This window comes from Papaver somniferum, chromosome 1 (genome assembly GCF_003573695.1).
Source record: "Papaver somniferum cultivar HN1 chromosome 1, ASM357369v1, whole genome shotgun sequence".
NCBI lineage: Eukaryota > Viridiplantae > Streptophyta > Magnoliopsida > Ranunculales > Papaveraceae > Papaver > Papaver somniferum.
Genome location: NC_039358.1, coordinates 198,537,282 through 198,609,370, shown reverse-complemented (window position 1 = coordinate 198,609,370; position 72,089 = coordinate 198,537,282). Strand labels below are relative to the sequence as shown.

The window sequence follows — 72,089 nt, the reverse complement described above, 5'->3', positions numbered from 1 at the left end:
TTAGAAATCTAACAGAAAGAGAGGGGTCGATTAAGAGAGAGATAGCTAAGAAAATTATAAGAAATAAAAAAATGAATTTCATCTTTAAATTTGGCTTTCATCTTGTATTCCTCAATTGTTGTATGTGAAATCTACCTTGAATCTACAGTAAGAACAATACATATTCATTATCAAGAGATTGAGAAGATCATATAAGTGTCAAAGTGCTGAATAATATCATTAATGTTTGAGTTGATCAAAATGACTTAGACTTAATGTTATTATCAATACAAGGGTCTAGTTGTGGGATTTTCCGCAACTACATAAATGTTTCACTGAAATGATGAAAAAATTCGTGTTCAGATATTTTTTTTCCTTTATAACTTAACTGAAAATAGAGAAGAGATAAGGGGAACAGAAGCCGATATGTTTTGCTGGAAAAAAAAAAAATGAGTCATGTGAACCTTGAGTTTTTTATTTTTATTTTTTTAGTAAAGTTTTGTCACTTGTACACGGTGGACTCGCCGCATCAGCGCGAGAGGAGAATAGAACTGCGAGAAGAGTGGAGAATATCATTACCGAAATTATACACGCAAAAGTATCATAAAGTTGAGACGAAATGAAAATTCTTTCTGTATGAATCTTTAATTTAGTCGACAACTCAAAATCCAGACAGTGTCGTGTACTGTGCTACTGTGCCAATTAGGTTAAGCCAGCACAACCCACGAAATTAACATGTTGGGTCGTGCTGGACTAAATCACGTGCTGATATGGCCTCAGATTTTAGCGTGTTGTGCTAGATTGTGCTGGTGCTGGTACAACCCAATTTACACCTCTAAGCACCACCACCAAGCCTTCCTTTAGTAGCTGTTTTAGAAGCAATGGGATCAAGATTAGAGCGATAAACACAACAAGTAGCATGAGAAACCAACCAACGTACCCTAGCCTAACAGAGACTTAACAGAAAATGAGAAGACAATCTTCAATCCAATACATTATTTATTACATAATATTAAGCACCATATGAATTCTTCAAAAGCAACTTATTTCAACCGTGATTACATCACTTGACCCAAACAGAGTCTTACATATAGTGAGACGAGAATCTTCAAACCAATACATTATTATTACATAATAAATCTCTCAGTCATCCACGAAATTTAAGCACAATATGAATTCTTCAAAACCAACTTATTTCATCATACTTCAAAAGCAACTTATTTCATCATATATTAAACACAATGTGGAGTATAATATATGTTCACACTTTCTCACATCCTCATGTAGTCGAGAAATGATTTTCCATCAAGCTTCCTTGAAAGATTTTCCTTCAAAATATCCTCATACCTACCTCTTTTGAACAAAGCAGGTGTCTCTGGTGTGACCAAGCTCGAAATTGGGCCTATTTCTGACTCTAGTTTAGAGTCATGAAATGTCGCGATTGAGAGCCTCTCCTTTGTTGAGTTTACTACTGCCCGGTGCTCGACGCTACGGTAAATCCCATTAGTCATTATCTGTAAAAGGGAAACATTAAGTAACTAAGCAACTTTTCGGGGTACAGTCAAAACAGGTACTCACAACAAGGACCAGTAGGCAGGCCATATATGCCCTTAGCCTAAATACCTCCAAAATGTCTCCAACATTCACTATGAACGCATCAGGTAGAGGTTTGATTGAAATCCACCTCTCTTCTTTTCTTATTTGTAATCCTTCAACTTCATTAAGTTGAAGGAGAATTGTCAAACCGCTAAAATCCGAGTGTGACGTAAGACCAAGTACAAGCTCTGGTCGAGGACAAGGAGGATAATAGTTCATCCTCATTGTTTGCAACCCATCTTCAAATAAGTCTGTCATACCTTTAATCTCAACTAATTGTAGAGATTTTTCCAACATCTCAAAGACAACCGTTGATAGTTTTTTCATTTTTGATAGGTAGGATTCCAGTGTCTCCCTGCATAAAGGATGTAAATTAGGGATCAAATGCAACTTCAGTATATTTTCCATCTGACAGATTTTAGGGATGCATGATGTTTGGATTCGATATATTTTGGAAACCATGCAATTCACAAACCCGGATTGCTTGATACTGCCTCCGAATGTGAATTTTAGGCAACCTAGACAGGATTTTCCATGGTTTATCCTAGCAACCTAGACGATATTGATGAAACTATTCTGAACCAACCAAAATAACATTAAAAAAAAAAAATATCACGTGCGGCATTGAGAAAAAGCAAACGGAGAGAAACAATAACCTGAAAGGCAGAGGGAGTTCTGGAAACAAATGAGGCTTCCTTAAATGGAGAGGAAGACTTAACATGCTAAACACTTCAGTCCAATCAAGTCTTTGGTCCTCCGATTCAATATAGGGTTGTCCAAATCCTTCAAAATCTCCATCTTGCTGTCCGTATTTAGTTTTCTCATTCATTGGAAGGTTAAAGAAACCTTTAATTTCTGATTTTATATTGTCCATCAGTAAAGCGTCGACTCCATGGTTAACCAGCTGAAACATAAAGCAGATTAGCATGAACTAGTAAAACACTAAATAGTCGTCAATCAACTACGTATAATCAAAATTTGTATACCTGAAAGAAACCCCATTCTTTGCAAGCAGAATGAAGCTTATCCAATTCTAACTTTCCAACTACGGGTTCTGGAGATAGTAAATTTTGCAAATCGATGACAGGAACTGTTTCATCATCTGTTACAGACGCACCAATATTATTCAACGGGCTTTCACCGGTGCATGTGTATCGAGATGGAATTTCTGCAAGCGTGAGTTTAGCCAATTCCTGAACACTTGGTATTGACAAACCATTGCCTAGCTTGATAAGTATTGGTGTCTCCATGAACTCTATATTTGATGAACTTTCTTGTCAGATCTTCAGATCATATATCAATCTTTCAGGTCTCTTTGTTTCTCTCAAGTGGATATGCCTTACTTATATCTATATTTCACTCGATGTCTAATGAATAAATGACTAGTGTTTTTTCAACGAAGGGTCTGAGCAACCACTGCTTACCCTACCAGTTTTAACCTGATGATGTCTACGATCTAACCTGCCGGTCTAAGTTGCAAGATAATCTAACAACAACGAAATATGGTGAAGTTTGGTTGTTGTTTAGGTGATTAGGACTGATTTTTGTTGTTCTTCTCACTTTCTATATCTTTCTTGTTGCAGAACTTGGTACGATCTAAGGTATTAGATTGGGTCCATGCCTACATGAGCAGGAGGACGTGGGCAAATGGTGTACGATCTAAGGTATTTTCCCAAGCTAATGTAGCGACTGAGGAACGAGAACCACTACTTCAGTTCATGTTAATAATAAAGTTAATCCTTTTCTTCACCAAATCTCAATCAAATCCACACAAGCAACTGCTTTTTAGTACTTTCTATAGGCCATATCTCCATACCTAAAGTTCCTAGAAACAAACATAAGATTGAATTTATGATAAGATGGAAATATGATAACTGACAGTTAGTGATAGAAGAACGGTGAAAAATTCACCTAGTAAGAATCGGTTGTTGATCATAGAAAATAAATAAAGTGAAGATCTCGATTAGTAATTTAGTACTATTTTCAAATATTACTACCTCTGCATTCAGATTGAAGATCCTACCACCACTACCACTACCTTTACCTCCGCAAGAACCATGTATTTACAGAATTAAAAAAAATCGAAAACCAAATTACTTAGACAAGCATCCAACACAACTTAAACAGGATCTAGCATCAAAATCAAATTATAGATCAAAATCACTTCAGTTCATGTTAATAATAAAGTTAAAATCATATCTTTATACACAATCAAAGCAAATCAGATCTCCTTTTCTTCACTAAATCTCAATCAAATCCGCACAACAAATCTTTACAAATACTCAACTGACACTTTACACAATAGGACAGAAGTAGAGTGTTGCAAAAGCCCAGTATCTTGCGGTTATCTTGCATACAAGAGGAATAGATAAATTGGTGGATTCCAGATGAACCACGATGAAAATTATATTTCTGCAACAAATGCCTTGTGGATATCGTTTACGGTGATCAGATGGAAGAACACACATTTTCTCACTTTTGTGCGGAATTAAGGGGATGAAATTAACCTTACTATTTCGCTTGGATATATATTTGTTAAACATGTATTTTCTTCGTCGTTACCGATTAAAAAAAAAAAAGATTTGGTCGGCGATAAAAAAAAATAAAAATATTTAGGCAACGAGGCAATCTCTAGTACCTATAATGGACTATCTTGAAGCACAATGTCATATCTAAATATCTAGTGGGTGAATAAGATATTCAATAAAATCTAACATTTGTATTTATTTGTTCACATCAACAAAATGCTAGATAGATTTCGCTTAAGCACCGAGAAATGCATCGGGTAGAGATAAAGAGAAATGGACCCATTTCCACTGCTCTAATCCCAATTTTGAGAAGTTGATGGAGGCCGTTGGACAGGGACGGTATTAGAGGTTGCTTACCCAGGCTGAAGCCCACCCCAAAATTTCTAAAAGTAAAAGTGAAAACTACGGCCACTCCCATTATTCAGAGATTTAGTTTAGGAAAAAATAGTTTTTGCTTTTCTGGTTCCCCAAACTGACCTTCCCGATTACTCTTCTCTTTTTAGTTTTTTTCCTCGTACAATTTTTTCAGAGAGTGAGAGAGTCAAGATAATATTGTAGGGTTATCTGAAGATCAGTAACCGAGAGATCAGATCTTTCTAAATTTTTTTTCATCGTTTCAAAATAATTTTCTATCTTGTTATATTTTTCCTTTCTGTTATCGATTTGGTTTTGGTGTTTTTCAATTTTAACTTTTTTTTAAGGTTTTTTTTTTATGCGATCTGTTAAGGTATTCGAAATTCTTTTATAAATTGACAGAGAAAATGTTCAACAATCATTAATTAAGTGAATCCAATTCTGTAGTTGGTTTTCGTTGCCGGGGCCTAATCATGGAGCAGGCGGAGAAGGAGTCCTAACCTTCTAAAATGGAAAACGAAAAGGTATTTTAGTTTTCTTTTTTCAAGCTTTGATATTGGTTTTAATTTCTTAGTTTAAATAAATATTAGGTAAATTTCTGATTTAGTACTTATTAAGAAGCATTTTATACTAATTGGTCTTTAATTTGATGTCAACGTATAAGTAAGTTTGTGAAATTTCACAAATTTAAGCTTTTGAGTGGGATTTGTGGATTTTTCTTTTTAATTTGGTGTGGTTTAAGTTGAATATGTTTTTATGCAGTAGTACTCCTATTATGTGTGCTTTTGGCCCTTCAAATTCGTGATGTGAATTAGTTAATTAGACCATAAAATGATATTACTATACAAGGGCTGTCTGTTACTGTAATATTAGCTTTACTGAGATGAAACTCTTGCGGATATTGAGTTTGTGATTCTGCAATTTTGCTTAAAAGAGTATGACTCTTTGTACATCTAGTGCATTAGTTGGTAAGTCATAGTCTAAATCAAAAAAAGAAAAAGCAAGTTCATGTGATCTTGTTAATTGACAACTTGTAATAGTCAAAGGATCACAATCGAAAAGAGTTCTGGCTACTGTACGAAACAAGAAAAGGAATGAGTTGAATGCATGTGTTCAATATGGATTGACCACTTGTACCTATCCTATAGATGGTTTGCCTATTTCGCAATGGATTTTTCTGACACTACTATTAGATTCTTGTTTTTTTTTTATTTTACTATTCATATAAATGCTCTTAAAAAAATGGTGCCTGTTTAGGCTGGTATACTTTAAGGTCGAAGAAGAAAGATGGTCGAGCGGGTCAGTATACATTCTTGAGCATTTGAGCTGAACTTGTTTTTGCGCTAATCATCGTAAATCGGGCAATAAACAAATCACGACTAAACAATAAAAGGTCGATGGTATAAACTATAAACCGATGAGTTGAATTCTTGTTTGTAAGTTCTTAAAATTTAATTTCTATAACCTGTGCTTGGAACCTGTACATTGCAAAACTCATTATGATAGACAGGAGCATATGATAAGGCGAGTTATTTATCATTCTCCTACATAATTGACTACACACTTGAATGTATGATCTAATGGTCACTTTAATGTGGTGTGTTACCGCTCATGTGTAAACTTTCTTTTATTGAATGCTTAATGTAATTGTGTCGACGCTGACCATGTAATTTTACTAGTTGTAATTTCAGTTTTTTCTTACGAAAACAGTGTTGTTAGAAGTTGCTGGTTAATTAGTTTATAGCCTGGGCAAGTATGTTCCTCCACATAAGAGAAATTTGAAAACTATGCGCCAAAAACTCATAACCTCATCGTAAGTGAGTCATCCACCTGTTAAACTCTTTATGGACTTTTATGGCTGCTAATATGTTTTATTGGTGATTAGTGAAATGTATTTATAATGCGCAGGTTGGAATATTCTTTCTGAGTTTTGGTTTAGTGGTCGGACAGAGGTGCTTGCTCATATTGATTTCGTCTGTTATTGATGTTATGTTGGCTATCTTCAGATTGTTCAAGCTGGTGATTAATTAGTGTTTGGTTCAACTGCTGTTGTCTTGCTTGAGTATGCTAGTTGATGCTTCACTTCGGCGAGATGAGTGTTTGATCTTTTTTTTTGTTCATTTTTATTTATCATGTATTGATGGTGAACAGGTTATGCAATAAACTGAAAGGGTGTATAACAACTTATACATCCATCTTTAAAGGGTGCATAACCTGTTATGCAGATTAAAGTATCTACATAACTTGTTATGCAACAAACTGAAAAGGCGCATAACAGGTTATGTATCCATCTTTAAAGGGTGCATAACATGTTATGCATACCAAATTAAATGCATAACTAGTTATGCGGCTACATAACCGTGATAAATAAATATATATTTCTTTACTAAGTTATACAGCCATTTTGACAGTGGCGGTGGTGCTGGTGGGGGTAGTAGAGGTGGGGGTGTAGATAATGGTGGAGGTGCTGGCGGTGAAGCTGGGAGAGGTCAAAAGGCAACAAGAGGTGATAAGAACGGTCGAGGAATCCGCCAGTTTAGTATGAAAGGTGAGTCTTATTTGCTGATCATGGGGCTGAAAAAATTGATTGTGAAATGAAAATCTTCATGAGTTTTATGTTAAACTTTGCTGGGATTAGCAACGAAACAAAGATGGATGGATTTTTTAACTCGCCAATATAAATTTGAGATTAAGATTATGCCCCCTTGCTTATTGTAATATTATTGTTAGTCAGTAGGCTTTATTATATTTGTAACTTGTGTATTATGTTCAAGAATAAATGGTTTGTTGTTGGAAAACAAAATTGGACTTTTTTTTGAAACTATAAGTGTAATGTGTAACTGTATAATAAGATATGCAACTAGAGAAATGGCCGCATAACTTGTTACGCAGTCATGAAAATGGATGCATAATGCATCATGCCGTCATTTTTTTCTTCATTGGCACTGAAAAACGACTGTATAATCTGTTATGCAGCTATAAAAGTGTATGCATAACCTGTTATGCAGTGAAAAATGGTTGCATGATGCATTATGCATAACCTGGATGTATAATCTATATAGAGCTACAAATATGGCTGCATAACCTGTTATGCATCCGAGAAAATAGATGCATAACTTGTTATGCATTCGAGAAAATGGCAGCATAACCCATTTATGCAACAACGTTTTTGTTAGCATTAAAATTGATCAGAAAACGGCTGCATAACATGTTACGCAACTTCAAATTTTGTTGCATAACTTATTATATAATCCAGAAAATGATCGCATACTTTATTGTTCATTTTTTTTTTTGGTGAAAATGTTACTTTTTAGGTTTATACCGCGTTTTAGCGGGTGCAAAATTAAATAAATGGATGCATGCACCAAAATATGGTTGCACAATTTGTTATGCATCCTTTTTGGTGGTTGCATAATGTGTCATGCATCATCTTTCTTTCATTATTTTTAGGCATATCATTCGTTTTAGTGGTTATATAACCAACTAGTGGATGCATAAACCAAAAATACGGTTGCATGATTTGTTATGCATCCTTTGTGGTCTTTGCATAATGTGTTATGCATCCTTTATGGTGGCTGCATAATGGTAATCTATCAAGTTTTCGAAATTTCTCCCTAAAATAACCGTTTTTTTCGTAAAAAATTTAAATTTGATATTGTTGTTTGTACTCGTTTTGTGGAGTGCTTTAAAAGCTTTCCAACGAGATAAAATTTGTAAAATTCTAAGGCACGGTTTTTTAGATGTATTATATTCAAGTTTGCATACCAATTATACCCCTGAAAAAATAGGACGCATAACTCGTCATGCAGATTTTTTACTGAACAGATAGAAAATCCAAAATTTCTTCCTTTTACAAGTAATATATTAAGGGTAACTTTGTCTTGTTACTATCTATTTATAATTTTGAATACGGTCCGCGAGTTAAAACCCCAAAGATGTCACTATCCATACACAAAAACTCCAAAAAACAAATTGTTCACAAAAACCCCATTTAATATAATTGGTTATATTACCCTCTTAGTTTAAATCACCCCAACAAAAACAAAAATCAACCCACTTTAATTCTTATTATATTGTCACCACCAACAAGCAACGCCACCTTCTACCACCGCCACCGACCACCACCGTCGCTGCCGCCACCGACCACCACCGCCGCCACCACCTCCGACAGCCGCCGCCACCTCCGACCGCTGCCGCCGCCTCCGACCGCCACCAACCACCACCGCCGCCGCCACCGACCACCACCGCCACCTCCGACTGTCACCGCCGTCGCCGACCACCGCCGCCACCGACCACCACCGCCACCACCGACCAAAATTTAGATGAAACCGATTTTTGTTTCATCATAAATCCGATGAAACCGATTTTGGTTTCATCATAAAATAAAATGAAACCCTAATTGGTTTCATCAGAATTCAACTACAAGAAAAATTCAACAAGGATCTTATGTTGCAGTTCTCTTGGATATAGCAACATCACAACAACACAGATCCATGCTCTATGCTACAACACATATTATCAACTTCCAGCACCACCATTGTCGACCACCGTCGACCACCACCGACTAAAACCAGCAACATCGCCAACACCCGCCGACGACCACCACCACCACTGACCAAAAATTAGATGAAACCAATTTTGGTTTCATCATAAATACGATGAAACCGATTATGGTTTCATCATAAATAAGATGAAACCATAATTGGTTTCATCAAAATTCATCAGTAGCTGCACTTCATTTAAGCTTCATTTCTTCTCTAGTTTACAGCATCATCTGCTATAAATCAGCTCTACTTTCATCCTCCGTCTATCCACAACAGCACCATCTGCTTCATTGACCATCTTCTTCTCATCCTTGTAGCCCTAGCCAAGACAGCAACAACACAGCAACACAGATCCATGCTCTATGCTATATCAAAAATCAATATGTTACATATTTAGCTCCTAAATCATCAGAAAAACGTTTGTTTGATATTTTACAAAACAGAAAAACGTTTCTGAAAAATTCTGACGAGCAGAAAATTGTTGTTAACTAAATTAATTTTTGTGAGGGTAACCATGAGTTTTTTGAAACGCTGATTCAAACGAAGTTTTTATATATAGATGTTATCTTCAAAACTCATATTATACTTTCTGATTTGGAATTGTGATTTGTTAATAAAGGTGTCATCTCCGAGGGACATGGCTAATAGCCGCATGTGGTTGGAAACAAATCTTCCAAAGATGGCAAAGGTGAGAACATCGAACGCAACTATAAGCATGGTCTTCATGATAAAGGTATATTTCGTAAACCTGAATCCAGAATTACTTTAGTTAAGGGTGAGTGTTATGTTTGTAAAATTCCTGGCCACGCGGCAGTAAATTGTAGACAACATAAAAACCTTAATAAGAAGAAAGTTAATGCTAATTTAGTTGAAACAAACTAGAACGAGTTTGGTGGCGTGATGTCGGAAGTTATTTTAATAACCAATGTGAGAGACCAGTAGGTGGACTCTGGAGCCACCAAGAATGTTTGTTGAAACAGAGACCTGTTCACCTCCTATCATAGGATAGGGGATGTCGAGAAACTCTTATTGAGTAACTTATATACAATAGAGGTTGCATAAAAGGAAAAGGTCGAGCAGAAGCTCATATCTGTAATATTCTCACATTGAATGAAGTTTTCATGTTCCGAGCATATGCGAAAATCTTGTATCTTGTTCTGTTGTAGATGGAAAAATATTTAAGATCTTAATTGAATCTGGAAAACTTGTTGTAACTAGGCAGTGATTTTTTAAGCAAGAGTTATAGGACTTTGGGTCTATATAAGCTTAACGGAAAAACTGATGATGTGAACGTAATTGATTCTTGTGATATCTTTGTGTGATTGATTGTTTTACGTGGTAGACTTGGAACCGTAAACTTATAAGTCAATGCTTAACTGGCTAGCATAGGCTTCGTACCCAAATTTAGTTTGGATTTTGAACACAAAAGTGAAATCTGTGAACACAAAATTTGCATTACGACCTGTATAATTACGTGTGGTTTGGTTAGTTTGATTGCGTGCTTTGTCAATCGAGCGAAAAATAAATTCATGCTTTGTGCGTAATTTGTGGTTTTCTATTATGTAATGTCAAGTATGAGTATTATATATGTTTCATGCATCTGTGTTCTTCTTTTTTATGTGATTTATTCATCTTTTCCTCTTACCTGATTTATTCTATTATTTCCCTGTGATTCCTCTTACTTATGAGGTCTTAAACATGTTTTCCTGCTCTGATACCAATTGAAAAAGCGGGGATCTAACAACCACACCAAATATTTCGCTTCGTCAATCTGAATGGACTAACTCCAATATACTTTCAAGAGAATCAACTAGACAGCCAGACTCAATCTTTGGAAAAGTATATCAAAGAGTTATATCTAAATTTCTCAAATCAATCTACAATCAAACAAATAGGAATTTGCGAGCCCGATTGAATAAGAGAAATAACTTGGACGGTATCACAAACCAATATCCAAGTGTCAATCAAGTCAATCAACAACCCAAAGGCCGGATTCAAGAAATTGATTGAACTTACGCACAACCTGTGATATTTCAATTATATAGAGAATATAATGCGGAAAAGAAATAATACAGACACCAGAATTTTGTTAAAGAGAAAACCGCAAATGCAGAAAAACCCCGGGACCTAGTCCAGCTTAGAACATCACATTGTATTAAGCCGCTACAGACACTAGCCTACTACCAATGAACTTCAGACTGGAATGTAGTTGATCCCTAACCAATCTCACACTGATCAAGGTACAGTTGCGCTCCTTACGTCTCTAAATCCCAGAAGGATTCTACGCACTTGATTCCCTTAGCTGATATCACCTACAACTAAGAGTTGCTACGACCCAAAGTCAAAGACTTGATAAACAAATCTGTCTCCCACAGAAATACCTATGAGTTTTGTTTCGTCTTATGATAAATCAAGGTGCACATGAACCAATTGATAAACCAGACTTATATTCCCGAAAAACATCCAAGTATTATCAATCATCTCACAATAATGTTAATCGTATGGAAGAGAAACAAGATATTGTGGAATCATAAACGATGAGACGAAGATGTTCGTGACTTATTTTAATCTTACCCATTGGAGATAAATCTCGAGAAAATCTTAGAGAAGATAGTACTCAATCACGATAGTATAAAGTAAGATTAGAACACGCAATTACAAAAAAAAAATAGCTGGGTTTGGCTTCACAATCCCAATGAAGTCTTTAAGTCGTTAACCAACAGGGTTTTGGAATAAACCTAAGGTTGAAGGAGAATCGACTCTAGTCGCAACTAGTATCACACAAGAGGTGTGTGGATTAGGTTTCCCAGTTGCTAGAGTTCTCCCTTATATAGTCTTCAAATCAGGGTTTGATAGCTTTGGAACAAAGCAAACAATATTCACCGTTAGATGAACTCCTGATTAGATTCATGCTAATATCTTTCAACTTTTAGATCGAACTTAGCTTGTTACACACAAATAAAATGTACCTTCAGTTAGATATGGGTAACCGTACCTAAACATGTAAACCAAGTTGGCTCAACAATAGTTAACTGAAGTTATCCATATGAACACTTTCATATCAATCTAATTCATCTTAACCAAAACTAGCTCATATGACTCAAATGAAACTAGTTATAGAGTTGTTCAATTGTTTATATTCTCATAGACGTATACAAGACACAATTGAAGCAAAATTGGTTTAATTAACTCGAATCAATTCATGAACATTATAGCCACGGTTTGCAAGAGATTGCATTCCTTATTATATAAATGTATTAGTTCATGGCACAACCAATTTTAGAACATAACCCGCTCAAGTAGGCAAACGGGTACGCCAACCTAAGTAGCCGGACTTGGACTGTGTTCGATAGTACGCAAACGGGTATGCATACTGTCACACATCCAAACTTCAGTTGAACCCAGTACGCATACAGGTACGCATACTATAGTACCCGTACTTCAACTGACTTCGCCAGTACGTGTACATGTAAGCATACTCTAGATCCCGGACTTTACCTGACCTTGCCAGTACACATACGTGTATGCATACCACACCGGTCTTGGATCCACATATATGCAAGTACACATACTATGTTTATAATCCAATTATGGTTAAGTGTTCTAAACTCCATTTCAATCATTGAAACATTCTTAGAAGACGACAATAGCTATCTCACACAGACTATTAGCTTCAAAGAAATTTTCAAGTGATCGAATGATCAATACGAAACATTCCGAGTCTACATCAAATGACTGTCTCATACAAATCATATAAGATGTTACCAGATGGCTTTCACAAGATCATCTTTTGACTTTCGTCAAGAATATAAAATGAACTTGGTTAAAGTGAAAGCTTACCAACATATATTTCGAGAAATATGTAAGCGAGTTAAACTCAGCTCGAAATATCAAATGTGTATAAATCGAATATTATATAGCTATACGACTTTTGTCTCAAATAGGAGATACAGTAGAAACAGACTTTTTGAGTGATATATTAGTTTCAGTCTCCACATACCTTTTGTTGATGAAGTTCCACAAGCTCCCCTTAGTAGTTATTCGTTTTCAATTGATGAATCCCGTGAATTCTAAAGATCAACTACACATTCTATCCTAGTCCGAGACATAGCTATAAGTAGACTAGAAATCAAGACTTATAGTTTTGATCACTAAACTTGACAAAAAAGCTTGAGATAACAACGATTGCAAGTTTGACTGAGCAGTGCTCTAATAATTTCTGGATCAAAAAGTGGAAAAGGATCGAAGACCCTCCTTTAATTGTCCAAGCGCGATAGGCATGCGAGTCGCGCTCCATGGTTCTCTTTGAATCCTCTCCTCGTCTAACAGGGTAGTGGCAGAAGAATCCTCTGGAACTGAGAGAATGAAACCACTCTTTTTAAGTTCTACTTGAAAAGTTTCAAAACTTTCTGCGGTCTTCTTACCGGATTTTGGTTTCGAACTGCATGATTAGTATGGGAATAAACATTGGAATACTGAAATTGAATAACATAACAAAGCTTGGAATACGATAACAATGGAAAAGGAAAAATCACAGAAATTATAGTCATGTCGTAAGAAACGCAAAATGCAAATAACTGAGGCAAAATTAACTCACCGATAAGATGATGTAGCAAAAACAACAGTGGGAGCAGACGTATTTTGATCTGCCATGGAAACATAGGCGAAGTTGAAGAACACGGAGGAAGAAGACAAAGTACGGAAGAAGAAGAAGTTGAACAGAGGAGGAAGACGGTAGAAAATAAAATATTTTTTTCTCTCTCCTGAGTATTTATCCGATAAAAAGAAGTAAAGACGTGTCGCTTGAAAAGGAAAAACTTTCAACACGTGTAGCAGTTACGCGGAAAATACATAAGTGTGTCGGGTAATACAAAGAAGATGAAAAGACAGGACTGATGCGAAGTTTGACCAAGAATTCTCGCATTATTCTACTTGCATAAGAACAACGCGACAAGAAGCAAAATGTAGGGTCTAAATATTGCACAAGGCGAACACACAACTTCGCTCTAGATAAAACAACTCCAAGCACGAAGATATTATAATAATTAGAAGACAGGGCGAAGAATAGTCGCGCGACAATAAGACAAGATTGCGAGAAGATAATCAAGTGATAAAGATAGCACGGAGACCATATTCAAAGGAGTACCATGAAAGATACAACAGACAACACGATGCACATTCATACCTTCTCAAAAGTCTGGCGCATAAGACAAACTGAAATAGAATCAGTCAACTGAGATCTTGGACGTGAATCATGATTGTCTTCTATTGATAAGTTTGCCTGTATAAGGACTTAGAAATCTAACAGAAAGAGAGGGGTCGATTAAGAGAGAGATAGCTAAGAAAATTATAAGAAATAAAGAAATGAATTTCATCTTTAAATTTGGCTTTCATCTTGTATTCCTCAATTGTTGTATGTGAAATCTACCTTGAATCTACAGTAAGAACAATACATATTCATTATCAAGAGATTGAGAAGATCATATAAGTGTCAAAGTGCTGAATAATATCATTAATGTTTGAGTTGATCAAAATGACTTAGACTTAATCTTATTATCAATACAAGGGTCTAGTTGTGGGATTTTCCGCAACTACATAAATGTTTCACTGAAATGATGAAAAAATTCGTGTTCAGATTTTTTTTTCCTTTATAACTTAACTGAAAATAGAGAAGAGATAAGGGGAACAGAAGCCGATATGTTTTGCTGGAAAAAAAAAATGAGTCATGTGAACCTTGAGTTTTTTATTTTTATTTTTTTAGTAAAGTTTTGTCACTTGTACACGGTGGACTCGCCGCATCAGCGCGAGAGGAGAATAGAACTGCGAGAAGAGTGGAGAATATCATTACCGAAATTATACACGCAAAAGTATCATAAAGTTGAGACGAAATGAAAATTCTTTCTGTATGAATCTTTAATTTAGTCGACAACTCAAAATCCAGACAGTGTCGTGTACTGTGCTACTGTGCCAATTAGGTTAAGCCAGCACAACCCACGAAATTAACATGTTGGGTCGTGCTGGACTAAATCACGTGCTGATATGGCCTCAGATTTTAGCGTGTTGTGCTAGATTGTGCTGGTGCTGGTACAACCCAATTTACACCTCTAAGCACCACCACCAAGCCTTCCTTTAGTAGCTGTTTTAGAAGCAATGGGATCAAGATTAGAGCGATAAACACAACAAGTAGCATGAGAAACCAACCAACGTACCCTAGCCTAACAGAGACTTAACAGAAAATGAGAAGACAATCTTCAATCCAATACATTATTTATTACATAATATTAAGCACCATATGAATTCTTCAAAAGCAACTTATTTCAACCGTGATTACATCACTTGACCCAAACAGAGTCTTACATATAGTGAGACGAGAATCTTCAAACCAATACATTATTATTACATAATAAATCTCTCAGTCATCCACGAAATTTAAGCACAATATGAATTCTTCAAAACCAACTTATTTCATCATACTTCAAAAGCAACTTATTTCATCATATATTAAACACAATGTGGAGTATAATGTATGTTCACACTTTCTCACATCCTCATGTAGTCGAGAAATGATTTTCCATCAAGCTTCCTTGAAAGATTTTCCTTCAAAATATCCTCATACCTACCTCTTTTGAACAAAGCAGGTGTCTCTGGTGTGACCAAGCTCGAAATTGGGCCTATTTCTGACTCTAGTTTAGAGTCATGAAATGTCGCGATTGAGAGCCTCTCCTTTGTTGAGTTTACTACTGCCCGGTGCTCGACGCTACGGTAAATCCCATTAGTCATTATCTGTAAAAGGGAAACATTAAGTAACTAAGCAACTTTTCGGGGTACAGTCAAAACAGGTACTCACAACAAGGACCAGTAGGCAGGCCATATATGCCCTTAGCCTAAATACCTCCAAAATGTCTCCAACATTCACTATGAACGCATCAGGTAGAGGTTTGATTGAAATCCACCTCTTCTCTTTTCTTATTTGTAATCCTTCAACTTCATTAAGTTGAAGGAGAATTGTCAAACCGCTAAAATCCGAGTGTGACGTAAGACCAAGTACAAGCTCTGGTCGAGGACAAGGAGGATAATAGTTCATCCTCATTGTTTGCAACCCATCTTCAAATAAGTCTGTCATACCTTTAATCTCAACTAATTGTAGAGATTTTTCCAACATCTCAAAGACAACCGTTGATAGTTTTTTCATTTTTGATAGGTAGGATTCCAGTGTCTCCCTGCATAAAGGATGTAAATTAGGGATCAAATGCAACTTCAGTATATTTTCCATCTGACAGATTTTAGGGATGCATGATGTTTGGATTCGATATATTTTGGAAACCATGCAATTCACAAACCCGGATTGCTTGATACTGCCTCCGAATGTGAATTTTAGGCAACCTAGACAGGATTTTCCATGGTTTATCCTAGCAACCTAGACGATATTGATGAAACTATTCTGAACCAACCAAAATAACATTAAAAAAAAAAAATATCACGTGCGGCATTGAGAAAAAGCAAACGGAGAGAAACAATAACCTGAAAGGCAGAGGGAGTTCTGGAAACAAATGAGGCTTCCTTAAATGGAGAGGAAGACTTAACATGCTAAACACTTCAGTCCAATCAAGTCTTTGGTCCTCCGATTCAATATAGGGTTGTCCAAATCCTTCAAAATCTCCATCTTGCTGTCCGTATTTAGTTTTCTCATTCATTGGAAGGTTAAAGAAACCTTTAATTTCTGATTTTATATTGTCCATCAGTAAAGCGTCGACTCCATGGTTAACCAGCTGAAACATAAAGCAGATTAGCATGAACTAGTAAAACACTAAATAGTCGTCAATCAACTACGTATAATCAAAATTTGTATACCTGAAAGAAACCCCATTCTTTGCAAGCAGAATGAAGCTTATCCAATTCTAACTTTCCAACTACGGGTTCTGGAGATAGTAAATTTTGCAAATCGATGACAGGAACTGTTTCATCATCTGTTACAGACGCACCAATATTATTCAACGGGCTTTCACCGGTGCATGTGTATCGAGATGGAATTTCTGCAAGCGTGAGTTTAGCCAATTCCTGAACACTTGGTATTGACAAACCATTGCCTAGCTTGATAAGTATTGGTGTCTCCATGAACTCTATATTTGATGAACTTTCTTGTCAGATCTTCAGATCATATATCAATCTTTCAGGTCTCTTTGTTTCTCTCAAGTGGATATGCCTTACTTATATCTATATTTCACTCGATGTCTAATGAATAAATGACTAGTGTTTTTTCAACGAAGGGTCTGAGCAACCACTGCTTACCCTACCAGTTTTAACCTGATGATGTCTACGATCTAACCTGCCGGTCTAAGTTGCAAGATAATCTAACAACAACGAAATATGGTGAAGTTTGGTTGTTGTTTAGGTGATTAGGACTGATTTTTGTTGTTCTTCTCACTTTCTATATCTTTCTTGTTGCAGAACTTGGTACGATCTAAGGTATTAGATTGGGTCCATGCCTACATGAGCAGGAGGACGTGGGCAAATGGTGTACGATCTAAGGTATTTTCCCAAGCTAATGTAGCGACTGAGGAACGAGAACCACTACTTCAGTTCATGTTAATAATAAAGTTAATCCTTTTCTTCACCAAATCTCAATCAAATCCACACAAGCAACTGCTTTTTAGTACTTTCTATAGGCCATATCTCCATACCTAAAGTTCCTAGAAACAAACATAAGATTGAATTTATGATAAGATGGAAATATGATAACTGACAGTTAGTGATAGAAGAACGGTGAAAAAATTCACCTAGTAAGAATCGGTTGTTGATCATAGAAAATAAATAAAGTGAAGATCTCGATTAGTAATTTAGTACTATTTTCAAATATTACTACCTCTGCATTCAGATTGAAGATCCTACCACCACTACCACTACCTTTACCTCCGCAAGAACCATGTATTTACAGAATTAAAAAAAATCGAAAACCAAATTACTTAGACAAGCATCCAACACAACTTAAACAGGATCTAGCATCAAAATCAAATTATAGATCAAAATCACTTCAGTTCATGTTAATAATAAAGTTAAAATCATATCTTTATACACAATCAAAGCAAATCAGATCTCCTTTTCTTCACTAAATCTCAATCAAATCCGCACAACAAATCTTTACAAATACTCAACTGACACTTTACACAATAGGACAGAAGTAGAGTGTTGCAAAAGCCCAGTATCTTGCGGTTATCTTGCATACAAGAGGAATAGATAAATTGGTGGATTCCAGATGAACCACGATGAAAATTATATTTCTGCAACAAATGCCTTGTGGATATCGTTTACGGTGATCAGATGGAAGAACACACATTTTCTCACTTTTGTGCGGAATTAAGGGGATGAAATTAACCTTACTATTTCGCTTGGATATATATTTGTTAAACATGTATTTTCTTCGTCGTTACCGATTAAAAAAAAAAAAGATTTGGTCGGCGATAAAAAAATAAAAATATTTAGGCAACGAGGCAATCTCTAGTACCTATAATGGACTATCTTGAAGCACAATGTCATATCTAAATATCTAGTGGGTGAATAAGATATTCAATAAAATCTAACATTTGTATTTATTTGTTCACATCAACAAAATGCTAGATAGATTTCGCTTAAGCACCGAGAAATGCATCGGGTAGAGATAAAGAGAAATGGACCCATTTCCACTGCTCTAATCCCAATTTTGAGAAGTTGATGGAGGCCGTTGGACAGGGACGGTATTAGAGGTTGCTTACCCAGGCTGAAGCCCACCCCAAAATTTCTAAAAGTAAAAGTGAAAACTACGGCCACTCCCATTATTCAGAGATTTAGTTTAGGAAAAAATAGTTTTTGCTTTTCTGGTTCCCCAAACTGACCTTCCCGATTACTCTTCTCTTTTTAGTTTTTTTCCTCGTACAATTTTTTCAGAGAGTGAGAGAGTCAAGATAATATTGTAGGGTTATCTGAAGATCAGTAACCGAGAGATCAGATCTTTCTAAAAATTTTTTCATCGTTTCAAAATAATTTTCTATCTTGTTATATTTTTCCTTTCTGTTATCGATTTGGTTTTGGTGTTTTTCAATTTTAACTTTTTTTTAAGGTTTTTTTTTTATGCGATCTGTTAAGGTATTCGAAATTCTTTTATAAATTGACAGAGAAAATGTTCAACAATCATTAATTAAGTGAATCCAATTCTGTAGTTGGTTTTCGTTGCCGGGGCCTAATCATGGAGCAGGCGGAGAAGGAGTCCTAACCTTCTAAAATGGAAAACGAAAAGGTATTTTAGTTTTCTTTTTTCAAGCTTTGATATTGGTTTTAATTTCTTAGTTTAAATAAATATTAGGTAAATTTCTGATTTAGTACTTATTAAGAAGCATTTTATACTAATTGGTCTTTAATTTGATGTCAATGTATAAGTAAGTTTGTGAAATTTCACAAATTTAAGCTTTTGAGTGGGATTTGTGGATTTTTCTTTTTAATTTGGTGTGGTTTAAGTTGAATATGTTTTTATGCAGTAGTACTCCTATTATGTGTGCTTTTGGCCCTTCAAATTCGTGATGCGAATTAGTTAATTAGACCATAAAATGATATTACTATACAAGGCTGTCTGTTACTGTAATATTAGCTTTACTGAGATGAAACTCTTGCGGATATTGAGTTTGTGATTCTGCAATTTTGCTTAAAAGAGTATGATTCTTTGTACATCTAGTGCATTAGTTGGTAAGTCATAGTCTAAATCAAAAAAAGAAAAAGCAAGTTCATGTGATCTTGTTAATTGACAACTTGTAATAGTCAAAGGATCACAATCGAAAAGAGTTCTGGCTACTGTACGAAACAAGATAAGGAATGAGTTGAATGCATGTGTTCAATATGGATTGACCACTTGTACCTATCCTATAGATGGTTTGCCTATTTCGCAATGGATTTTTCTGACACTACTATTAGATTCTTGTTTTTTTTTTTATTTTACTATTCATATAAATGCTCTTAAAAAAATGGTGCCTGTTTAGGCTGGTATACTTTAAGGTCGAAGAAGAAAGATGGTCGAGCGGGTCAGTATACATTCTTGAGCATTTGAGCTGAACTTGTTTTTGCGCTAATCATCGTAAATCGGGCAATAAACAAATCACGACTAAACAATAAAAGGTCGATGGTATAAACTATAAACCGATGAGTTGAATTCTTGTTTGTAAGTTCTTAAAATTTAATTTCTATAACCTGTGCTTGGAACCTGTACATTGCAAAACTCATTATGATAGACAGGAGCATATGATAAGGCGAGTTATTTATCATTCTCCTACATAATTGACTACACACTTGAATGTATGATCTAATGGTCACTTTAATGTGGTGTGTTACCGCTCATGTGTAAACTTTATTTTATTGAATGCTTAATGTAATTGTGTCGACGCTGACCATGTAATTTTACTAGTTGTAATTTCAGTTTTTTCTTACGAAAACAGTGTTGTTAGAAGTTGCTGGTTAATTAGTTTATAGCCTGGGCAAGTATGTTCCTCCACATAAGAGAAATTTGAAAACTATGCGCCAAAAACTCATAACCTCATCGTAAGTGAGTCATCCACTTGTTAAACTCTTTATGGACTTTTATGGCTGCTAATATGTTTTATTGGTGATTAGTGAAATGTATTTATAATGCGCAGGTTGGAATATTCTTTCTGAGTTTTGGTTTAGTGGTCGGACAGAGGTGCTTGCTCATATTGATTTCGTCTGTTATTGATGTTATGTTGGCTATCTTCAGATTGTTCAAGCTGGTGATTAATTAGTGTTTGGTTCAACTGCTGTTGTCTTGCTTGAGTATGCTAGTTGATGCTTCACTTCGGCGAGATGAGTGTTTGATCTTTTTTTTTGTTCATTTTTATTTATCATGTATTGATGGTGAACAGGTTATGCAATAAACTGAAAGGGTGTATAACAACTTATACATCCATCTTTAAAGGGTGCATAACCTGTTATGCAGATTAAAGTATCTGCATAACTTGTTATGCAACAAACTGAAAAGGCGCATAACAGGTTATGTATCCATCTTTAAAGGGTGCATAACATGTTATGCATACCAAATTAAATGCATAACTAGTTATGCGGCTACATAACCGTGATAAATAAATATATATTTCTTTACTAAGTTATACAGCCATTTTGACAGTGGCGGTGGTGCTGGTGGGGGTAGTAGAGGTGGGGGTGTAGATAATGGTGGAGGTGCTGGCGGTGAAGCTGGGAGAGGTCAAAAGGCAACAAGAGGTGATAAGAACGGTCGAGGAATCCGCCAGTTTAGTATGAAAGGTGAGTCTTATTTGCTGATCATGGGGCTGAAAAAATTGATTGTGAAATGAAAATCTTCATGAGTTTTATGTTAAACTTTGCTGGGATTAGCAACGAAACAAAGATGGATGGATTTTTTAACTCGCCAATATAAATTTGAGATTAAGATTATGCCCCCTTGCTTATTGTAATATTATTGTTAGTCAGTAGGCTTTATTATATTTGTAACTTGTGTATTATGTTCAAGAATAAATGGTTTGTTGTTGGAAAACAAAATTGGACTTTTTTTTGAAACTATAAGTGTAATGTGTAACTGTATAATAAGATATGCAACTAGAGAAATGGCCGCATAACTTGTTACGCAGTCATGAAAATGGATGCATAATGCATCATGCCGTCATTTTTTCTTCATTGGCACTGAAAAACGACTGTATAATCTGTTATGCAGCTATAAAAGTGTATGCATAACCTGTTATGCAGTGAAAAATGGTTGCATGATGCATTATGCATAACCTGGATGTATAATCTATATAGAGCTACAAATATGGCTGCATAACCTGTCATGCATCCGAGAAAATAGATGCATAACTTGTTATGCATTCGAGAAAATGGCAGCATAACCCATTTATGCAACAACGTTTTTGTTAGCATTAAAATTGATCAGAAAACGGCTGCATAACATGTTACGCAACTTCAAATTTTGTTGCATAACTTATTATATAATCCAGAAAATGATCGCATACTTTATTGTTCATTTTTTTTTTTGGTGAAAATGTTACTTTTTAGGTTTATACCGCGTTTTAGCGGGTGCAAAATTAAATAAATGGATGCATGCACCAAAATATGGTTGCACAATTTGTTATGCATCCTTTTTGGTGGTTGCATAATGTGTCATGCATCATCTTTCTTTCATTATTTTTAGGCATATCATTCGTTTTAGTGGTTATATAACCAACTAGTGGATGCATAAACCAAAAATACGGTTGCATGATTTGTTATGCATCCTTTGTGGTCTTTGCATAATGTGTTATGCATCCTTTATGGTGGCTGCATAATGGTAATCTATCAAGTTTTCGAAATTTCTCCCTAAAATAACCGTTTTTTCGTAAAAATTTAAATTTGATATTGTTGTTTGTACTCGTTTTGTGGAGTGCTTTAAAAGCTTTCCAACGAGATAAAATTTGTAAAATTCTAAGGCACGGTTTTTTAGATGTATTATATTCAAGTTTGCATACCAATTATACCCCTGAAAAAATAGGACGCATAACTCGTCATGCAGATTTTTTACTGAACAGATAGAAAATCCAAAATTTCTTCCTTTTACAAGTAATATATTAAGGGTAACTTTGTCTTGTTACTATCTATTTATAATTTTGAATACGGTCCGCGAGTTAAAACCCCAAAGATGTCACTATCCATACACAAAAACTCCAATAAAACAAATTGTTCACAAAACCCCATTTAATATAATTGGTCTATATTACCCTCTTAGTTTAAATCACCCCAACAAAAACAAAAATCAACCCACTTTAATTCTTATTATATTGTCACCACCAACAAGCAACGCCACCTTCTACCACCGCCACCGACCACCACCGTCGCTGCCGCCACCGACCACCACCGCCGCCACCACCTCCGACAGCCGCCGCCACCTCCGACCGCTGCCGCCGCCTCCGACCGCCACCAACCACCACCGCCGCCACCGACCACCACCGCCACCTCCGACTGTCACCGCCGTCGCCGACCACCGCCGCCACCGACCACCACCGCCACCACCGACCAAAATTTAGATGAAACCGATTTTTGTTTCATCATAAATACGATGAAACCGATTATGGTTTCATCATAAAATAAATGAAACCCTAATTGGTTTCATCAGAATTCAACTACAAGAAAAATTCAACAAGGATCTTATGTTGCAGTTCTCTTGGATATAGCAACATCACAACAACACAGATCCATGCTCTATGCTACAACACATATTATCAACTTCCAGCACCACCATTGTCGACCACCGCCGACCACCACCGACTAAAACCAGCAACATCGCCAACACCCGCCGACGACCACCACCACCACTGACCAAAAATTAGATGAAACCAATTTTGGTTTCATCATAAATACGATGAAACCGATTATGGTTTCATCATAAATAAGATGAAACCATAATTGGTTTCATCAAAATTCATCAGTAGCTGCACTTCATTTAAGCTTCATTTCTTCTCTAGTTTACAGCATCATCTGCTATAAATCAGCTCTACTTTCATCCTCCGTCTATCCACAACAGCACCATCTTCTTCATTGACCATCTTCTTCTCATCCTTGTAGCCCTAGCCAAGACAGCAACAACACAGCAACACAGATCCATGCTCTATGCTATATCAAAAATCAATATGTTACATATTTAGCTCCTAAATCATCATAACTAAATCTTAAACATGAACATGACTTTGTTACTTAGACTGGTGCAACATACTCATTCACCAACAAGAAAAACCAACCTTCCACCATGTCTTTCAAAAATAAAAATGTTCCTTCTTTACGACCACAGTCTAGCAATTAACGAGCTAATTATAACTAAAGGAGACATAAACACAACTCTTTCTGATGCTTATAAGACCCTGTTTTTCTTTTTATATGAATATAGCATACAGGAAACATATATTCATTTCTTAAATAACAATACAAGAACTGGCGCCAGTGGTCGATTTAACATTTCAAACTTACAGCAAACCCAACTCTCGGATTGTAATCCAGAAGCAGAGGATTGGATTGTCTCGTACTTCTACCTGAGAACAAACATGAATGGTATTCATATTTTAGCATAAGAAATAGTGTCCCCAAAATTTGGAAGCAAGAAGAAATATGTTAGCTTGTGTAAAAGCAAAAATGAACATAGTGGCAACCCTCAAGTTATTGTTTCAGCAAGTTAGTTGTTTCTGCAAGTATGGAAGTTGGGCAAGGCCTTGCTAACATACAGATCAGAAAGTCCTCAACGGTGAAGGAAGGTTGAATTGGGAGGTTTCAAAAGTAAAATATCAAGATATGTTTTATTGATCAACAATTAAGGTGCTAAGACATGATCAGCAATGAGGTCAGTCACCTTAACATGGCCCCTTCTTACTTTATTCCACAAATAATAGTCAATTTACATTTGGAAAAAAAATCCATTGACCCTCTACCTGGATTTACTTGTGGACTTAAGCAAGTCCAGAGGGAAAAAAAATAAACACGGGTGTGCTTTGCCATGTGAGCTAACAATGCTATGAAAAAAGATACACCATATATCTGTAGCAGAACTATTACCTTCCACCAGGATGTCCGACGTAAACCATGACGCTGATAAGTCCACCAGGTCCCATTAGCCAACATGGAGATTCCAAAGCTTGTGATGTCTTTTCTGGCACTGTAATTATTGCTTTGTCACCTCCGGGAAAAAGAAAATAGGCTAAGCATAGCTTTATCACTTCGTCACCTCCGGGAAAAAGGAAATAGGTGCAATCACCACTTGGTTCTGTAAAAACAAAAACAAGAATTAGTCAAAAAAAATCATTTGATATAACAATTAGAAATCAATAAAATTCTTATTGAAACTAAAGTCACCACCACCTGGGATGTCTCCTTCTTCTTAGCAGTCGTAGTCCCATTTAGATAGACTATGCAAGCTTGTGATGGTGCGATGTAATCATTGCGATCACTGATTTGTAAAGTTTGTGAGAATTTTGCCGACATATCTGCAAAAATTGAAGAAATAAACACCAAGTTTCCATGAGAATAGCGGTAAATTGACGATCCTTCAATTTTGTATGTTGATTAGGAAATTTACAAATCTGCAGAATAAAAAAAAAACATTTTAGACTAAGAGAGATCCATGAAATGAAATGAAATCAAATGAAAAAAGAAAAAGGAACTTACTTTGGTATTGCCATCCCCTATAAAGCAATTATCTGCAATAGAGACGGTTACTGACGAGTCTTTCAACAGAACAGACGGACGAATTGCTTCCATTGTTGTTTGGGAAAAAATGGCAAAACAAATTCTATAATAGAAAAATCAATGAAAATAAGAGTATAATTATTTACCCACTTCGAATAACCATTCTAAAATTCATCATTTCCCCTGACACAAGCAGATCAAATTAAATCTCCATCACTAGTTCATTTCCCCATGAGATCCATTCACCACCACTACTGTATTCCTTGGTGATGGAGGATTCGAAGCCGAATTTAATCCACCAAGACCGGCAATAAACAATGTTTTAACATCATCTTCAAAATTACATAATACAAGTAATGGCACTCAAAGCGATGAAATTAAAGTTAGTCAAATTCTGTGTGTTTATCCAATTTCAAAGATCTAAAAACCCTGGAAATTAAACCTCAAATTCCACCACATTTAATCCGAAACTGAAACTGAAATTAACAGATCTAAATCTTCTTTCAATAATGACGAACCTCTTAAACACCAAAATCAAAACCTAATTTTCATTGTAGAATCTTGATTACTTCAATCGAAAAAAATTGAGATCAATCTGAAAAAAAAAAAAAAAAAAGAATGTGTAGAAATGAAGTTACTAACCTGGAAGAGATCCGTGAATCTGGTGTTGATGTCATATCTGAACGTCGTAACTGGTTGGTGGTCGCGGAGGTACTGTTGGTGACGATGTAAATGGTAGTAGCAGAAAAAAGAAGGTTGGTATTAGATCTGAAACTGGTGGTGGTTTATGGTGGTGCGACGGTTGGAGGTAGTGGCGCTGTTAGGGAAGGAGGAAAACAAAATGAATTAAGAGAGAAGAAGATAAATTTATACGCATATGCGTACCGGTGAAGGGCAGGATTGGAAATTGAAAGAGTAATGAAAACTAAATTTAATATTTTTAAATTGAAATGGAGTTTTTGTTTCATCTTTCTTGGATATGGTTTGCATTAAGCCCAAATAATATGGCTGGTGTTTGTGTAACTTAAAGAGTATCACCTTGGTTTTTTATGGCTAGTTTTGTTTTGAATAATTATGGGTGTCAGGGTAGGTGAAAAATATTTTGAGCCTACCAATAAGATTAATATTTTTTTTTGGGCTTTAACCTAAGTTTCCGTGAAAGATGTTTTGTTAGTGTAATTTTTAACATTTGTAAACCCATGTGTAAATTTTAAATAGCCCATTAATTGTTAAGATATGATTCTGCGTGGAAGAAATCAGAAGATTTTGGAACCCGGTCCCACATGGATTAATTTTTGAATAGCATCTCAACCGTTCAAAGGCTACAGGGAAAAACAAGTATCCATGATGTTTCTTAAAATCAGGTATTGAATGGGCTCACCTGTTACATGTCAGATAAAATAAAACTGTGTGTCAAATGGGGGTGACTTGCCTTAACTAAGCAAACGTTTGTCCACCTGAAAAAAAACAAGTTTTTGTCCAAAAATTCATTTTTATTCTATGAAGTGACTACAATTTTATGTATATCTATATATAATCTAAAAATGCAGTGTATTCATGAGACAAAAATACAATATGTCATGACTTATTATGCGTATATGTACAGACTCCAAATATTTTTGCATCCCTATAATAACCTTTCAAACTAGAAAAAAATTGGACGGCCTTGGCCCGCTAAATAAATCAGGATTATTATTGTCGATACGCAAATAATTTGTCCTTAATATTAGTTACAAGCTGAAAAAATTGGATTCAAAGCTTTGTGCTCTAAGGAAAAGAGATCGTGTGGCATACACATACTCGCTTCAAGTATATTGCTACAATTGTCATTCTCGCAGTTGAGATGAATTAATATCAGAGTTCGAGAAAAAAAAATTTAGTCCACCCAAACATAAATTCCTGGTCTCGTCGCTGCCGTTGGACCTTCATTGGGCTATTTATTGAATTATCACGGTATGGAAGTGTTATTCACGGTACTGTCTTCGGTGTGTGTAGACAGTCTGTCGCATCAATGCTTGCAGACGTAGGTGGATCTTCATTGCGCTATTTATTGAATTATCGCCCACTTTGGCCCACTTGTCCTTCGAGAAGGTATTAGCCACCACTCTTGGTCTCACACACACCCATGTCCATAAAGATTCGTTGGGCAATGATTTACAATTGCATGGTGATGCGCAATTGGGCATGTAATTATTAATGATTTCACCTGCCCAACGGTCTAAGATAATCGAAGAGCTTCAAAATGCATGTCTGCGATTGGGGATTCTTCATGGTAATAACTTATTTATGAATAGAATTTGAATTATAATGATTTTTGCACTAGTTACATGCATATTCTTTTTTTTATAGGAAAAGCTCAGGTGTAGAAAGGCACTAAGACCAGTACAAAGGAGTTGTATTGGCATTGGCTGTGGATGCACCACTCAGCCTGGCAGCATTGTTCTTACAAAAAAGAGCTAAATTAAAGGCATCCATGTTTCAAGTACGATGAATGATACTAAGATTTAGTAAAACAAAAGATATGGGTTTTATGACCATATTTCTACTACTTTCTTCTTGACCGTGTCTTCTTCATAATAATTAAGATGAAATCTTCCTTGAGCGGCTTCATGGTAGAGCAACTTAAAGTGAACTAGAATATCCATTGATTCAGCAGATATCGCGATGTTTGTGTGTTGCATTTCTTTGGCCCACTGGAAAGCTAGGTCTGCCCCTCCTGTGGTTCCCCCTTCTCCAGAGTGTCCTGGATGTCTTCTAGTGCCAATGAAGTTTTCCTGCAAAATCTGTCATAGTTAGAGCAGTGTAATATAATGAGTTCTCAGTATCTTGTAGTGTGCATATACTGATGTTGTTCCCAAACCCTGCTTCTGCATTCCAAGTATAAGGAGTAATGTTGTGTTGCAAAGTAATGTCAGTTTCCTCAGGTAAGAGTGGGAAACTGTTCATGATACGATCGTGCATAACATGTATTCTATTATGATTGCACAGATGCTGCTTAATCCTCAGAGTAGTAACTCTCACATTAGGCTGAATTTGTTTGAATATAAAATCACATCTAGCTTTCCAGATATACCAACAAGTAGTGGCATAAATGTTGCAGTTAGTACTAGTGTTTCCAGGGTGGAACCAGGAATTCAACCAGTCAATGAAAATGGTATTGTTATCAAAGAGAGTATGAGAGTATCCAAGAATTTCTTGCCACACCAAAGTAGAAGCAGGACAATTCAGGAACAAGTGAGACATGGCTTCTTCTTCCCCATTATTGCAAACAGTGCATGTAGGATTTATGTAATGAAGTATGCTAGTTGTTTTGGCATTAGTGGGAAGAATTCCGTGTGCACATTTACAGATAAAGATTTTGATGACTAGAGCCACTTCCATGTTCCAAATGGATTCCCAGTTGCCACTTAGAGTATCATTTCTGTATAGGTGACCAATTTTTGCCTTGTACAGCTCCTTGACAGAAAACACTCCTGTATCATTGAGGTTCCATATTATTTCGTCTTCTTCATTTGGGTGTGTCTGCAGTGTAACAATCACAGCATCCTTATCATTGCTGAAGTATGTATAAACTTGAGCTTCATCTGGAAGAAGCAGAGATTCTAGCTTTTCAATGTACTGTGGGCAGTTCTGGGGTTTTGGTAGTCTTGAGGTGGTATTTGGAATCCATATATCTTCCCAGATTTTGATCTTTCTACCATTACCAATCCTCCAAGAGCAGTGTTGTTGGATGTTTCTTATGCCTTCCAGGATTCCTTTCCATATCCATGAGTCCCCATCCTTTGATTTTGTATTCATGTTAAGAACATTTCTTCCTAAGAGATATTTGGCATCCATGAGCTTGTACCATAAGGAGTCTTTATCCTGCTCAAGTCTCCATACAATTTTTGTTATTATAGAGCTGTTGAATAGTTCCATATTCATGAATCCTAGACCCCCCATTTCTTTTGGCTTGCACACTACTGTCCAGGCTTTAGGATAATAACCAGAAGGATTTTCTATATTTTTTCCCCATAAAAAACCTCTTTGAAGATTTTTGATGTCTTTGCAAGTTTTCTTAGGCACCTTGAAACAGTTCATTTGGTAAATACAAGCAGAGGATGTTACAGATTTGATCATTACCTCTCTTCCAGCAGGATTTAGAGGTGTATTTTTCCAGCCAGTAAGTCTCAGCTTCAATTTTTCTACTCCAAGTTTGAAAGAATTGATTTTGCTTCTATGTGTGAAGAGGGGTGAGCCTAGATATTTATCATCCAACTGAAGCACTTGAACTCCCATATAATTGCTGATCTGAGGAATGAGGTCTGGATTAGTGTTTTTGCTGAAGAAGACTCCATATCTGTGAAAATTAATTAGTTGCCCAGATGTGCTGCCAAATCTCTGCAGCAGCTTCATTATATTTTGAGCTTCAGTAATGTTTGCTTTGCAGAATATCATGCAATCATCAGCAAAGAGAATGTGGCTGATAGATGGTGCAGCTTTGCAGATCTTGATACCATTGATAATGCTCATCTCCTCAGCATGCAGAAGAGTCCTTGAAAGAGATTCCATGCAGAATAAAAATAGATAAGGTGATAGAGGATCACCTTGCCTTAGACCTCTAGAAGGTTTGAAGAATTTGTCAGGGGACCCATTGATGAGGACAGCTGAAGTGGAGGTTCAAATGCATTGATAGATCTTGTTGCACCATTGATCATCAAACCCAATTTTCTTCATAATGGTCATTAAGAAACCACAGTCCACTCTGTCAAAAGATTTTGCCATAGTGTGTATAATTTCATGAGCAATAGCTATGTTGTAAGATATTTGCCTTTCAGGGATGAAAGCAGATTGGTAGGGGGATATGATTTTGTTTAGAAAGGGCTTCAATCTCTGAGCTAGAAGTTTAGATATGATTTTGTAGGTGGTGTTTCAAAGGCTGATTAGTGTGAAATGACTAGGAGAAGTTGGGTTGTCAATTTTGGGGATGAGGGCTATAAAGGTGGCATTTATCTCCTTAAAAAGGTGACCAGAGAGGAAAAAGTGTTGAACCATTGTGACAATATCATTGCCAATGGTGTCCTAGTTGAGTTTGAAGAAGTTTGGTGGGAACCTATCTGGCCCTGGAGCTTTTATGATTTCAGAGGAGGGGTTTATTATTTTAGCAGTTGCCATCTGAGACAAGTGATTGGTAAATCATTCCTTAACCTCTTGACACTCAGTAATCCAGTTGCCTTCCTCATTTTGGATAGATTCTATTTTATTCCTTCTTGTTCTACTTTTATTGGATCTGTGGAAGTAACTTGTGTTCTTATTTCCCAGCTTGATGAGTTGATCCCTGCTCTTAGTTTTCCAGAATTTTTCTTCTATGTCTTGCCAATTTTTGAACTGTTTTCTAGCATCAGCTAGGGCCTGTCCTCTGTCTGCTCTGAAGTAGTGAGTATGTATCCAATTTAAGTGTTGATTGTATTCATCAATATTGGTTTTGATGTTTCCATAAACTCTGATTTGTAGTTTAATGTCTTTAAGTTTTCTGGCAATAGAAAAAACACTTGAACCAGGAGTAATATTTTTCCAACATTCAGCAATGATTTTTTTGCGATCAGCATGATCTAACCAGGGACCAAAGAATTTGAATGGAATTTTACCATTCTTTCAGTGAGGGTTGGAGTTTAGTAAGATGGGGTGATAATCAGAACCAATGGCTAGCATGTTTGTGATAGTGGTGTTTGGATAGATGGCCAGCCAATTATCATTATCTAGGCTTATATCCAATCTTTGTTCAATAAGAGCATGGCCTTTTCTTTTGTTTGACCAAGTAAAAGGGAAACCAGAAAAACCAAGGTCAATGATATCCAAATTAAGGATCTTTTCATTGAATGGATGCTTTATTGGCATCTATGGGGTGAGTACTAAACTTTTATGTACTATGGAGAATAAAGTTGAAATCCCCAATAAGCATCCATGGCAATTTATTGGAAACTGCAGATTTCTCAAGGATTTTCCAAGAGTTTAACTTGGATTGAGTGTCACAAGGATTGCCATAGTAGCTTGTAAATAATCAAGGGGGCCTATTGGCAGTGCTGATTATTGCATTGATGTGGTTTATAGAATAATCCAAGATTTCTATGGAGATATTGCTTTTCCATATCAATGTTAATCCACCAGCAGTGCCACTTGCCCCTCTTGGATTAACTGACCAGAAGTTGTTGACCCCTAAGTCATGCATTGTTTTCTTTAGTTTATCATGCTTTTGTTTAGTTTCAGATAGGAATATAATGTCATGGTTCAGTTTATTAAGCATATCATTAAGATATCTCTTAGCATCTTTGTGCCTAGTCCTTGGCAATTCCATGCTAGGGAAGTAAAGAATTGCCAAAAATAGGACACAGCTGGATACTTGGAGATAAGTCTTCTAATTATATTGTCATAATGACCAAATAACAGGAAATGCACAATAAAGGATAAAGCATGAGTTATAAAGAGAAAGTAATAGGAGGTGGTCAAAGGAAATACCATTGTTCCAACAGAGGAGGAGTCCGAATTGCCATTAGCCATGAGTAAATGGATGTTGTCCAGTTGCTCCTGAGAAGTAACATTTAGGTCTTTGAATCTTTTAAAACTTGCCATGTTCATACTGTTGAGGGCAGTATTAGCTTCAATGGGGGTGACCTTCTTTCTCTTGATATCTAAAATAGGTGTGGATGAGGTGTTAAGAAAGATATCATCAAAGTATGATCTTTTTTTTTTTTGCTTTCCATGCAGCTTTTTTCTTCTTATTAGCTTCAGCTTCCATGTTAGCTTTGATTTGAGCTAATGTAGGTAGGGTATTGAAAGGTAAGTGTTTTGGAGTGTTGGTGACTGGAAAAATTTGATCAGCAGCAGTAGGATCAGCAGCAGCTGTTTCCTCATCAACCTTTCTTGGATCATTGTTGTTGTTGGTACTAATTCTTGCAACAGTTTTCCACTTTGGAAGTATTTTATTGTAAGAGACAACTATTGTTTTGCTAATTCCATTCTTTTGTTTATAATTTGACAGGCTAAAACATCAGGGTGTGGAGGAGGTGTTGAGTCAGAGTTCAAGGACTGAGCTCCAAAGGTGATAGGGGAATTTGAGGTAGAAGTAATGCTAGCTATGGACTTTTCAAGCTCCAATCTTTTAGCAGCCTTCAGTTTTGCTTCAAATTCAGCAGCAGCATCTGCATCAGAGTAAGGTCTGTGGATGATATCCTTTCCTGCTTGCACAATATTTTGTCTAGGGTTAGTGGTGGAGGTGCTGGTTGAGGAATTGGTAAATGATAGTAATCTGGATTGTTTTGATTAGGAGGTGAGGGACAGGGGGGACTAGGATGATCAAACACTCTGCAAACTTTACAAAATTTGATGTCATTGAGAGCATAAGCACATTCCAGCCAGTGAGAGACAGTAGGAGTTTGAAAAGCTTGTATACCAAACTTGAGAGATCTGGTAACATTGATTGTCACTTTAACTTCCAAATTTTTTTCAAATCTGTCTCTTCAATAAGGTTTTTTGGCTCCCTGAAAGACTCCAATGGGTCTGATAATGCTTGGTATATCTGGGATTATATGAGTTGGGATTCTCTTCACTAAGAGCCATATCATAACTTTGGAGAATAATTATTTATCAATGAGCTCAGGGACATTAGCAGGAACTCCAACTAGAACCATTTCTTAAAGTTAAATAGTCTTCTTCATGAGTGGTTGTGAGGATAAAAAAATTTCTTCTTTTGTTCCAAACTTCAACCTCAATTTTGCTAAGCATTTCCCAGTTTGTATTGATAAAATTACTGACTCTGGAGGTTTGAAAACAAATGTTGCTACAAAGTTTTCCTATGAAACAGGATTTCCAGTCTTGGGTTTGTTTAGATTTGATGTTTTCAGAGTTGATGAAAACTTTTGGGAACAAGTCATCAGGGATGGTTAGGGCAGAGTTCATTTGTTTGACCAGGTCATCAATGGATTGTGGGTTTGAATTAGAGGAGGAGGCCATGAAATTGAAACTATGGCACCAGAGAAGAAGGTATGAAAGGGGGTTATGTTCATTAGGGAAAAAGAGAGAGAGGCATATAACTGAGAGAGTGATGTTGATATGACTAACTTTAATTTGAAATTTTTTCACGGGCATACATTGAGCCTTGTCGTAAGTGAAGTAGAAACGAAGTTTTAAAATTAGACTGATGAATTTGTAATTGTATCTGCTGTAATCCTCAATAAAGCTGTTTCCTTGGTTTTCCATGGCTAATGGCAGTTTGGATCGAGACCTGTTATCAATGACAACACTTTGTACTACAAAGTTAGTAGACTTTGAATCAAAGAGTGTTGGGTGCATACTTACCTATGTACTTAGACTAGCTACTGTGTCTATAAATGGAGTAGAGAGAGTGTAATCGGACTTTGATTTCCCTTTTGGATTCATGTTGGGCTGCCGCCAAGTAGTAATGGGCTCGTCAAATATGTTGGAAACAGTTGCAGCCCAACTAGTTTTCGACTCAGCTTGTGTCTGAGGAGTTATGTTGGAATTAAGTAGCTGAGTCAGAACTGTGCGAGTGGTTTGTGTGAGGAATAGGGAGTTGTTGCATGCCAACCATCTGGAGAGTGATAGTGTTGAGTTGTCAACCAATTTGTTGCCACCTGTCAGGACCATCAACAAAACAGTTATAATGGTTAAGCGTGTGGAGAGAGCATTTCTGCAACAAAGGCTATAATAGCCTATTTGTGGGAGAATTGAAACGACAGATATATTAGAGGAAGAGAAAGGTTGAGTCTGCAAGAAGCGGTGTTGGGAATCGACGCAATTTATTGGCGAAACAGTCGAGGTTTTTAGAATGAGCCTCTTTAAAAGGGATTTTTCTCTTGCTGGGAGAGGAAACAGTTGTTTATCCTCTGCAATTTTTCCTTCTAAGAACTTTCTGAGAGATTCATCATGGATGGAGGACCAGGACCCGTCGATCGTAAAAGCAAACACAAATTGAATGAAGTAGAGACGGAGACCCTTATACACTGGTATCCATATGAGCATTTGGTTTATCGTCTGCCTCATGGAATAGCTTTTCCACAAGGATGTGAATATCCCAACTTTAGAGAGAACTTCGATTGGTATTTGAGGGATATGCAACATAATATTGATGTGAATATTGAGGCTGAGAGGTTGTTGCACTATTGTCCACCAGGTGATTACATGAACTGTTAATCGATTGGCCAGTTGAGAGGTTGATTCAGTTCTTCAAGGATCCCAAACCTTCTCCCGTGAATCAAGATATAGGTAATCATTTTGTTAGGCCTGATTTGTTTGTTGAGCAGGGTGGATGTAGAATGCCTGGTACTACCCATCATAGTGAGATAAGTGCTTCTGCAGAAACACCAGAGAAAGTAAAGAAGCCAAAGCGACACGGTTCTGATGATGATGATTGGGTCTTGTACGCTTATCATCCGAAATACGGGCCTTTTGAAGTGCATGAGGGAGTTGTTGTTGCTGCTGATAGATTTCTCATATCTGGCTTGAGTATGATTGGGTTTCAGTCGATCACTCTGCCTACAGCTGCACAATTCATGGTTCGTCGGTTGGTGGCGCAGCCTTGGGGTGATGATGAGCCCATGTATTTTCCAGTTTTGGATGCTCTCTGCCCTGCTACTGGGAAAATTGGACGTGCCATCTTTGCCGGAACTAGTCAACCCACCACCGATCCAACCTCCGATCCAGCTGCCAATTCGATGTCGCCGGTGAGTCCTATCAATGTAGAGTCTGACCAATCATATTTCGAGAATGACCACGAGGAGAAGGAAGGCACCCCGACCAGCGTTCAGATTCCAAGGCCAACCAGGAGATTGACTCGAAGTCAGACTCGCAGTGTTAGTCAAGGAATTCGGAGTCGAACTCAGCGAAACAGGTAGGTAGTGATCGTCTTGGTTTACCAGTTTCTTGTAATCAAATTTCAAGTAATGAAAATTTTGATTTTGATTAAGGGTTGTCGGTTATCTTTCTGTGAGGAGAACCGAAGTTTAAATTTTGATTTGTTTGAAACATAGTTTGCTTGCTTTTGGTTTTATGAATTATGGTATTGATATGGATACTTTGTTTATGTATGTTTTTATGAATTTGTTGGAATGGGTCTTTGTTGTTTTTGAATTTGTGGTTGAGTATGGTATTTTTGCTCCGAATTTTGGTGTTTTTGACCTTCAATTGAGAACTGATAGGATTTGCTAGAGTAGCTTCTGATTGAATAATATCATGAGACCTCTGAATATGAGTTTCTTCTAGGAGTTTCAGTCTAGAAATCAGCTCAATTAGGTGCATACCGTTGTTTAGTTTAAGAACATAGGTTTTCTGAGAATTAGTGGGGAGACTCATAATGGGGTTGAGGTTAGCATTGAGTATGAAAGATGGTCTACTGAAGAATTTAAGAAGAAAAGGTTGGTGATTAGTATGAATTGGAAAATTATATTCCCTGAACTAGGATGAGTGTTTTTCCATATTGGTTTTTGAGATACTTAGAAAGTTTTGAATGTTGGACTTGCCTGGGATGTTGGTGAGACCTGTAATTTTAGTGATTCCTGTAATTTTTGTGATATAAGTGTTTTGTGTGATGTGGGTGATCCGGATGATGGTAATGGTGATAATGCTGGTGATTCTAATGGTTCTTGTGATTCTTGTGATTCTGGTGAGGCTGGTGTTCTTAGTGATTTTAGAATTTCCAGTGATAACAGTGATTTGTAAGATGCTTTTCATGAGGGAAACCAAAGGAGAAAACAAAGGGAGAAAGAGAAGGAAATAAATCTATTGATAATTCATAGATGAGGGAGGATGATCATGGAAGCAAAAGAGAGAATAGAGGAAGAAGAAAGAAGGATTCCGGTTGAAATCCGGGAAACAACTGGTAGGATAAGACCGTTGAAGAGCTAGGAGGCAAAGAAACGTCTAGAAATTAACCGAAGTTTGAGTTTCAGGTGAACTGAGTTTTAGACTTGTACGACTCATTCTCTCTCTTGATTGAGTTTCAGTTTTTTTCTGATCAGAATTGGTTAGTTACATGCATATTGAAGTAGTTTATTTATTATGAGTTTGCTCGGGTGACAATTATAGGTGGTTAAGCATGGAGTTCCAGAGAGTTTAAAAGAGGAATTGATCAACTCCTGTATGAATTTTTTCGACTTAAGTCCGGAAGAAAAGTCGGTTTACAACGGAGAGAATGCTTCAGACCCGTGCATTTTGGACCCAATTATGTGTGGAACCAATTTCAACCCTACCTCTGAGAGTGTCTTCTTTTGGAGGGATTATCTTAGGGTCTTAGTGCATCCAGTGTTTAATTCCCCTGTTAAACCCTAGGGTATGAGGTAAACCTCTAATGTTCTTAAACGTGTATACTCAGTTAGACTTGTCCGAGTTTGTAAATGCACCTGGCTAAATTTTGTTTTGTTCATACAATCAGGTTTTAAGTGAGTACAACAAAAGATCAAGAGAAATAATAAAAGAACTGCTCAAAGCAATTATGGAGGGACTAGAATTAGAGAAAGAGCACATCGAAAAGTCCCTTGAACTAAATTCTGTTGTTCAAAAGTTTTCTGCAAATATATACCTGTAGTGCCCCCTAAGGGAGCAGCTAACTAATCCAAGAGATTAACTAATAAAGAAGCATTAATAAATCTAAATCGTTTATTTAAACATTCAATTAAGAAATCTGCTACCAAATTTAACCCAAAACTTGTCCCTCTCAGAAATATATACAAGATCGACTATCAAATGATACATGTACAATCGTCATTAGGTTTACAAATATAATATGCAACATAATAAACATAACCAAAGTAATCTAACAAACGGACTCGACTCCTCGAAGCTTTCGCTGCAGAACGCTGATCTGTCTCTGAAACTGAAAGTGGGAATGGGTGAGAACATCATCCCTAAAAGGGGTGCCCAGTAGGAATAACATTTAACTTTTAAGTAATCAAAGGCAAGATTTGGAAAACAATACATGTTTTCCCAAACATAAAATAACGACCAAGTCACTGAAGTAAACAATCATGTATATGGAACAAACTTCTTCTTCAAACAATATATAATATTCAATGCCAAATTCCAACACCTAATAATAATATTATGGTGTATCGCCCTAGACATGTGCATAAAAGCTCGAAAGGAAGTAGGTATAAATGTGAAGGAGCGTATCCCATATACCACACGTGGAAATTCTGATTTCCCATACAATTCATAAGGACAAACAAAACATTACAGGTCCTTTCCAATCCATGGAACGATTCAAAGAATCAACTGAACAATCGTATTACAGTTTAAATAAAGCATGGAGCGCACAACTAGACAATGCATAAGTTTGATAAACATAAAGTTTTGTAAAAAAAACATCAACGATCACAAAAGAGTTAAATGTATTCCCACCTCTTTTGATGATAAGCCACGCCTACCTCGAGATCCAAAATGCACAAGTTCATCCTTTGAATCGATCGTTGTTATTAGACTAACTGTTTATCACACAAGCACTCTAAGCATCTAGCCAAAATGGCTCATACAAGAATCATACAAGTCTACCTAATGGTTCTAAGCCCATTTATGACATTACACCTTTTTATTCTCTATATTTAGCATATCTAAGGTTTACTAATTGAATTGGGTTGGTTCTATAGTCCATTGAATATGTATTACGAATGTCTACAACTTTGTAGAAGGAACCAAAAGCTAATTCAGACCATAAGTGGTCCAATTCAACAAATAAAAAGTCTATTCCTAAGCCCAAGTCCACTAAACTAGCCTCTTCATCTAAGGTCCAGTCCATCCGAGTCAACTAACAGTTACTAACGGTCAAAGGGTCAACTAACGGTAAACGTCAATCAATGGTCAAGAAAAGTCTACGGTCAAGGTCAGGTCAACAGTCCAAGGTTAAAGTCTAACTCGGTCAATGAGTCAAACAAGAATCGGTCCGGGTCAATTCAGTCAATAAGACTGATTCAGGTATACATGTGACTCAATCAGATTAACTGAGTCATCCGACTAGGATGACTAATGGTAAAACTAGGCCATAATACAGGCCAAAACTTCTTACGCAACTGTGATTCTAACTTTATAACTCTAACTCGAGTTCAACTTCAATCTATACATACATCAGTTCATTCAAATAGAATTAAACAATTCAATTACAAACACAACTATAGCCTACCTACAGTTCAGCAGTTCCAAGCTTTCACAGCAATCACTATTTACAACTCTACAATCACCATTCTCAGTATTACAACGCCACTTACTTCAACTGCAATACCAACTCATCCTTCATTTACAACCATTCAATTCATTTAAACTTTATAATTTAAATACAAATACAAATCTAGCTTACCTAAAAGTGCAGTAGCTGCAAGCCGACCCTGAGTCACTATCTATAATCCTACAATCACCATCCCTAATCTTCATTCCAGCAATAACACCTTCTGTAACTTAATCCAACATCCACAGTTCACCAACACAATTTACTTCTCTTTCAGTTAATAACTCTCATTCCAGAAATAATATCCTTAATTACAAATCAAAACACAAACCCACACATCATAACTTAACCTCACATTACATTCCTGGAACTCAGCTTATAACTTCTCCATATTCATTCACCACCAATTCATTATATTCTTACCACTTCACTATCATCATCTCATCTAAACTACACCAATCTCATAAACTGCAGCTTCATCACTACCAGCTGAGCAAAGCTCAATTATCACATACCACATGCCTCAATTATCACATCTGCAACTCAGATCAATAACAACTCCCTTAACCACTTCATGACCTTGTACTTACCAAAACAACATCACCTGCAACTCAATCTCAACACCAGTAACAGTTCCAACTTCAACTAATAACATCACCATCATATTCAACAACACCATCACTACCAGTGCAAGTAATCCTCGACACATACATCATCACCATCATTCATCTAAACCATAATACATCTCCACCTTTAAATCCAACCAATATCTAGTACTCTATGAATTATTACTTCACCAACACTTCAATTGAAACCCCAGAATTATCTGTCTAGACCGGAAATCAATCACCAGCACCAAATTCATCACCTGAGATTAAGAACCTCACCTGCAACTCCATTGTAATCCTCTCAATCATCTTCAATCGGTATACAAACCCTAATTCTTGATTTTGGGGAGGAACACATAAACCCTAACTCCTATTTTGAGTTATTCGTCAATCTCATCTCCTATTCCACATCAGACCCATTTCTAATCATTCTTCAAGAACATCAACTTCATCTTCTCTGACTTTTCTTCAAAACCTAAACAACTTCTTGATTCTTTTATCTCTGTAATTAAATTGAAACTTCGATTCAACTCTTATAACCCATACCCAGTATATAATCCTTCTTATTCATCCACTAATTCGAACCCTAATTCAAATCTCTGAGATAACCTAACTTCTTTAATTCATTGATTTAACAACAACCCTTGTCTTCTTTATCCATCAATACCTCGATTTACTTCTCAATCTTCAGAACCTAAATCATCTCTATAAACCCTAATTTCAGAAACCATATCTTAAATTTATAACAAAAACTCAAACTTCTTCTTCATGATTAACAGAAACACAAACTCCTCATTCCTTTATAGATCCACACGATTTGATTCACTCAATCACACCTTAATTTCGTCTCTCGATCTTCAACATAAGAAGAACATAGAAAGAAGAAAGAGAAGAGAAACATAAAGAAGAAGAATTAAGAATAAGAAAGAAGAAGAAAAGAGAAAGTGAAAGTCTTCTCTCGAGTCGACACGTTTTGGTGATCAGGTCAACGACCCATGATAAAGGCACCCACCCAAAGGTTAAGGGCAGCCAGGCGGTTTAATATCTTCTTACTCTGGTATCCGGTTGACACGTTCGAGTAGTCCATTCTGCGAAACTTTTCGAGATTTATTCAACAGTATTATTTTCCTATCTAGATCGTTGTTAGATTAATTCCTATTGACTAACGTTGGTGTCAAACTAATCGAGTTATTAGCGGCTAAGACGTCTCTTGACTAGTCTAATAGCGCTGACGAGCTTGAGGGTCTTTACAATACCCTCCTTGCCCGGAACCTGAACTTGCAGTTGATTTGCCATCACATGCTGATCATGGTCTCTTAACCCTACTCATATAGAATTGACAGAGATTGTCACGACATGTATCTTCTGAATGATAAAATTGTATTCAACATCGTGAACAAGATATAATACATTTGTTCTTATATACAAGAAACATAGATAAAAAGAGAAACAAGATATACATGAAAATGGGAACAAAATATACAAATATAAACCTTCCATGTAGAAGAAGATATTATCCCAAGATATCAGGACAATATCGTTTAACACCCTGCTCAAACTCAAGATGGTACAACACATGTTGAGTTTGGAAATCAAGAACCTTAGACGAGCTAAGGTCAATGTTTTGGTGAATAAATCAGCGAGTTGCAATTCTGAGAGAAAAAATGGTAAGACAATAGTCTGTTGCTTGAAGTGGTGTCTTACAAAGTGACAATCAATCTCAATATGCTTTGTACGTTCATGAAACACGTCATTATGCGCAATGTGAATAGCATCCTTATTATCACAACACAATGGAGTAGGTTCTGATAAATGAACTCCCATATCTTCAAGAAGCCATCTCAACCAAACAATTTCAGAAGTTGTATGAGCAAGAGATCGATACTCAGCCTCTGCACTAGTCCGAGAAACTACACTTTGTTTCTTACTGCGCCAAGAGATCAAAGAGTTGCCTAGAAATATATAGTATCCTGTGGTTGATCGTCTATCTGTGATGTCACCAGCTCAATCTGAATCTGAATATGCATGAAGACAAATATCAGAAGTATATGAGAACTTTATACCTTGATACAGGGTGCCTTTGATATAACGTAATATCCGTAGTACTGCAGCATCATGTGTGGATCTTGGAGATGACATGAACTGACTAACTACATGAACTGCATGACTCATATCTTGTCTTGTGATGGTTAGATAATTAAGAATTCCTACAAGCTGACGATATAATGTAGGATTGTCTAAATATTTTCCTTCAAAGGGATTGAGCTTTAAGAGGTGTATCTGCAGTTTTACTATTTGTTAACCCAGCACGCTGAAGGATGTCGGAGGCATACTTCACTTGTGAGATGAAATAACCATCAGATGATTTGTCAACCTCTATACCAAGAAAATACCTTAAAGGACCTAAGTATTTCATTTCAAAACATGAACTGAGATGAAGTTTAAGAGCAGTAATTCCTTCTAAATCGTCACCTGTGATAACCATATCATCAACATACAAAAAGAGAATAACCATACCCTTGTCAGTTGATCGAGTAAACATAGCTGAGTCATACACACTTTGATTGAATCCGTACTAAAGGATAGCATTGGAAAACTTCTCAAACCAAGCACGCGGTGCTTGTTTAAGTCCATACAAAGCTTTACGAAGCTTACATACTTGATTTGGAGAATGAGTCATTCCTGGTGGTGGTCTCATATACACTTCTTCTTGAAGTTCTCTATTAAGAAAGGAGTTCTTGACATCCATTTGATGCAGATTCCAATTACGAGCAACAACAACAGCAAGAAGTGTACGTACAGTAGTCATACGAGCATCGGGAGCATATGTTTCTTCATAGTTTATACCATATTCTTGGGTATATCCTTGAGCAACCAAACGAGATTTGTAGCGTTCTATCTTACCTTCTGAGTTTGTTTTGATCTTGTAAACCCATCTACTTCCAATAACAGTTATCCCTGGTGGTAAGTCAACCATATCCCATGTACCAGCGTCCTTGTATGCTGTTAGTTCTTTTCCCATAGATGTTTGCCAGACTGGAATTGTAGATGCTTCCCTGTATGTTTTTGGTTCATGTATAGATAAGATGGATGATAAAGAACAATGGTAATCTGCAAACCTGGATGGTGGTCGACGAGTACGTGGAGGGTAAAGCATCATTATCAGGCACAAGATCCCTTTCTGGAGAAGCAATGTCAGGATTTTCCATAGAGTGGTCATGTGGACTTTCGAAACTTTCAAGAGGAGTGACTTATGTGGTGGTGAATGGAATAGTTGTAGGCTGAGACCTAGGTAGAGATACATTCTCTAACGGATCTAGATACGTAAACTGTTCTAGAGTAGAAGACTTGCTGCTAGGAAGAGACCAAAAGGGTATGTTTTCCCAAAACGTAACATGCCGAGAAATACGTAATCGTCGACTCTCTGGATTGTAACAACGATAATCTTTTTGTTCAGTAACATAACCTAGGAACACACAAATAACATTCTTTTTGCTGAGTTTGTTTCTTTCTCGTTCTGTGAGAAGGACAAAACATGCTGAACCAAAAACATGAATCTTCAAATAATTTGGTTTCTTATCATAGACACGTTCATAAGGTGATATTCCTCCTATGACTATAGATGGAATGCCGATTTATTGTGGAAATTGCAGTAAGAACTGACTCACCCCAAAAATTAGAGGGAACTGATGCTGAAAGAAGTTGGGTTCTAGTTGTCTCTATGAGGTGACAATGTTTTCTTTCTGCTAAACCATTTTGCTCTGGAGTTTCAGTACAAAATAACTGAAGTAGAGTACCTTCTGTTTTGAGAAATTCTTTGAAAGAAGTTGATATGGATTCACCTCCGTGATCAGCACGAAAGGTTTTAATGGATTTTTTAAATTGAGTTTTGACCATTCTAGAGAAATTTGTGTATATTTTCAAGAAATCTGATCTAGAACTGAAAAGATATAGCCATGTAAAACGAGAGAAATCATCAATAAAGATAACATAATATAGAGCCCCTACCTTAAAGGAAATGGGAGATTTTTCCCACACATCAGAATGAATAAGATCAAAAGGTTCAACTGAATGAGTAATACTATTATTAAAAGGAAGTGCAGGTTGTTTTCCAAACTTACAGGAAATGCAATAAGGTTCTTTATCAACTTGAGTTGTTCCGAGTAATCCTTTATTGATCATATATGTAAGACGTGAAAAAGACACATGGCCTAGCTTAGAGTTCCAAGACATAAATGGAGACACAGTAGAAGAAAGAGAGTTTGCAGCTGCAGCAGTAAGTTCATTCTTTGATTGTTGAGGAACAATTAGAGTTTCAGGGAGATATAGTCTACCGACTCTACGGCCTATCCCAACAAGATTCTCTGTCCTGGGATCCTGTATTACACAACCAAAAGAGAATAAATAAATGTCAAAACCCTGATTACACAGTTGCCCAATTGATACAAAATTCATGATCTTTGGAACAAGTAACACATCAGATATACGTATTTTGTTTGAGACTTTAACCTGACCAATATGACTAGTAGCTATTTCACATCCATCTGCATTTTGGATTTTGGGTGTAACAATAGGATGCTTGTTTTCAAATACATTAGAATTGAATGTCATGTGATTAGAAGCACCTGAGTCAAGAAACCAACCATTTGAAAAGGTACTCGTGGGAACTGAGAAAGCAGAAGCTGCTGTAGAGTTATTGTTACCAATTGCAAGGGCTTGTTTGAGAATCTCTTGAATATCAACAAGATTACTTGATGTAGATGTTGATGTTTCATGACTTCTTTCGAGTGAAGGTGCTGCAAGAATGGATGGTACAGGTGTGTATGCAGTGCCATTAACCCTTCTTTTTCTCTCATGTTTCTTTAAGATGGAGATATACAGTTTTCTACTGTATGACCAGGTTCTTTACAATAATTACATTGAATCTGAGATTTCTAACTTTGATGGGTTGGAGATTGAAAGGTTGATGTTTGTGACACTCTCTGTGTTGATGGTAAAGTGCAGTTCTTGGCCAAGTGACAGGGTTTCTTGCAGTCTTAACACTGAACCTGTGACATGTCACGATAGTTTCTTTGAGAATTGAAAGTATTATTAAAACTTGCACGTGAAGGAACTACAAACACAGTATAGGTATCTCAGGCTTGATCCGCTTTCGAGTTTCTTCAGTAATAAGATCAGATAACGCAGCTTCTACAGTAGGGAGAGGTGATCAATGAAGGATTGAAGCTTTTACAGTCTCAAAATCATCTCTTAACGCCATTAAAAGTTGAACTAGTCGTGACTCTTCTTTGTATTTCTGCCATAACTCAATATCTGTAGTCCAGTTTGGTTCCATGAGTACTAGTTGATTCCATACAATTGACATCTCAGAATGGAAATCTGAGATTGACTGATCCATCTGTTGCTTCATAAATCGAATATCTTGTTCTAGTTTGTAACGTTGAACAAAATTGACTTGGGTATATCTTCTCGAAAGAAAATCCCATGCTTCTTTAGCAGTTTCAAAACCAGTGAGTTGCATACTTATGGAAGTGATTATTGTATTGCTTATCCATGTCAGTATCTTGTGATTGTTGATCTCCCAGTCTTCAACGCTGTCTTCTTCAGTTTCTTTGTCTTTGCTAGGCTCAACTTGTTTATCTCTAATGACAATACCAGTCGTAACATCACTAGGCTTTTTGGCTTTGCCATTAATATATTTCCACATAGCTTTTCCTTTGAGAAAACTTCTCATAAGGAAGGACCAATGATTATAGTTTGTTCCATCAAACTTTACGGTAATAGGTTGATAATCTTCACGCGACATATTGAACGATAACAGGGAAGGATTTTGGATACTAGGGTTTGAGTTTTACAATCTAAACACATACGAGACAGAGATGGGATGGATGACAGGAATTGATCTTGTTGTTGTTGTTGTTTGTTGTTGTTGCAGCGGAAGATGGATTGTTAGCTCTTGCCAGGCTCTGATGCCATGACAGAGATTGTCATGACATGTATATTCTGAATGATAGAATTGTACTCAACATCGTGAACAAAATACAATACATATGTTCTTATATACAAGAAACAGAGATAGAAAGAGAAACAAAATATGCATGAAAAAGGGAACAAAATATACAAAGATATACATACCATGTAGAAGAAGATATTATCCCTAGATATCAGGACAATATCGTTTAACAAGAATGACGTGGGTGGATTGCAAATTAAGAAAAAGGCAAAATGGGTTGCTGTGGATGCGATTCCCAACTCTATCGTGGTTAACACTGGTGATCATATGGAGGTACATGTAAATTAGTTCTCTGTCTCGTTCTCGTAACCCTAGTCTTATTTGAGTAAATTAAATTTCCGTGATCGTTCATATATTATTGACTAATGGGCACAAGCTTTACTGATTCATTGTCTTTTGTGGTTTTTTGGTCTGTAGATACTGAGCAACGGGAAGTATAAAGGCGTGCTTCATCGAGCTATGGTAAACAATAAGAAAACAAGGATATCTTTGGTTATGACAAATGGACCCTCAACTGAAACTTTTGCAATTTAAAGAATATTATAAGCAAGGCAACCGTAGCCTCTTGAAAAAAGCATCAGTTGTGGATGGGTGGAATACTGTTGCGTGTGTGTGGTTTGCGAAGTGAATTATGATTTGCATTACAACCTGTATAATTATGCGCGGTTTGCGAAGTGAATTATGATTTGCATTAAGGCCTGTATAATTATGTGTGGTTTGGTTAGTTGGATTGCGTGCTTTGTCAATCAAGCGAAAAATAAATTCATGCTTTGTGCGTAATCTGTGGTTTTCTATTATGTAATGTCCACTATGAGTAATATATATTCCCTCTGTTTCAAAAAGACCGTCCTCTATTCTATTTACGTCTATTTCAAAATTGTGTCCAACTTCTATTTATAGGCATATATTTTCAATGAACTCTCTATTATAGTCTTTAATTTTATATATTCATAAACGCATATTAATGCGACCTAGTTTTAAATATTAAAGAAATTTGTATAATTAAGGAAACAAATACGTCCTTCATTCCTTTTAAAAAACAATATATTTGGCTCCAGGAATTAAATTTTATAAAGAATTTAAATTCGATATCTTTTAGTTTTCATTTTTTGTTTCCTATTTACAATCCTCTTAACAATTTTAGGAAGTTTTTAATACTTGCATTTTTATTAACATAAAATAGGTAAATAGTTAAGGACAGTAAAGTAAGTATTATGGCCTCCTTAATATTTTGACAAAATCAAAGCGGACTGTCTTTTAGAAACAGAGGGAGTATGTTTCATGCATCTGTGTTCTTCTTTTTTATGTGAGTTATTCATCTTTTCCTCTTACCTGATTTATTCTATTATTTCCCGGTGATTTATTTCTGCTACTATAAAACATATTGCACCGTCGAAATGAAGTGACGTTGCTGAATATAGACAGAATTAAAAGTAGTTAGGTGTATTTATTTTTTTCGTCAGCAAAGTAAAATTTTCAATTGATCGAAAAAGGTACAAAAGAATTATACCATCCAAAAAGAGTACAGGGAAGAATAGACAAAAATAGAACAAGACATGAGAAGAGATACGCGAAAGACATAGAGAATGCACACCAAAATAGCTGCACTTAAGGAGGTTGAAAGTACATCAATTTCCAATTCTGAATGACACTTTCAAAAGAAGCCTACTAAAACTCAATAAAACATAACGCAAGTATTTTGGTAAGGGAACATTATTTAAATAGCCCTCAAAATCCACTCCTTGAAATATACCTTTATTCAATTTTTAAAAATACTCTTACCTTCTGAAAAGTGGAAGCAACTAACACAAGTTGTTTCCAGAATTGGATGCAACTGGCACAAGTTGTTTCCAAAAAGTGGAAGCAACTTTCTCAAATTGACTCAAAAAAATTATTTTTTATCCCTTGGGAGTATTTGTGCCAGGTCAACCAAAATGGAGAATATTTATAACATTCCCACTTAAAAATAAATCCTTGAAGTTTCATTTTTTTTCTCTCACAAGCTCTAGCGTTTCTTTCCAACCAAATCGACCAAGTTATCATAGCCCACAACTTCTTTTTCCATTTTATCCTTGGCATGTCAGGTATGTAATAAAGTCTTCATCGAGGAAGGGAGGAGAAAGAAAACTGAGGCTCGCTTCTGAAATGGTTCCAAAGCCCTTGATCAAAAACACGGTCAATATATAAATGTTTTTTTTGGGATTTCGAGATTCCAACCAGCTGATACAATAAACCCATTACTAACCACAATAATAAATTTACCTTTTGAACAAGCTTTGTTGCAGATATTAGGGAATTCAGTCTCCATATTTCTGTTAAACGGTCAACAATCTTCCTAACATCTAATTAATCTTGGACGCTTTATTAACTTTGAAAGGTAAAATTCCCTTTGAAAATTGAAGCTCAAGCCATAATTCCCTTCCGTATTGAGACTCCATACGAACCTTTCGGCTGATTAGAAATAAAAGGCTGTTGACTACCACCATACTTCTCATTTATAATCTTCCTCCAGCACATGTCATCCCCTAACGCAAATATCCATGACCATTTCACTGATAGAGCATCGTTCGTATGCCTTAAACTCTTAGTACCGAGACCCTCGTTGTTTTTTTCCGTAGCCAATTGAGACGTCTTCACTAAATGGAGTTTTTTCTTACTATGATGCCTATCCCACACAAAACATCTAATTATTTTCTCAATCTTAATATAGCAAGGCTTATGGGTAGTGTCACTTTTTGGAAATGAAAGATGCAATATCAATTTGCTTTAATTAGAGGTTGTTATGGGTAACTTCCAGACCACTTCCAACCCCAACTCGCTCGGAATGAACGAGTGGATGGTAGTGTAACATTATGTGAGGGACAAAACCCCCTTTCAAACAAAAAGTTACGTGTAGCAATTTTTTTTTTTTTGAGACGGCGGTCAGTTCCCTGTTCGACAGATTTAGGTTGGGTTTGGTAATGCTTTTATCAAAATTTATATGTGCCAATAATTTTGAAATTAGTGTTTAGTAAAAAAAATTAAAGTGCTTTTGAAAATTAAAGTGCTTTTTATCAAAAGCACTTGACAAAATCCTCAACTTTTAAAAGCTGGGGAGGAGAAGCTTTTAAAAGCTACAAAAGCATAAGCTTTTAAAAGACAAAACTTGTCCCACTCAAATTTAATGTTTGATTTATTATTCTTATCTCTAGTTTATTTTATAAATGACAAAACTTGTCCTTAAATTTATATACAATCAATTTTTTATTTCTTGTGTTTTATTCTTTAAAAATTATTATTTTTTATTTTCAAATTATTTTATATACCAATTCCTTTAATTTGTCACTATTCAAAATAAAAATTAATTAATTTAACTTTGATTTTTTGTTTGAAAATTTTATATATATATATATACTAAAAAGTGGTTAAGTAAACTAATTTTTTTTAATAATCATAATAATAGTGACCATTAGTAAATTTAATAGTATTTATATTTATAATTTAATAATAAAAAATGAATTATTTTTAAGCTAATAAAATTAAGTAAAACAATTTTCAGAGATAAGCCTGTTTTTGTCATTTGCTACAACAACAATGGTCGAATTTGATATTTAACCAAACATAATTTGATAGCGTTTTTAATCAGCTTTAACTTTGATTAATTTTTTACCAAACGTCTAACTGCTTTTTGCTCACAGCACAGCGCAACAACGCACAGCAGACTAGTGCTTTTACAAAAGCCGCAGCAATACCAAACTAAGCCTTAATGAGTTTTCTTTTGCAAAATTCTTATGACATTAATCAGAGAGTTGTATTACCAATTTGATACCCATGATTTCATTTCCTTCACTAACGAAGAATAAGAAGAATCCAGTCGTGTCTGTGGCAGTAAATCCTTCCAAGCCTTCACCGGAGAAACCCTAAATTGAGCTCGAATTCGTTGGTGTAAGTTTTTTTTTTGATAGAAATAGAGAGATTAATTTATTGGTGTAAGTAAGTTTTAACTATTCTTCGGATTTTCATCTTTGTTTTTAAGATCAAATTCTATTTCTCCAATAATGGCAACCAAAACCACAAGAAGATGAAACTTATTCAGGACTTCTATCATCCGTTTGGCAGCCATTAGAGCATCAATTTCGTGGTTATTAATTTTTTTGGATATAGGACAATATTTTCCATTTCTTTTTTCAATCTCTCGTCTTATTTAAGTTTTTTTTTTAATACACGGGAGACTGTTTCAGTGCAATGCTTCTCCATTTGAAGACTATCCATAACACTTGCTCTTAGCCACAAAAACAAGAATCTCAAATAAAGACATGAATTAAATAGGTAAACCAGCTAACGTACTTATGACCAAAATAGTTTTACCAGCCGTAAAAATATTATTCCATTAAGATAAATGTTGAATGCACTTATCTATGACTCGATCAATTTCCTTGTACCTTCATACTTATCAGTAAGAGGTAATCCCAAATAAGAAGCATGAAGAAAATCGTCAAGGCAAACCAATATAGAAGCAAAGTGACTCATATCATCATTCAAAGCCACGCCATACCAATTTCCTCTCGCAAAGTTAATTTTATGACTAGATAACAACTCAAAACCTATCAAAATCACTCTCAAGTATTTCAACTGATCTTCATAGGCATCCAAAAAAGATAAAGTATCTTCCAAGAACTGAAGATGCGTAATAGAGATCCCATTATCTTTGATATTAACATGGATTATTCAATTGAGATTTTTAGAGATACCGAGAGAATTTTTTGGTAAGACATTTGAGGAGACTCTATGTAAGTCTATTGATTTTGTGGGATTTTTTGAGTGATTTTTAAGAAATCATTAATACGACCTTCGTCTTTAACTTTTAACATTATTAAGGATAGAATTTCAGGGACAATAAGAAATAAAAAGGAGAGAGAGGATCATCTTGACGAATTCCTTTTTACTGTAACCCTCAACACCTCAATTGATAAGAACTAAAAACCGAACTATCTGTACACAAATCATAATCCACTTTATCTACTTTTGACCGAAACCCATTCGCATCATAGCTTCTCTAAAAAAATTCCCATCTCACATTATCGAACACCTTTTGAATTTTGAATTTACATAAGAGACCAATTTTCCCACATTTCGTTCTCGAGTCGATTAATTTATTGGCGACCAGAACCCCGTCCAGAATTTGTCTCTGCTTGAGGAACATTGATTGTTGATGAGATATGACCTTAGGCTAAGCTTGTGTTTAAGTGATTTGCCAAAACCTTAGCTATAGTCTTATATGCCCCATGAACCAAACTATTTTTTTTATTGGTAAAAAATTTGATGCTGACGAGTTTTGAATTTAGGTCACTATTATCATCACCCGATAATGTTACCACTATACTACAGTGACACTGACATCATTAACCAAACCTATGGGTCTCAAATCAAAAAATTTGTTCCACTGTACCCTTTTTAGGTATCAAAGCTACAAAAGTATTCTTGAATTTCCAATCCAAAACCCCTTACTCTTGCAACTTCTAAATAACTTCCATAAAATCAAATTTAATAACCTCTGAAGCTTTTATATAGAACAAACCTTGAAAACCATCTGCCCTTGGAGCCTTTGTTTTCCCAGGGCTTTAATAGCATTAGAAAATTCGGTTTCCGGAATTGATTGCCCTAAGAATTGCTTCATATCTTCATCGATCTTGTTAAATCACAGATCACCCATAAGTGGTCTGCCAAGTGGCTTATTTAAAAATATTTTATAAAGTGATTGGCAATTCTTTCTTTCATTACCTTATCCTCTTGAGTTATTCTACCGTCTACTTTGATTTTATTGATGTGGTTTATTCTTCTTCTATCGAGTTAATCTTATGAATAACCAGTGACGAAACTGGGGCGTGGCTGAGGGGTTCTCCAGAATACCCGCACCCGCACCCGCTCCATTATTAAAATGGTTAGGTGTTGATACCACAAACATACAAATTGCAGTAGATATTTGCTGGTTTCCAAATCCAGCGTAAAGAGAAATGGATTCCTTTAAAGGTCCGGCGAAACTCTTTTATGGTCAACATTAGTGATTTGATGGAGGAATACATTTTCTCACTTCTAAGCCTCACGAGTTAGTTTAAATATTTTGTGGGAAGAGTGTCATGAAGTACAGCGGTAAAGTTATCCGACGGTAAAGTTATCCGACGATTACATCAGTAACCTGATTTCGAAACCGACCAACACCGAATTCTTTCTAGATCAAAAAGAAAAAATAAACATTCTCATGACATTGAACAATGGGAAATATAAGACCACGCATACTACATCAAGCTTTCGATGAACACTAAGGCAGCAAGGGTTTATCTCCGGACTCTAGTAACTGCCAATGGTCCATCTCTAGGTCCCACAGAATGCAGTATGCCTAAAATCTCTAAGTAAATTATTGATATCCTCTAAAATCTGGTAATCGGGATTCTCTGTTTGTAATCCTTTCAGACGTAGGCGTTGATTCGTTCTGTTCTGGTATGATCTTCATTCGCTGTTTTGTGTGTATTTTTCTTATAATTCACTGAATAATTCCCAGATACCAGCCAATACAACAGATATTTGTAATCAAAAGTGTGTATATAGGTGTATGTGGATTCCGCTGTGTCATTGAAAAGAACCACTTAAATATCCTAGCTTAATTGGAGGCCATGGTTTCTAATTGTGGGCCATGGAATTTTGTTTGGCCCTCAAATTTTTCAGGGGTGTAAAAATCGGAAGATGAATATACTATTTTATCCTTGATTAATATTTTTTTTTCAAGTAACGATCCTCATTAACGATCCTTCACCGACATTAACGACAGTTTAGGGTTGTCATATACATCATGATCAAAACAATAACGACTCTAAACTGTCATACACTAACGACTCTTTTTGGAGATTAACGACAGTCTATAACGACATTTCTAAAATATTAACGACTGTTTAAGTCGTCAAATGCGTAACTAAAACAGTAACGACCCTTCGAAAGGGTCGTCAGGGAATTGATCATTTTTATGACGACCCAAAACTGTCGTACATTTCCGCCATTAATGAATCTTCGACAGTTTAGATTCGTCACTTAAACAGTTTAAACATTAACGACTGTTGAGGGTCGTCAATGAAATTTTTTAATACCTTGACAATTTTTCATACTATCTGGGCAAAAAAGAAAAAAAGAAAGTTAGACTAAAAATTGCAGACAAAAATTCTGGAAAAAAAATTAAACTCTAATTAAGTAAGATTATCACTAATTAATTAAATTTTAACACTAATTATTTAGGGGCATTTTAGCCATTTAAAAAATATTTTTATAAGGGATGATCCAAATTAGGTTCTGGTGACCTTTTTTGTACTCTAATGCATGGCCCTCAATTAATTCCGATGGCCCCAATTAAGCTAGGTTAAATATGTTCAACAGTTGTCTGTTTATCAATCAACTGATTATATCTTATCAACAAATCTTTACAAACAGTCGGACACGCAGGACCCAACTGGCAATTCATACAATGGGCCAGAAATGTTTTAAAAGCCCATTACATATCACATGAGAGAGAGAAATTGGTGGATTCCATACGAGGCACAATGAGAAGAGAAAAATATCGTTTGGTCCTCTTTTAGGTGGTCCCAAGTTAGTTTGGTTCTTTGGGAAAATGTCTTTACTGTTTGGTCCATAATTATTTAAAAATATTAAATAGACAAAAGTACCCTTCCATGTTAATTTCTATTTATTTTTTTGTAGCAGTTCATTCTTAAAATGAACTCCTGTTAATTTCTACTTATTTTTAAGAAATCACCTATATAAAGCAGAGTTCATTCCAGAAATGAACTCCGTATAAAAACCTAAAAAAACTGGAGTTCATTCCAGAAATGAACTCCATATAAAAAACCTAAAAAAACAGAGTTCATTCCAGAAATGACTCCATATAAAAACCTAAAAAAACAGAGTTCATTCCAGAAATGAACTCCATATAAAAACCTAAAAAAACAGAGTTCATTCATGGAATGAGCTGCAGCATCATCATCTTCATCATCTTCGTCGTCTTCAACAGCAGCAAAAATAAATTCTTCAACAACAACAACAGTAGCAGAGAAGAAGAACACAAAAGATCATCATCATTCATCATCCTCTTCATCGTCAAAACTTAGAAAAAACGGAAGAAGAAGATTTTTTTCATCATCGTCTTCATTATCACGTCTTCATCATCATCATCATCTTCGTCATCATCATCTTCATCATCATCATCATCATCATCATCATCATCGTCTTCGTCATCTTCAACACGAGTTCATCTTCGATATTTATAATCAAATCAAGATCTCTGTACTGAAAAATCAAAATCTATAAAATAAATAACCAAATCGGTTTCTATAATCAAATCAAATCCATCTTTAAAAGTAAATCTTCATCCTTAATCTTAAACAGTAGCAGAAAGAAAAAAGAAGAAAGAAAAAAGAAGAAGAAAAAGAAAAAGTAAATCTGGAAAAAAAAAGAAGTGAGTGAAAATAGATCTGAAAATTATTCTCTTCTCTACTAATAATGAGTATATATATGGTCCCCATTAAAAGGGTAGTTCTGCCACTAGTATTTGACAATTACATCATCAATGACGTCATCCTACGTGGATATTGTCCATCCTAGAACCAAATCATAATTTCTAGGACCAAACTATAATATATTTTTCCAAAAAGGACCAAACAGACAATTGACTAGGTCAACTGGAGTAGACTCTCTCTAATATATTATTCCTATGACCTATTGGTATTTCCTATCAATGAGAATTGGATTCCTATAGAAAATGCCTTGGGGACACCATTTTTTTATAAGATTTTATTTGAAATAAAATATTTTTTTTTTTGCTCGGTTCGAAATAAAATATCTTTCGCATATCTTTCATGGTGATCAGATGGAGGAAGGAAATACAGTACGTATTTTCTCACTGTTGCCAGCAATTTAGAATTCGTTAAACATACATTTTCTTCGTCGCCCATTAAAAAAGAAAAACAAAATTTGGGCACCAAGGCTATCATTAGGGCCAACAATATCATATCTAAATCTCTGGTGGGCGAATATGAAGATTGCATTGTTAGGCTGGTTTTGTTATTAGATGTCACTAGGGCTGCACATGGTTCGGTTTTCATCGGTTTTTGGAAAAAATTAAACCGAAACCGAACTACTCGGTTTCCAATAATGAAAACCAATGAAACCATTTGGGTAGTTCGGTTTTTCTCGGTTCGGTTCCAACTCGGTTTTGTATAAAACCATTCGGTTTTTGGTTAACCACTGAAATTTTTTATATCTGTCAGTCTCACAAAAATGACAGGCAAATTTTTCTGAACCTGTCACTCAAGTTTCAAATACATCAAATGTTCCAACTTCCAATACATATTGATAGAAACATTAAATTTTAAAGAGTCTAGTTTCTCCTTAATAACAAAAACGAAAAAACATCAAAAAATCATAATCATAAGTTCATAACTGACTACACATCATAAGTTCATTCCTAAAAGGGTCGACAGGAAATAGTTTGTTACAGTGAATACACTTTGCATGTGTAGAAATTGGGTATTCCACAGGAGGTTGTAATGGTAACCTGCACATACACAAACTCGAGTTAAATATGAATTTCTCAATCATGATCAGTGCAATGGTACATAATGTAACTAATAACATCAAGATTATCAACCGCTATGGTAGAGAAGCACTAAACAATAAGCATTCGTTTAGCTGGAATTGAGGATGATCCTTTTACTGGAATATGCATTTCTAATTTTAATGTTGCATTATCACCTCAACCAATGAAACTACAATGGAATTGTACTGATATGAAGAAGTTACAAGTAAAGTAAGCCCTGAACATTCATAACAGTTGACTAAGATGATCTACCTTCAAAGGCAATGGCATGAGTTTAAGCTATTTTGGCGTAAAGGAGAGTACTCACATTATTGACAGTTCATTGTTTCTACTTGGCTATTCATATGCTTAAACAAATCTAAGTTTTATTCTAAAAAAATATCAACTGCTAATAAAACTACAAACTAGAGAAACTTACCGCTAACCCGTTAAATCATTTATAATCAACTTCACGATAACAAAGTTGAATCTTCTTCTTCTTCATCATCATCTATGTCAATGCGGATGAACTTAGAAGTTGCAAGAGAACCTAAAAATTCTGCAAGAAATTACATCAATAAGTGACAAACAGTGAGTACAGAAAATAACAAATCAGAATTTTACAAAAGTGAGTAGAGAAAATACCTGAAACATCTTCAGCATCATCAGTTCCTAAGGTGTTTGGATCAAGATCAACCGGTGTCTGTAACCAGCTTTGCGTGCAAATCAACGCCTCAACAGTCTTAGGCAGCAGTGAACTTCGATATGAATCAATAACTCGCCTTCCAGTACTAAAGGCAGATTCCGAGGCAACAGAAGAGACTGGTATGGCTAGTATATCTCTCGCCATATGTGATAATACAGGATACCTTGTACTATTAGTCCTCCACCAACCTAAAATTTCAAACTGAACACCGCTAGGGCTAATTCTTGGTTCACGTTTCTCCTCTAAATATAACTCCAACTCAGTTTTCCCCTCAACATTGTCATCCTCCTCATCTTCTCTTGCTCTCTCTGCTATTAGACTAGCATATGCAGAATCTTCATCATCAGTAACCCCAGAAGATTGAGTAACATTATTACAATCACCTGCGGCACCAGACATGTTTTCATCATTTGCATAGAGACACTTGTACTCTTCGAAAAGTTCTTGAAAATCAGTTTTCACATAAGTCGATAAGTGTTTACGTAATGACGGACCCGTGATATCTAAAGTATCAAGAATAAAATTTAAACCTTTCATCTTCTCACGTGGATCAAGCAAAACAGCAATGAACATGAGAGTGTTCATTTTCTCATATTCTCCCCAATACTTATTAAACTTGTCTAGCATTTTAGTGCCCATACCAGAGAGAAATGGATCTGAACTTTTTACCCATGTGTTCATTGTTCTATGAATGACACTTACGTTAAACAAGAACTCATGCGAAGTAACACGAGTACAGTAAGAAAACTTGACAGTCAAATCAAAGAATACCTTTAAAAATTTTCCAAATGATCTTGCATTGGCCCAATCTTCCATATATGGAGCATGTATAGGAGGCGGAGGAGGGGCCTTCTTCTTGCCTTTGTTATGAGCAATAGTAGAAGCTTCTTCCATGTCAACATCATTACTAGCACCGGTAGAAGTAGAAAATACAGGAGGGATGGATCTTTCGTTGAAACAAAACTTCTTTTTGAAAGCCTTATCTTCCCGTGCTAGCCTTTCAAAAGCTTTCTGATATCTACAAGCAGCTTCCAACATCATGTAAGTGGAATTCGATCTTGTATCCACATCTAAAACTAAACCTTTTTTGCAATCTATCTTTTCTTGTTTAGCACAATCCATAAACTTACTCAACCTAGCAGGAGAACTCATCACATGCTTCACCACTGCCCTTACTCTCTTAATAGCCATGTGATACTCTCCCAAGCCAGCATTCACAACAAGTGCAAGCACATGAGCAGCACATCTAACTTGCATAAACTTAGTATTCAGTACACCATTTGAACTAATCACTTGCTCCTTTAAATGACCATCCTCCCTTAGATAATCAATAGCTAAATCATTAGCACTAACATTGTCAAGAGTAATAGTAAAAACCCCAGGAAGTTCCCAATCTAACAAACATTCCTCTAACATCTTCCCAATTACCTCACCCGAATGACCTAAAATTTGGAAAAAGTTGATTACCAGTTTGTGCAGCTTCCAATCTTTATCAATAAAATGCGCAGTTACAACCATGTAGCTTTTATTTTGGGCATTTGAGGTCCATGTGTCAGTGGTGAGACAAACTCTCACATTGTTTTCCTTGAAGTAGTTCTTCATCTTCTCCTTTTCAGCTTCGTACAAATTTAACACACCCCGCGAAATGGTCATACGAGAAGGGATCTTGAATCTGGATTCAAGTACCCTACAAAGTTCCTTGAACCCTTCTCCTTCAACCACTCTAAACGGCTGCTCATCTAAAATCACAAATAAAATCACTGCCTTTGTACATGCATCTTGATTAAAAGTTGCTGCAACCAATTTTCCTTCTCCTCCTAGCCTAGCCGGTTGAAAATCAAGCGTTTGCTGTCCTTTTTCCTCCTTGGGCTTCTTTTTACATATCTTCAAATGATTATTCATACCACCTGTCCCATACTTGGTACCCTGAGCTGCAATCTTTGTCTTACAGTGGCGACATTTTGCATATTTCGAAGGCTTGGGGTCCATATCAAAGTGGTTCCACACATCAGAACGTTTCTTTCCCTTTGGTTCTGTCACTTGACTCACTTCTGTGTCATCTTCAGTTGCATCTTCAGGGGTTTTACGCTTATTGCTATGTGTTTCTGTCACTTTTATGACAGCTTCAGTTGCATCTCCATCTGCACTAGCATCTCCAGCAACACTAGCATCTTTAGCAGCACTTGCACCTCCAGCTGAATTTGCACCTCCATCTGAACTTGCATTAGGTGGAGGTCGAGGTGGCCGCTTATTAGAAGAAACAGAGGCAGTATGTGTTGAACTGGATCCTCCTCGCATTGTCAAAAGGCAAGTCTGCAATGTGATAAACCATACATTTAATTTAAACCATACATTTAAGCAAAACCCACTGTGTAAATCAACCTAAATGACCAATTTTACATTTGAAATCCCCAATTTTTTTCAATTTTACAAACCCTGATATCATAATTAAAATCATAAACATGACAACAATCACATAAATATGAACATGACAACAATCACAAGATTCACAACCAAACTACTTGCAGAGATCCCTGTAAATCAAGAATAAAGGTACAAAAATCAAACAAAACGAAAAATTAAAAAAAAAATTTAATCAGTAATTTCAATAGCAGATTCAAAACCCCCAAATCTCCATTTCTAGTAAAAAAAATTTAAAGGAATCTGAAACAAAACCCAGATCTACAAAGTTTCAAAAAGAAATCAAACCTGAAAGACACCAGAAGTAGGAGTAATCAAAGAGAAGTTGGATTGAACAGCACCAGAAGAATCACGAGAAAGAGCTTCCTGAACCAATTTCCTCTACAAATCATAAGCACAGCTGCCTAAAATCAGTCGAGTCGAGTGAAGTTGGAAGTGGAACTGTCTGTGGGAAAGCTTTCTGATAATATGATATCTATGAAAGAAGAGAAGAGCGATGTAAGTTATTACTTATTAGGGTTAAATATCCCCATCAACGGCCTAAAATCATTTAATCCTACGGTCACTATTAATCGGTTAACCAATTGGTTATTGGTTCGGTTTTATTTCAAAACCTAAACCGAAACCGATACTGTCGGTTATCTGAAACTGACAACCATTAATGAACCACAGGAATATGGTTATGGTTCGGTTCGGTTAAAAAATTTCGGTTTTCGGTTTCGGTTTCGGTTATGGTTCGGTTTTGTGCAGCCCTAGATGTCACTCATTCAACAAGAAAGGGTATCCTCTGTCTCCCCCCGCCCCCCCTCCCCTATATATACCCCTATCTCTAACTTTCTCTAACCACAACATTTCTTCATCTTGAGCTAAAGAACATATAGTGATACTTTGAGTTAAAGAACATTGATATGAAAATGGGTAGTATGATCAAAGACTTGATTGAATCAACTGATCACATTTCTGTTCCTAATTCCAAACATGCACTCCCTGCAAAAGCCGAGGATCTAACTATGTTAGCTGAAGTAGCTGTGGAGCAAGTTTCTCTACCCGTCATTGATTTCTCACTCCTCACTTCCGGTTCGCCTAACCAGCGGTCTAAGATAGTCGAAGAGCTTCGGAATGCATGTCTGCATTGGGGATTCTTCATGGTAGGAAAGTAATCAAGATCTAAGAGATGTTTAAGTAGTATAACTAGAAAATCTTTATTGATGAACTAACCAAGGAAATAAATACAAGTTCTTCAATACAAGGAAACCCTAATCTCACCCTCTAAGCTAAGTTCTCCCCTCCCTCTAAAATCTGATCTCTTATGCCTTGCCCAAGGACCTCTATTTATAGGCCAATCAATCCTAATGGAGTACAGCTCATTTTACTTCGCCAAGTTTTCTCGGGAGTGCTTTACTTCGCCCAGGCCATTTTCCATAAAGTTTTTCTCCTTCTTTCGCTATCTTCACATGGGTTTGTCGGGACACCTGTCTATTTTCTTGCTCCCCAATATATTTACTTCGCGATCTATCTTTTCAACCAAGTTACCGTACTTCTCCATTTCGGTTCGTCGTTGATATCTTGTTGGGTACTCTAGCTTGGTCTTTCGTAACTTAGATTCTTCGTGTAAGTCTCTTCGCTTATGTGCGATACTTCGTGAGATTGATCGGTGTCGAGATAATTCTGACATTCGAATTTACAAGTCCCTGACTGAGATCTTTAAGTGAGATTTTCTATTCATATTTCTTCCTTTTATGTTCGACACATGGCGAGTCTATGTTATGTACCCACATGTTTATCAAGAGTTTGCTCGTGTGACAATTATAGGTGGTTAATCATGGAATTCCATAGAGTTTGAAAGAGGGATTGATCAACTCCTGTATGAATTTCTTCGACTTATGTCCGGAAGAAAAGTCGGTTTACGACGGAGAGAATGCTTCAGACCCTTGCATTTTGGACCCAATTATATGCGAAACCAATTTTAACCCTGCTTCTAAGAGTGTCTCCTTTTGGAGGGATTATCTTAGAGTCTTAGTGCATCCAGTGTTTAATTCCCCTGTTGAACCCGATGGTTTGAGGTAAATCTCTAATTTGCTTAAATCCTTATACTCAATCAGATTTGTCCGAGTTTGTAAATGCACCTGGCTAAAAATAAATTTTGTATACTCGCGCAGCGAGGGTTTAAGGGAGTACATAAAAGATCAAGAGAAATAATGAAAGAACTTATTAGAGCTATAATGGAGGGACTTGAATTAGAGGACAAAAACATCGAAGAGTCCCTTGAACTAAATTCTGGTGTTCAAAAGTTTTCTGCAAATCTCAACCCTCCTTGCCCACAGCCTGAACTAGCAATTGGTTTGCCCCCACATGCTGATCGCAGTCTCTTAACCCTACTCATAAAGAATGACGTTGGTGGATTGCAAATTATTAAGAACAAGGGAAAATGGGTTGCGGTGAATGCAATTCCGAACTCTATCATGGTTAATATTGGTGATCATATGGAGGTCCGTGCGTCTAAACTAGTTCTCTGTTTTGAGTCCGAAGTCTCATTTGAGTAAATTATAGATTGCCCAGATTGCACATTTACAACTGAATAATGGGAACAGGCTTTTTTGATTTATTTTCTTGTGTGTTTTGTTAGTCGGTGGTTAAAGTTTGACTTTTGGTCAAATTTTGTCTTGTGCAAAACTCGTTGCTAAAGTTTAGGAATTAACTTCAGAGCCAAGTTAGGAAACCTAGCTTGTTCTTAAAGCTAAGTTTCTTGAGGGATAAGTTTATGTTCTCTATATATAGGATTAGAATTATAGCTTTGTAAACAATCCAACCTAAAAGATGGTAAATTCTTGTGTTTAGGATTTTAGTCTCTTTGTTAGGGAGGGTCGTGTGCTACCGTGAAGGTCAATATTGGTGTGAGAGAAAAACTTGTAGAGAGAGGATTTTGGTGTTCTAGTATTTAGGGTTTGGGGCTTTTCCCTAAACCTAGTTTCTAGTGTTTCCATGTTTCTCCTTTGTTACTAGCAACGGTGAAGACGGTGTAGAAGTGAAGACACGAGGCTGGTTTGAGGAATGGTTAGAGAATTGGTTTCTATGGTTTCTTCGATGGTGTTCTCGGGTATGTCTTGTTAACTGTTTGGGTCTTGTCTTGGGTTGCAGAATAGAGCATGTAATGGTCTTTGATTAATGAAAGTTTTTCTGGTGGTGTTGGCCGTGGATGTAGCCTGTAAAGGTGAACCACGTATATATTGTGTTGTGGTTTTGTGTTTGTTTATCTTCTGTCTCTCTCTTATTTTTTCTCCCATGTTTTGGTTCAAATTACCAATTGCCCTTGATGATCCTGTGATTTCGCTGCGCTCGGGATACCAATTTTCCCAACAATTGGTATCAGAGCCATGGACCGGCGGGTGTGATTTAACCTGGAATTGAATGATGGTTTATTGCTCGGGTGGAGAACTATGTTTTCAAGATAATGTTTCAACTAGTATTTAAACAAAGATGAGTTTGTGATGTGATTTGCAAATCAGAGGTTCAACTTGGTAAAAGTTTATGTTCTTCGTTTGATTTTATGATGTACTATGGGATGAAAAATAAGGCTGAATGAGGTGGAATACATATTTACTTCTTGAGGAGTGTCAGTAATCATACACTATAAAGAATGGGTTACAGAGTTTGGAGAAAGAATGGTGCTATGAGGTCTCATGTAGAAGCAAGTCCAGCAACGCTTCGAAGTTATGCACGAGATGTTATAGATTTATGTTCTTAAGTCTATGTTAAAGTGTTCTTGATGGATTGCACGTAATATCAAGAATGTTCCCAATCTCGGAAGCATGTACCACGATAATAAGGGCATTCACACAGTATATTCTAAGCGAGTATATTGGGTGTGATGGTGGTAAAAATATGTCAGATTGGTGTCTTTGAGAATCGCTTAAAGGATTAAGCCTGTTAATCATGGTGGAAATGTCTGATGGTTTTTTTCAGACACACGGTAATCATGACATATGCTGGAGTATGATATTGAATCTAATCTTCCTTTTTGGGTTAGAGTTCAATATGTTATTAGCTTATTGGTTAGGTGGAGCTAATGGTGATTCTTCTAGATGGTTTTCTTGGTGATTAATGGTGGAGTATGTGCAAGGAGTTGTTGACGATGATTGAAGATTTTCATGGTGTTTGTGAAGCATGGACAGTTTCACAAGTGTTCTTCATGAAGAAGATGGTTTTGAAGACTTTTATCAACATCATGGTATTTTGGTCGAAGAGATGGTTCGATGAAGATGAAAGTTCGGGTTTGAGCTTCAGATTAATTTTATGGGTATATAGAGATGGTGCACAACAGTATAAAGATGATTCTTTGGTTGATCGTCTCATGCTTGAAAGCATGATCCGAAGTGGAGAATTGTTAGTCGGTGGTTAAAGTTTGACTTTTGGGCAAACTTTGTCTTGTGCAAAACTTGTTCCCAAAGTTTAGGAATTAACTTCAGAGCCAAGTTAGGAAACCTAGCTTGTTCCTAAAGCTAAGTTTCTTGAGGGCTAAGTTTATGTTCTCGATATATATAGGACTAGAATTGTAGGTTTGTAAACAATCCAACCTAGAAGAGTGGTAAATTCTTGTGCTTAGGATTTTGGTCTCTTTGTTAGGAAGGGTCGTGTGCTATCGTGAAGGTCAATATCGGTTGAGAGAAAAACTTGTAGAGAGAGGATTTTGGTGTTCTAGTATTTAGGGTTTGGGGCTTTGCCCGAAACCTAGTTTCTAGTGTTTCCATGTTTCTCCCTTGTTACTAGCAACGGTGAAGACGGTGTAGAACAGAAGACACGAGGCTGGTTTGAGGAATGGTTAGAGAATTGGTTTCTATGGCTTCTTCGACGGTGTTCTCGGGTATGTCTTGTTAACTCTTTGGGTCTTGTCTTGGGTTGCAGAAAGAGCATGTAATGGTATTTGATTAATGAAAGTTTTTCTGGTGGTGTTGGCCGTGGATGTAGCCTGTAAAGGTGAACCACGTATATCTTATGTTGTGGTTGTGTGTTTGTTTATCTTATGTCTCTCTCTTATTATTTCTCCCATATTTTGGTTCAAATTACCAATTACCCTTTGTGATCATGTGATTTCGCTGCGTTCGGGATACCAATTTTCCCAACATGTTTTTGATTTGTAGATACGGAGCAACGGGATGTATAATAAGAGAGAACAACAAGGAAGCAAGAATATCTTTGGTTATGACAAATGGACCCTCAACTGAAACTTACGTAACTTAAGGAGTACTAGTATCAGCAAGGCAATTGCATGCTCTTGGAAAAAACCATCACTTGTAGATGGTGGAGCATTGCTGTTACCTGTGTGGTTTGCGAAGTCAATTATGATTGGCATGGCTTTTATAATTAAACAAAACAATAACAGTAATTTCAAAACCTGTCATAATCATCTCGATTAACTTCTAGCATAATACATATATGCTTTAATCAAGAAATTCAGTTCATAACAAAACAAATCACTTGTTGGGTAGCTATAGAAAGAGCTAAAACCACATCACCTGTTGGTGTTGTTCATTGAACCAAGTTGTTCGCGGGACAAGCAATGGATCTGATGGGACGTGTGGTTGGTTCTTTTTATGGCTAATCGTCATGGTTAAAGGAGATATTCACGAGAAATGGGTACTAGTTGTAATACATATAGGAAGAGTTTGTGCTAGTGTTAGGTAAGTTACGGACCCAAGATTATAGCCAAGATGTGTGTTTTAGGTGATGATGATTTGTTATGAATAGGTGAGTCTTAGAGCGTATGATTGATAAGAAAACTTGGGTTGTTTGCAAAAATGATATAGGTGCAGAGAAGGAGCTATAAATTTGGGAAAAAAAAACAAAGCAAATTCACCTCTCCATAGACGGTCTCTCCCACATCAAGTGTTTGTGAAAAGTGCATAGTGAAGTATTGAAACCGGTTAGCTATAGTGTCTTTTAGCCATTTCATATGGGTATTTTGGTAAAAATTAAACAGTCAAAGTCGGTCTCCGACCCAAACACATCAACTGCATCTTTTACGACCCAGACCCTAATTAGGCAGTAAACATACGACCCTTTTACAAAACATCTCTTATAATTATGTTGTGTGGTTTGCTTCGTTTGACTTGTGCTTTGTCAATCGAGCAAAAAATAAATGCGTGCTTTGTACGTAATGTGTGACTGCTGTTATCTAAACTTAACCATGACTAATACTCCGTCCGTCCCATTATTATGTGACCTATTTGATTTTAGATTTTGTCCCACTAATAAGTGATCTATATCACTAAACAATGAGATATTTCTAAAATTATCCTTTTAATTAATTATAAAAAAATATAAGAAATATGCATGATTTGATAGGCATGTTTATATTCGTTACATAGATGTTTTAAAATGCTTTTCAATTGTATGAAGTTTGCGAACATCCGTGGAGCAGTTTGAGAGATAAATCATTTCTAAATTTGACTAGTTATTATCCATAAAAGTATAATTGTAAAAAATGCTTAAGAGTACTCTTTTCCTTGCTTGCCTTAAAAATTGTGTAAACTTAAACTAGGTCATTTAATAGTGGGACAGAGGGAGTATATGAATATGTTTTTCATATCTGTGTTCTTCTCTTGTACGTGAGTTATTGATCTTTTCCTCTTATACTCTTATCTGATATCTTTTATTTCTTCCTTATAATTTCTTTCTGCTCCTATAAAATATATTGCGCCTATCATAATATTAGGCACTGACTAAATACAACCCACATCAAGGTTAAATATAACCTTCTCTAAATATTGTGGACCTAACTAATGTGGGTAATTAAAACCTATGCTCATGGTCTTGCCTTTACGATCAACACTAAGTTAAGTTACAAAAACTACCACCAAAAACGACTCTGCCACCACATCCGCTCCATCAAAGATGTACAAAAACCCATCATTATCAAATAGGCCAGATGATCAAACCATCACCGTTATGATAACATAAACAACAACAGATCAAAATTATGAAGAAAACAAAAATTACAATTAGAAATATCAATTACAATTATAACCTTTAAGTTTAGAAGATGGAGGAGGAGAAGATAATAATTAAACCCAGTTTTGATGGTGATTCGTCAAGGAGGTTTTAATTACCCACATTAATTAGGTACACAATATTTAGAGAGGGTTGTAATTAACTTAAGAGTAGATTGTATTTAGTCACTGCCTAGTATTATGTTGTTGGATATATGGACACAATCGAAAGCCGTTAGGTATGAGGAGGGATTCCCTCACACTTTTATTATCACATTATCTCACACGTTGGGCATCATTTTTGCTAATAAGAACCAAAGTTACCAAACCGTAATGGATTTGAATCTAATATTTTGGGGATATGTTACTCTTACCAAATTCTACATGCCTATCAAAAATGAGTGTATTCCGAGTCATATAACACCACCATCTACTACTTTGAAAATGAGCCGTTGAAAATCAACGGATTTCTGGCCGTCGAAATTAAGACCGGTTGATTATGAGGTTTTATATTTCGGAATGTGCTCATTTTTAGTAGGTATGTAGAACTTGGTAAGATGAACATATCCCAAAAATATTAGCTTCAAATCCATTACGGTTTAGTTTTTATTCGGAAAAATGACGCCCAACGCGTGAGATAGTGTGATAATAAAAGTGTGAGGGGATCCTACCACGTTAGGTATTGATATCACAAGTATTAATTTGTAGTAGATATTTGATGCGCATTCTATAGTAAAAAATTAACTTATGTCCTAGTATTTTTCACGCACTTGAGATGCCACTTAGTTTACAACGACATCCACATGACAACAGCATTGCCACTTGCAAGGGCCTTTCTGTTACCTTATCAACAGGTACTGTTACCATATCTGTTACCTTGCAAGGGCCTTTCTGTTATCTTTCTAGGGTTCCTATTTTTAGGGTTTGAAAATGATATTAGCTCGTTGGGCTTGAGTGTATTTTGGGCTTTTGTATATCAGTGGTGATAATGTTTGTTCTTTGGGCTTTCTAGTTTTACTGTAATAGGGTTTTCTACAATTTTTTGTGGAAAACATTCCTATGGGGCATTTTACATTAAAATGAAATTTGTAATACTACTTTATCTATAAAATTAGTTTTACCGAGCAAAAAAAAAAAAAAACTGTTATTTTGACGACTATACAGCACCTATTGGCTCATGCATAAATCTATATTTAACTTCTTACGTATCTGTTTTGGACATCCACAACTCATTCTCTCTTTCTCTCATAGTTCAGTTTATCTTAAGGTATAATTATCAATTCAGTTTATCTTAAGGTTTATCAATAATTGTGGATATCAATAATTCATAGTAGTGGACCTAGTGGTGGCTCTTGATTAAGGCCCGACAAAAGCTTGAGTCATTTGGCTGGTTTATTGAGAGATGTCACTCACTCAACTAGGACATACACATCATTGATAATTAAGGAGGGCTTTAGTGGCATCTTATCAAGTATAGTTTTTCCAGAAACCATGATCTACATTATTAGAAGCATCTACTGACTCGTACGCCTATAAATTTAATTTCTTAAGTATCTATTTTGAACATCCACAACTCAATCTCTCTCTTTTTTTTCTTTCTCACTTAATTAGTTCACTGGTCTTGAGGTTTGTTTCCATACTAGATTTATGGGTAGAACTGTCAAGGACTTGACTGAATCAAATGACCTTAAAACAGTTCCGTCGGAGTATGTATTCCCCACAAATCCTGAGGAAGTCGAAGAAGCCGAGCAACAGATTCCCATAATTGATTATCACCTCCTCACATCCGGTTCTCCAGATCAACGGTCACAAATCATCGAAAACCTCCGTATTGCATGTCTCGATTGGGGTTTCTTCATGGTAATCAAATATTGAACACGTAAATTTAGCTCACAATTAATTGACACTCATTTTTATAACATAATAAGTTAATTTTGTGCTGTACAGGTGATTAATCATGGTGTGGCTGAGAGTCTAATAAATGAAATGATGAATTTATGTCTGAGTTTCTTTGATTTAAGTCCAGATGAAAAATCGGACTATGTTGGAAAAGATGTTTTGAATCCGATCAGATGTGGAACCAGTTTTAATACTTCAGTTGAGAATGTTTACTTTTGGAGAGATTATCTCAAGGTTCTTGTACATCCAGATTTCCATGCCCCGCTCAAACCAAATGCTTTCAGGTAAACAATTACCCTATTTTTAACGTAAACGGCTGATATTTTATACATGCAGATAGGAAAACAAAAAACAAAGAAATTGTGGTACGGCTTTAGAAATATATGGATTTGTATGTTTATGTTGTTGAAGTTCTAACGTTACACTATCATAAATTCCGTCATACAGAGATTCGCGCCTGATAAAATATTTGGCCAATCCGAGCTGGTACAATGAAATTAGAACCTCAGTCATGTATATATTGCAGAGTTTAGACTCCATGCATGGAATTCTTAAATAGTTAAGTTTTGTGCACACTTTTTCAAAATCCGCTTATCTGAGATTTTTATTTGATTGTTTACGCAATTATTAACTGGTCTCGTTATCGTGTGTGTAAAATTTTTGGTCGTATATCATCAATATTATTAGAAAATGCGCAAAAAAAAAAAAAATCAAACTATAGAAATAATAGTCATCTTCCCCACAATTGATAAGTATAATGATCTGATCTTTAATTCTGATCACACGATTTAAAGCGCTAGCAAACTGTTCAAAATATAAAAAGATAAACAAAAAACAAGATAAGAAGGTACATGTCTAATCCCCAATATTCTTCGCATCAATAATTAACCCGAAAAAAGCTACCTCGTTCCAAATTTGCGTATACACATTATTCTTAGCTCTTTAACGTAGTACTAGATTTCACACCAAAACAAATGTGATGACATGTTGGAAATTCAATTTGTTTATGCAGAAATATCTCCTATGAATATTGTAAAAGAACAAGAGAAGTAGCTAAGGAATTGGTTAATGCTATATCAGAGAGTTTAGGGCTTCAAGGAGATTATATTGAGAAGGCATTAGAAACCAAATCTGGTTTACAAATCCTGATTGTAAATCTTTATCCTCCTTGCCCACAGCCAGAACTTGCTATGGGTATGCCTCCACATTCTGATCATGGACTTCTCACACTTCTTGCTCAAAACGAAATCGGTGGATTGCAAATCAAACACAAAGGGAAATGGATCGTTGCAAATGCTTTACCAAACTCTTTTATGGTTAACATTGGTGATCACATGGAGGTACGCACATTTTCTCACTTAATGCCCCATTTGTGTGATTTTTTCATTAACTGCATATTTTGTTGATTTTATAGATATTAAGCAATGGGAAATATAAGAGCATTTTACATCGAGTTGCGGTGAACACTAAGGCTACAAGGGTAACTGTGGTTACTGCAAACGGGCCATCTTTAGACGCTGTAGTAACTCCGGCCCCAGATTTAGTCGATTCCGAGAACTATACTCCGTTATATCGAGGGATGAAATATAGGGAATATGTCGAGCTTCAACAGAGCAACCAACTTGATAGAAAATCATGTTTGGATCGTATTCGTGTTTAATATGTGCTAACATTTATGCACACTACAACCAACTAGTATTCGTGTTTAATATGTGCTAACATTTATGCATACTACAACCAACTAGTTATCCTTGAACCATGTTCGAAAATAAACTATTCCGACCAAGAGCTACTTTTGTACTATTCTATATTTCTGTGTATTTAAACAAGTCCATTTCTTAGCCATGGGCAACAACTTATTGGGTTGGCTTATTCTACAGAGTGTGAATTGTCCGAGATCACATCAACTTCTTCAGCAGTAAAGAAATGCCAAACTACAATTACCTTCTTGAGACAAAAGTGTTTTTCCAAAGAGTACCAGGATAATCTTTCTGAGATTGCAATAAGCCAATAAGTAATACATACATGTTTCATGAAGCATCCATGACTTAGAAGAACCACTAAACCAAACGTCCTTATATTATTGTCCATTGATACTTCAACTTGAGAATAATGACTCTTTGGATTTAGGAAGAGACGTCCTTGTTAGATACTGCGACACGGCTTCATCAACCATCCCATATTAGTCCAAACAAAAAAATTTGGATTCACAAGGAAATTCATAGTAGGAAAAGGCCAAGAGTGTGCAACTCATAAAATCAACATCAATCATATTAACCCACCTTTCATTTAGCCACTTCCAATAAGTGTCCGAAAGGATCCTTGACCACCCACCAACATAGAGAGGGCTAGACCTCATATGTATATCTACCCCTTATAGGAGTGAGCTAGTTTTTTTTTGATCGGTAAAGAAGATGTATTGATCAAGAAAGGAAGGGGTAAAAAAAGGCATGTACCACCCTCAAAGATACAAAAAACCGAAGAAAAGAGGAGAAAAAGAAGTTACAGACAACTTCTTTGAAAAGTAAAAATTACATGGTGTCAAAATAAATTCTTGGCCAATTGGAAATTACATCTTGAAAAGAAGCCGACTTTAGATTCTCAAAAACAAGACACCACTTGAAGAGACAATACTTGATCTTCTGCTGGCAAGCAGTTGCATTAGCTTGTTTATTTTGGAAAGCAAATAAATAATTATGTTTAAATGTTTTCTCAACAGATTTCTGTAAACGACACCTAGCCACACAGATATAGATCCTCAATACGAGGTAGAATATGCTATGGTGATGACGATGATATATAGTGCTTTTGAGTTTTGGGACTTTACGATGAAATTGACCGCACAATGCATACAGATTGTGTCATATACAATAGCATATATCCATGTCATTTTGTACCTGCTAATGTATTAATTATGGCTTTTTAAAATAAGGCTTTATGTTTTCCAATACATATTTTTAGGTGAATATCGATCAACACATCAACATTTATTACTTCTCGACTAAGCTTCATTTATCTTCATCTCAGTTTCAATTTTTAACATTTAAGAGCAATGACATTGACAGCCTTCTTCTTCTTAATAAAATCTCTTCTTTATTAAAAAAAAAAAAAAAAAAAAAAAATCTAGCATTAAGCTGTTGAATCCTCAAGGAGTTTTCTTTATTGTGTAGTATATCATTTTAGGCCTAACAATATTAACAAGAAAGGAAAAAGAAAAGAAAAAAATAGGCCTTCGTAGCCCAATTGGCCCCTCGTGATATTAACTTCGGAAGAGCTCCAAGTGAATCAACGGATGCTCATCTCTAACCTTTGCGCACGCGTACAATTGTATCACCAAATCTAGGAATGTGAAATCTATGCCTAATATAATAGTTATCAACATTAATTAAAACAGTAGCTTCACCAGAACAATCTAATGATAAACAGTTTCTAGTTCTTGATCCTTCAATTTCTATCACAAGTTGGCACTATTGATCACATAGGGTCCAGTAAATTTTAGTTTTTGCCAATGTCTCAAAACATCATCTCCTGAAATAGAGATCTGAAATGATGATAACCGTTAATTAACATAGGGGCTGACATAGAACAGTGCAAATTAAGAATAATTGAATTGAAAAATATTTTACCTGATTGTAGCTTGGGGAGAGAAAAAAACCGCCCAATAAAAACCGGGAAGTGATAGACATCCTGCGGGCCCAATCCCGTGGGTTGCCCCGTAAGGAACAAAAACGCAAAGACATAGTGATCCGGCGGATTTATAGGGGTGGGTTTTGGTGTGTATCCCACTCCCTTGTGAGATTGCGGGCCAACCCGTGGGATTAGGCCCGCGGGATGTAAATCATTTTCGGTAAAAACCGGGTAAAAAAGCTCTCACACACCCTGTCTCTGCTGGCTTCCGCGGGGTCCACGAGGACCACAAAAAAAGTTTGTGAGATAAAATCTAGAAGTCGTTCTGGTGTGGTTTGTGCACGCGGTCTGTGAAGAATAATCCTTTTTTTTTTCATTCAAAATAAGACTATTGATAAATCTTCGATGCAAAATTTAGCTCCTGATTGTATCTTTTCTTTTATTTTATTTTGATGAAGTTAGGATATTAACCAATGAATAAATTTACTCGATGCACAAAATGTTCAGAGGAGGTAATATAGAGTACAAGAGTAAATCATGAGAGGAAAAAGAGAAAGAAATAGCACGAAGAGCAAAAGGAATTCAGCTAGAACTATTGGATTGTAGGTTTAACTACTTAGGTTTAACTTGAAGAGAAAAGAGACAAGAAAACGAACTAGAACAGAACTGTTTATTGAGTTTTCTTGACTGATTATACAAAGAGACTCGATACATATATATGCACAACAGACGTGAAGCTTGAGATACTATATTTCCTAACTAAACACAATTTCCTAAAATACAAAGACTGCCAAATATACAAAGACTGCCGCGTTGAGTCACGTCCCGCAAGCGTAACGGGTTATCCTGAACCGTAAGCTTGAACCGTAAAAGAGAAAACCTGTCTTTAGAAAGTGGTTTTGTGAATATGTCCGCAATCTGATCTTTAGATGATATAAAACGAACGTCAAGTAGTTTGGAAGCCACTTGATCACGAACAAAGTGATAGTCTATTTCAATGTGCTTCGTTCGTGCATGAAATATCGGATTAACAGTAAGATAAGTTTCACCAAGATTGTCACACCATAAAATAGGAGGAGAACAATTAGATATGAGAAGTTCTGAAATGAGTGACTGGATCCACATAATTTCTGCAGTTGTAATGGCAAGTCCCCGATATTCAGCTTCAGTACTAGAACGAGATACCGTTTTCTGTTTACGAGCACTCTAGGAGACAATATTTCCACCCAAATAAACACAATATCCACTAGTAGAACGGCGATCACCAAGAGAACCAGCGCAATCAGAATCAGTATAAACACTGAAGGATAGTTGTAGATAAGGTGATGGCCGAAGAAGTATACAAAAGGTAGAAGTATTCTTGAGATAACGAAGTATGCGCTTAACTAGAGTCCAGTGAAACTCAGTAGGGGCATGCAAAAACTGACAAACTTTATTGATGATGTAATTTTGAATTGAGTTGTAGTAAGATGATTCGTTCACTCAGATTTGTTGAGAATTTGTTTTAAGACTTAATATAGAAAATAAGGAAAAATATATATAAAAAATTTGTCACAGGATGAAGAGAGACCGGGACTTGGGATTTCACTACTTTTCATATTGTTGTGGTTCAGTCATTACTTCTAGAAAATGCAGCTCAAACAAAAGAAGTTGTGACTCTAGTTCTTTGCCAAAAATAGATTTCGTAAAATATTAGTTGTAAGTTAAAAGCATGACGAATCTGAAGTAATTAAAACTAAACATGCGGCATCTAACAAAATAACAAGTAATTAAAATAGAAATCATAAAGCAATTAAATATATGCAAAAAGACAATAA

At 36.0% G+C, this 72,089-nt stretch overlaps 4 protein-coding genes and 1 pseudogene across 4 annotated transcripts; 2 read left to right on the top strand and 3 right to left on the bottom strand.

Moving 5' to 3' along the window:
- Positions 1-949: 949 nt before the first annotated feature.
- On the bottom strand, positions 950-2,916 carry LOC113311621 (codeine O-demethylase). The gene is made up of 4 exons (XM_026560438.1): positions 2,562-2,916; positions 2,232-2,479; positions 1,603-1,930; positions 950-1,493 (listed from the first exon to the last, which is right to left on the bottom strand). Exons 1-4 carry the CDS (start codon positions 2,823-2,825, stop codon positions 1,251-1,253), a joined length of 1,083 nt encoding a protein of 360 aa, XP_026416223.1. The 5' UTR covers positions 2,826-2,916; the 3' UTR covers positions 950-1,250.
- Positions 2,917-15,231: 12,315 nt separating this feature from the next.
- LOC113311635 (codeine O-demethylase-like) lies at positions 15,232-17,215 on the bottom strand. Its single transcript, XM_026560449.1, has 4 exons — positions 16,853-17,215; positions 16,523-16,770; positions 15,894-16,221; positions 15,232-15,784 (listed from the first exon to the last, which is right to left on the bottom strand). The coding sequence occupies exons 1-4, from the start codon at positions 17,114-17,116 to the stop codon at positions 15,542-15,544; spliced, it is 1,083 nt and encodes a 360-aa protein (XP_026416234.1). The 5' UTR covers positions 17,117-17,215; the 3' UTR covers positions 15,232-15,541.
- A 10,191-nt stretch (positions 17,216-27,406) lies between these two features.
- On the top strand, positions 27,407-40,359 carry LOC113357447 (annotated as a pseudogene).
- Positions 40,360-55,441: 15,082 nt separating this feature from the next.
- LOC113311614 lies at positions 55,442-56,385 on the bottom strand. Its single transcript, XM_026560432.1, has 2 exons — positions 56,111-56,385; positions 55,442-55,722 (listed from the first exon to the last, which is right to left on the bottom strand). The coding sequence occupies exons 1-2, from the start codon at positions 56,378-56,380 to the stop codon at positions 55,654-55,656; spliced, it is 339 nt and encodes a 112-aa protein (XP_026416217.1). The 5' UTR covers positions 56,381-56,385; the 3' UTR covers positions 55,442-55,653.
- A 9,862-nt stretch (positions 56,386-66,247) lies between these two features.
- On the top strand, positions 66,248-68,598 carry LOC113311605 (protein DMR6-LIKE OXYGENASE 2-like). Its single transcript, XM_026560426.1, has 4 exons — positions 66,248-66,606; positions 66,694-66,929; positions 67,658-67,985; positions 68,060-68,598. The coding sequence occupies exons 1-4, from the start codon at positions 66,394-66,396 to the stop codon at positions 68,303-68,305; spliced, it is 1,023 nt and encodes a 340-aa protein (XP_026416211.1). The 5' UTR covers positions 66,248-66,393; the 3' UTR covers positions 68,306-68,598.
- Positions 68,599-72,089: the final 3,491 nt, after the last annotated feature.

Bases quoted from the DNA above. Each gene is read 5' to 3' on its own strand.
- LOC113311621 (XM_026560438.1), bottom strand. From the start codon at position 2,825: ATGGAGACACCAATACTTATCAAGCTAGGCAATGGTTTGTCAATACCA. The intron at 2,480-2,561 runs GTATACAAATTT...TTTATGTTTCAG, and splicing joins AAGAATGGGGTTTCTTTCAG to CTGGTTAACCATGGAGTCGA. The intron at 1,494-1,602 runs GTATTTAGGCTA...TCCCTTTTACAG, and splicing joins ATGTTGGAGACATTTTGGAG to ATAATGACTAATGGGATTTA.
- LOC113311635 (XM_026560449.1), bottom strand. From the start codon at position 17,116: ATGGAGACACCAATACTTATCAAGCTAGGCAATGGTTTGTCAATACCA. The intron at 16,771-16,852 runs GTATACAAATTT...TTTATGTTTCAG, and splicing joins AAGAATGGGGTTTCTTTCAG to CTGGTTAACCATGGAGTCGA. The intron at 16,222-16,522 runs GTTATTGTTTCT...TCCTTTATGCAG, and splicing joins GAACTCCCTCTGCCTTTCAG to GGAGACACTGGAATCCTACC.
- LOC113311614 (XM_026560432.1), bottom strand. From the start codon at position 56,380: ATGATGTTGGAAGCTGCTTGTAGATATCAGAAAGCTTTTGAAAGGCTA. The intron at 55,723-56,110 runs GTATTCTTTGAT...CTGGTGCCGCAG, and splicing joins CATTTGGAAAATTTTTAAAG to GTGATTGTAATAATGTTACT.
- LOC113311605 (XM_026560426.1), top strand. From the start codon at position 66,394: ATGGGTAGAACTGTCAAGGACTTGACTGAATCAAATGACCTTAAAACA. The intron at 66,607-66,693 runs GTAATCAAATAT...TGTGCTGTACAG, and splicing joins TCGATTGGGGTTTCTTCATG to GTGATTAATCATGGTGTGGC. The intron at 66,930-67,657 runs GTAAACAATTAC...TTGTTTATGCAG, and splicing joins CTCAAACCAAATGCTTTCAG to AAATATCTCCTATGAATATT.